At 45.8% G+C, this 51,935-nt stretch overlaps 1 protein-coding gene across 4 annotated transcripts; it reads left to right on the forward strand.

Annotated features, from left to right (window-relative positions):
- The first annotated feature begins 7,043 nt into the window (after positions 1-7,043).
- ATXN7L3 (ataxin 7 like 3) lies at positions 7,044-51,373 on the forward strand. 4 transcript variants are annotated; one of them, XM_077252508.1, is made up of 12 exons: positions 7,044-7,198; positions 7,777-7,894; positions 11,755-11,887; positions 13,226-13,397; positions 16,315-16,433; positions 16,702-16,724; positions 30,920-30,965; positions 31,119-31,150; positions 35,458-35,529; positions 36,255-36,370; positions 37,202-37,335; positions 51,077-51,373. In XM_077252508.1, exons 2-12 carry the CDS (start codon positions 7,844-7,846, stop codon positions 51,217-51,219), a joined length of 1,041 nt encoding a protein of 346 aa, XP_077108623.1. In that variant the 5' UTR covers positions 7,044-7,198; positions 7,777-7,843; the 3' UTR covers positions 51,220-51,373. The 4 variants fall into 4 exon arrangements, with proteins under 4 accessions (XP_077108623.1, XP_077108624.1, XP_077108625.1 ...); XM_077252509.1 differs by having other exon boundaries at positions 35,461-35,529; XM_077252510.1 differs by having other exon boundaries at positions 16,315-16,412.
- The last annotated feature ends 562 nt before the right edge of the window (positions 51,374-51,935 follow it).

Consider the following 51,935-nt stretch of genomic DNA (forward strand, 5'->3'; position numbering starts at 1 on the left):
TGTTTTCTTTTTTTTTCCCACATTGAAAAAATAGCATTAAAGGGGGTCCCCCCCCCCCAAAACAACATTAATCCTTATCATAAATTCATTAGCTATCCTGTGAATAAGTGGGGGTCTGACCAGTGATCGTGAGAACAAAAGGGTCTCTTGTGAATGTGCGATTAACAGAAAAACGGTGAATGATCAGGGGCCTGATCCTATCACAGATCAGAGGATTCCACTACTAAATCCCTCCGACTCTAACCCAAAAGATGTCAGTGGAGAGAAGGATCAGGTAAGCTGAATTCCCACACATGACTGTTTTATTCCATGGCGGCATTGGAGGAGTGTAGTAGCAGCAGCTTCCTCTATCACCACTAAAATACATGGACCCTCGGCCAAACTGAGCATCCATGGTTATGGGAGATTGTGGCGAAAGGCTTTACACGAACATGTCTGATGCTGTGTGGGCATATTTATGGGTGCGCTTAAATGGGAGATCCACCCAAATGTTTTACTTATAGGTCTTGGTGAGATGACCCATTAGGCCACGTTCACGTGTTCAGTATCTGTAAGCCAAAATCATGAGTGGAACATTCAGAGGAAAAGAATAATAGAAACCTGTCACCATTTCTGTATTTATCACCCACTCCTGGTTTTGGCTTACACTCACGGACTGTGTGAACGTGGCCTTACTGGAAATCTCTGATGCAAAAATATAAATTGGGAACCATTTCATTCCAAGGTGTTTTGCTTAGAATTTGGTGGTTTCCAGTATCTGAAATCTCAAAGCCATTGTTCCTGGTCATGTGGCAAGACTACAACCCCCATCGTACCATTGCAGTTATCATGGCATTATGTTTGTTGCAGTTTTACTACAGCTGGAGATCCATAAATTGGAAAACACAGTTCTTTTGTAGCGCTGGGGTCTTGCGTTCAAATCCCACCAAGGACAACATCTGCAAGGGTCTGTGTTCTCCCCGTGTTTGCTAGGTTTCCTCCCACTCCATTGTCATAATCATAGGGAATCTAGATTGTGAGCGCCAATGGGGACAGTGATGATGTCTGAAGCATTGTGGAATTAATGGCGCTATATAAGTGGTGGTCTATGACTGGTCCCTGTGTGTGTACATGTATGTAACTCGACAACTAGAACTATTTCACGGGTATCCACAATAATTATTTGAAAAAATCCACCTCATAAAAATGATGGGATTTATTAGATAAGCAGAGACCACTTAAAGAAGCACTCCTCCCATAAAAGTATTTATCCCTCTAATGTATTGCAGGCATCATATTATATAGCACTGTGTACTTAAAATTGCTCATTTGCGCTTCTAGTTCCTGTTTCTACATAGAGCAGAGAAAAGAGAAGTCTGTAGTCCCTGCATATATCATTCCCCTCTTCAACTCCTTCCCCTGTCAGGGACTTATGGCTCATACAAGGAAAACTGACCTGTTTCTATATAGAGCTTAGAGGGATTCAACTCGTCCGTTTTTAATCACGTGATGTCATAGATGTAATGGAAAAGAGAAGAATTAGCTGGGTAGAAGGTAAAAAGGAGCAATTGTAAGTACCTAGTGCTCTATAAACATTTTGATAAAAGGAGTGCTTATGTAAGGTCTAGGCACATAAAGGGGGTAACAAAGACCACAATAACTGCTCCTGATCACTGAAAATGCAGTGCCAAGACAGAAAAACTAAAATTGTGGAAATCATGGGACAGATATGTTACTGATATGCAAATGATGGAAAACATTCAAAGCATCTCAATTTATTAAGTATAGAGTATGGGTGCCACATCCAGAAATCCCTGGCATGCAACCGCTGAGGTAATCAATGGTTATCTGAGGAATATTCTGCCACGGTGAATGCACTTGGGTACATAAATCAGCAAGATCTGCTGCTGGCAGCTCCCTCTGCGATTGTCGACCAATGATGTCCCCAATGGGAAACAAGTCTGGAGAGACTGCAGTGTGACAATGGAGAATTGATCGTACCACTGGTTCTACTACCAAATGACTGTAACACTGAGCTGTTGGTGTACCTGGAATGAAGACTAGAGGGTCCAGCTACTGTACATTATGCCACCCCACAGCATAATCCCGGGCATAGGACTGGTGTGATGTCCCCAGTTGAAGGCATTGACCATGTGGTCTAGATGGAGACTGGAATGTACCATGGATGTTTATCCTTTTAAGAAATTAGCTCTACTTTTGTCTTAACTGGGGATTGGCTAGGAGACCATGTGGGCAACACCATGAAGATTCCTTCATGAGAGACAAACTAGTCCTCCCAAGAAAGATTTTGGTGTGAGCTGTACGGTATCTGGACGCTCTAGACTGTCAGGATATTGTTATACTGTACGGTATCCGGACCCTCTAGTCTTTATTCCAGGTATAATAACAGTTCGGTGTTCCACTGATTTGGTCATGGAACAAGTGGTACGGCTATACCTCTGAAGTGTCCCAGGAGTCATTTTTCAACACAATGCCCGGCCACACGTTGCTACTGTGAGCAACCTGTGTGGACTCCATGTACTACTCCCATCAAGCACATCTGGGATGTCGTCAGCAATTGCACAAGCGGCTGCCAACAGTGGATCTTGATGATTTGTCCAAGTGCATTCAGTGTGGCAGAGCATTCCTCAGACAGCGATTAATACCCTCACTAAGGCTAGTTTCACACTAGCGTTTACCTGATCTGCGGCGGGCTGCGGACTTCCTCCGTGAAGCCCCGCCTCCGCCGCTAGCTCCGCCTACTTCTGCATGCGGCCTGTGTACCTATATTTAACATTAGGTACGCAGGTCGTGCCGCAGTATGCGGATGGTGCCGCATGCGTCGTTTTGACGATGCGAAAAAAAAAAAATGCTACATGGCTGCGTCTACGATGGTCGCCGCATCGTCAAAACGACGCATGCGGCACCATCCGCATACTGCGGCACGACCTGCGTACCTAATGTTAAATATAGGCACACAGGCCGCATGCAGAAGTAGGCGGAGCTAGCGGCGGAGGGGGCGCGGGGCTTCACAGAGGGGCGGGGCTTCACGGAGGAGGGGGCGGGGCTTCACGGAGGAAGTCCGCAGCCCGCCGCAGATCAGTTAAACGCTAGTGTGAAACTAGCCTTATAGCAGTCAAGCCCTGTAAGTGTGGGGGTTTTCTAGAATGGCGCTTCTACTCGATACTGAATAAATTGAGAGGTTGTTTCCATTTTCTCATCATTTTCTTATCACTAACATGTCTATCCATCCTGTGCTTTCCATCCTCAGGGATGGAATTGGATGAAAGCTTTGGACAATTTCTTTTTAATCTGTATTTTAGATTGGTACTCCTTCAGTTATGATACATTAAAGGACATGTCTTTATTTTAGGGTCCTCCTGTAAACATGTACGTTAGAGAGGGCAGGGCTTTACCAGAAGCTAATGATGCCCTTTGTTAGTGCTGCACAAAAAAACCGGGGAAAATGTAAATTCTGGAAACCGCAGTTTAGCTTCTGTGACGTCTCAGTATGGCGCAGGCCCAAGCATCGGTATCTGCCCTCACGGACCTGCTCCAGATCTCCCATGTAGGGAATGAGCTTGGGCGCCACCTGTTGCCGTATTTTGATATTGCAGATATTGACGCGCAATGAATGGTACAGCGCATTTCCCTACATTTGGCGCTCAGTCATCCAAAAATTCTGATAGTCTGACAGAGCACCAATGGGGGAGGTTTGACTTTATTAGGTTCCCAAACCATATAGCTGATGTATTTATATCCTGTCTGTAACTCAGAGGGGATGTTTAGGATATTATATATAGCGCAAAATGGAAATGTTAACGTTATCTGAGCATGTAGCACCCTCCCCAGCAGTTTCCATAGACAACAGCGCCACTCTTGTGCATAGGCTTTGTGTGGCATTGCAGGTCTTAAATGTCTGGTGTAAAGTGTGACTATTTCCGGCGTATGGCTTGTGTAGGTTTTGAGACACTACAGAATTCTGGGAGATTTCAGTTCTGAGACCCGCAGAAATGTGAATACAGCGCTCCAGTCCGATACCCGCTGTAATACATGATCCGTACAATATGGGTAATGTGCTGTCGCTACATAAAAGGGTTTTCTCATCGGATGATCCATTGTTAGGATAGATCGATAGGGGTCCGGCACCCCCACAAAGCAGCAGTTACAAGGCGGCAGATGGGAGAAAACACTGGCTGCCAGAGCTTGAATCAGCTTATCTATGGGGGAAATGCCAGGTGTCAGACCCCCGCCGATCCATCAAAGGGATAGGTCATCAATATGTTCTGACATTAAGGGTCTTTTTTTTTTTTTTTTGCAGGAGCAAAGTGAAATCTGTGCAGTCCCTTTATTCACTTTCTCAGCTAAGCGTGACCCCTTTTTTTAGATGATAAAGTTAGGGCAATTTTCTGAGATATATCATCATTTTATGATCCGTTGGCGTCAGAACTTTTGAACCCCAACTAATTCTGAGAATAAAAGGTACGTGGTGGAAAAACTATTTCTCTGGATTATTAGGGGTCCCAAGAGCCAGATCCTAATCTATGTCATTACAGACGTTTCTGTTGGGTTGTACAGGACATAGATGTTGATGGCCTAGCGCGCATGATCAGATCATGGAGGTCAAACTCTGGGGGGGAAGCATCCACCTGACTGAAGGGACCGCTGTACTGACCTGTCACTATTTACATAGCACAGTTCTGTGCCGGCAGAGAGCTTCAGTAGCAAAAACGGCCATTACAAGAAGTACAACACAGAGATTGGGCCACCTGCCCTTAGTAGATTGAGTCAACATTTTCTGTACACTTCTAGCCTACCTTGTGGTGGTCCAACTTCATACAGGAATGATGGTCCTGTGCCCCCCGTATAAATGTTACTCAGCAGAGTTGAGCAAAACTTCCACAGCCCCTGGTCCTGTCACGATGAGAGTAATCAGTGGCCCGGACCCAGAGTCCTGCAGACCTCCTACCTGTGCCATCCCCGGTGCCTCTTCTGATTAGTAAGTCACCATAACATAATGACATTGCAGCGGCCTACTAACTAGAAGGGGCACCGGGGCTGTCACAGGTAGGAGGAGGCCCGCAGGGCTCTGGGTCCGGGACACAGATTAACCCCATTGTCCCTGGCCCAGAGCCCTGCAGACCTCCTACCTGTGCCATCCCCGGTGCCTCTTCTGATTAGTAAGTCACCATAACATAATGATATTGCTGCGGCCTACTAACTAGAAGGGGCACCGGGGCTGTCACAGGCAGGAGGAGGCCCGCAGGGCTCTGGGTCCGGGACACAGATTAACCCCATTGTCCCTGGCCCAGAGTCCTGCAGACCTCCTACCTGTGCCATCCCCGGTGCCTCTTCTGATTAGTAAGTCACCATAACATAATGACATTGCTGCGGCCTACTAACTAGAAGGGGCACCGGGGCTGTCACAGGTAGGAGGAGGCCCGCAGGGCTCTGGGTCCGGGACACAGATTAACCCCATTGTCCCTGGCCCAGAGCCCTGCAGACCTCCTACCTGTGCCATCCCCGGTGCCTCTTCTGATTAGTAAGTCACCATAACATAATGACATTGCAGCGGCCTACTAACTAGAAGGGGCACCGGGGCTGTCACAGGTAGGAGGAGGCCCGCAGGGCTCTGGGTCCGGGACACAGATTAACCCCATTGTCCCTGGCCCAGAGCCCTGCAGACCTCCTACCTGTGCCATCCCCGGTGCCTCTTCTGATTAGTAAGTCACCATAACATAATGACATTGCTGCGGCCTACTAACTAGAAGGGGCACCGGGGCTGTCACAGGTAGGAGGAGGCCCGCAGGGCTCTGGGTCCGGGACACAGATTAACCCCATTGTCCCTGGCCCAGAGCCCTGCAGACCTCCTACCTGTGCCATCCCCGGTGCCTCTTCTGATTAGTAAGTCACCATAACATAATGACATTGCTGCGGCCTACTAACTAGAAGGGGCACCGGGGCTGTCACAGGTAGGAGGAGGCCCGCAGGGCTCTGGGTCCGGGACACAGATTAACCCCATTGTCCCTGGCCCAGAGCCCTGCAGACCTCCTACCTGTGCCATCCCCGGTGCCTCTTCTGATTAGTAAGTCACCATAACATAATGACATTGCTGCGGCCTACTAACTAGAAGGGGCACCGGGGCTGTCACAGGTAGGAGGAGGCCCGCAGGGCTCTGGGTCCGGGACACAGATTAACCCCATTGTCCCTGGCCCAGAGCCCTGCAGACCTCCTACCTGTGCCATCCCCGGTGCCTCTTCTGATTAGTAAGTCACCATAACATAATGACATTGCTGCGGCCTACTAACTAGAAGGGGCACCGGGGCTGTCACAGGTAGGAGGAGGCCCGCAGGGCTCTGGGTCCGGGCCACAGATTACCCCATTGTTCCAGGACCAGAGTCCTGCTACACTGAAGCTATGTGTAACATGTCAGGGACACAGGACCCCCAAGTGGTGAGACCCCAGTGATCAGATTCTTGAATTGCTGGATAATTGGGATTCGGAGAACATCCCTTTAAGGTCACATTCACACATCCCTTTTATTGGTGAATAAAAGACAAATTACTGCTATCAGTCCCTTTCCATGCTTATATGGAAAACGGTATCCCAGGAATGAATCGCCTATTAGTAATAGTGTGGGGAGGTTCTGGGAAAGCGGTGACCACCTCTGACACTGCTCACACTCATGGTCACCCACCTTTCCCAGAACCAGAGCAGAGACATCGGTCAGAACTGACACATCTGCTCATGGGCTTTTATTGACCGGGGGGTTTAGACATTGAAAGGGGAAATGGGAACAAAGTGAGGGGACAACTAGACAATATAGAAGTGGGACCACTGGACAGACATTTAAAAGGGAGCTCATGAACACGCTGCTCTCACAGGAGCCAGCGCCGCACTGCCTGAGCGTTACTGCCCAGTTCCCATGACAACAAGCTCTCACCACGCCCCCCTCTGTCTCCTACTGGCTGCAGCCTAACCAGCCCCGCCGTGTGATTGGTTGGCTCACGTTCTCCCTAGAGCTGCAGTGTCCTCCCATAATGGATGGATCGCCGAGCATGGATGTTGAAGCTGTATTTACGGACACGCCCGGGGGGGCGTGGCTTCTGGCTCGATCTTCTCAGCCGGTGATTGAATCCGCCTGGCAAGGTAAAATGGCGGATGGTGCTATTAGGTGCTGAGGAGACCGGACAGAAGCGGCAGACGGGGGTAATGCGGGGTAAGAACAATGAAGCGTGTGCCGCCGGCGCGCCCTATACATGGACGTCAGCTGCTCGTGTGCACATGTGCCCTGCAGCCTGGTGTGTGTGTGTGAGCAGTGAGTGCTGTGCTCCTCAGCAGTGTGTATTGTGCAATGCCCTGCTGTGGAGTGCTTCTCTGTACACTGGCAGCACTGGGGCATGGGGGGCAGCGCAGCATGGCATCCAGTCAGCAGCCATAGTCCTGTGTCATTTACACAGGCAGCAGGAGAACTACAATGCCCAGCACCTGATGGTGAATGCTTGCTGGGATCGCTAGTCCCCAGACAGGCAATGATTTTCTCCCTTTATGTGATTGGTTGGTATCGCCATCTGAGTCACATGATGCGATCTCAGTTTTCAGGCTCCGATCCGACATTGGGTAATGTATTCCTAATGGCGCCACCCCTGCTGTGCCGGCCGCGCTGCCCTTCATGGTGGTGTCCGCACCGCTTTATATTGGTGTGACTGGGTCGCTAGCGACACCTCTCCTATACGAAGCCCCCTTGTGTGGTTATTTATCAGGTTTTATACAGTTTGTGTCTTCTCTGTACTACAGATCGGGGGCAGCGGCTGCCCATCTTCTGCCCGGCCGGGCATCATCATCCCCCAAGTACTGGACGCAAATGAGAATGGAAGACATGTCTCTGTCTGGCCTGGATAACAGTAAACTGGAGGTGAGGAGGGCGCAGATCGGGGGGAGGCTCGGCAAGCTCTGGTGTTACTTATGCCCAAAAATTGTCCTTCATGTCCTGTTCATTTTTTTGACTGACAACAGGACCCTATGGGTGACTTATGCCACTGTTTGCCTATGTAGTGCCACGCGTCTGATCCTTTTGTGGGGGGTGTAAGTCATCAGGATATACCTCATACAGAAGACTCAGTAGGTAGACAGAGCCTAGCACCCATGAGTACTTGGGGAGCTATGAAAACTACATTATATACACGGTGATAGAGAACCCGCACATGATTGCCTTACAGGCTTCTCAGAAAGCAGTGTGACGCCCCCTATGCTTGTCACTCATCTTTCCCAGACACCACTAAGAAGTGAAGAACCATTATAACAATAAGCGAGAATTTAGTTCTCGTCACATGTGCTCTCTCTTCTTTTTTGGGGGGCGTAAACGTTATACAGATGGGGCACGGTGGCATCCATCACACATGGTTTTCTAGATACCTTTTAGAAGATATCATGCATAGTCCAGCAGGATACTCCATCTTTTTTTTTTCTCCTTTTAGCTGTATACTGACCAAGTGTCAAGCCATGGAGTCTTGTAGCTGTCTGTGTACACGCTAGTTATACATAACGCTCCATCAATTGGGGGAAAATCAAGATGTTACAGAGGTTGTGCAGGATTAGAAATACAGATCAGCATTATATTTTCCTACCAGAAGTGGCGCCATTCTTATCAGTAGGCTGCATCTAGGATTGCAGCTTAGTCCCATTCCTTTTAATGAGGATGAGCTGCAATACCAGACAGTCCATCAACAAGATTAGAAATGTTTCTGGCAGTCAAGACTTGAATCGTGGCAGCGTGCCTTTAACCCCTTAGCGTAAATCGTCTGCTATATCTGTTATGATTGGGTGCTTTTTCCTGCATCCTGAGGGTTATATCAATCATGTTGCTCTTGTAAGTACTGCCCACTGTACTCATGAGATCGCAGCTGATGCCTGACTGTAATACACGGACAGGCTCCAGCCGCCACTGCCGGAGATATTGCTAATGCCGACAATTTAACCCGTAAAAAGCCACGATGAATAGCAGCAAACATATCTAGATTTCAATCATATGTGTTTAAACACACACGTGAAAAAACTGTGCCAGTGTCATCAGTGTTTGGTCAGTGTGTCCGTTTTTACCATCAGTGTTTGGCTAGTGTCAGCAGTGTTTGGCTAGTGTGTCCATTTTTGTCATCTGTGATTTTCATGGATGGATAATTCAATTAATAAATTACAAAGCTTCTCCTATACATTCGAATGTTGAATACGGACGTTATATTGATGTCATCCGTGTGCTGTATGTATTTTAAACTGACCCATAGACTTGTTTTGGCCCTTTTCATTTGTGATACTGGAAAAAACACAGACATGCGAATAGCACCATAGATTATAATGGGTACGTGTTGTATCCATGATAAAACAGATACAACACGGATGTCTGAATGAGACCTCAAGCTGTTTGACAGAGGGAGGACACTCCCTCTGTCAGCCCGACGGCCCTTCCGCGATGTGATCACAAAGTGCCAATGGATTACCATGGCAAACATGAGCCTAACAACGGTCCTGCAGTGTATAATGCAGTATATTCCAAAGCATTATACAAGTGCTTAAACAATCGCTGCTTCCTATTGGGACAAAACATGAAAGTAAGATAAAATATCATAAAGTTTCCTAAAAAACTATAATTGTTGTACATGGCTTTTCATAAAAGATATTTATACAAGTTTGACACTTTGCCTTCCTCACAACTCGGAGATCAAAGATAAGTGATCACTTCTACACTAAAAAAAATGGTAGATTTGTCTCTACCACACCCCCACCCCCTCAAAATAAAACAAACAAAAAAAAGAACAAAAATTAGTTAATTATATACACTCTAAGGCCACGTTCGTATGGTCAGTCTCTGGTCAGTATTTTACCTCAGTGTTTGTAAGCGAGGAGCCAGGAGTGGAACAATCAGAGGAAAAGTATAATAGAAACACGTCACCGCTTCTGTATTTATCTCCCACTCCTGGTTTTGGCTTACTTATACTGAGGTAAAATACTGAACATGTGACCGTGGCCTTTCTAATACTGAGGTAAAATGCTGACCAAATACTGAACGTGTGACCTTGGCCTTACAAATACTGAGGTAAAATGCTGACCAAATACTGAACGTGTGACCTTGGCCTTACAAATACTGAGGTAAAATGCTGACCAAATACTGAACGTGTGACCGTGGCCTTTCAAATACTGAGGTAAAATGCTGACCAAATACTGAACGTGTGACCGTGGCCTTACAAATACTGAGGTGAAATGCTGATCAAATACTGAACGTGTGACCGTGGCCTAAAATGGCACCAAAAAACACTACAACTCCTATTGTTTAAAAAAGAAAAAAAAAAATCCTCAATTATCTACATCAGTTTAAAAAAAAATAAAAGTGTAATTTAAAAACCTAAACATGTTTGGTATCGCTGCATTGGTATTGACTAGTGATGAGCGCAAGTGTTGGTAACTCGAGTTTGCTCCGAGTATCACGGGTGCTCGAGTGACGTGTTCGAGTCCCCGCAGACACATGTATCGCAACTGTTGGACCGCCACAAAGCGTGGGGATTTCCCATGTATGTCAGGCAATCTCTGCATGTTTTGTGGTTATTGTGTCCACAGGGGCTCAAGCACATCACTCGAGCACCCGCGATACTCTGTGCCAACTCGCATTACCAGCACCTGTGCTCATCACTAGTCGCTACCCATAAAATAAAGCTGCCTTGATATTTTTACTACATTGATCACTGATGGAATTGCTGGGGGGGGGGGGGGGGGGGGAGTTTGGCTTTTGAGAATTTGTTTCCCAGCACAATCAGCACTGATGACGTCTCCGGTCATAAATCGTCTGCGAGGAGCTGTGAATTAAGGTACCGTCACACTAGGCGATATCGCCAGCAATCCGTGACGTTGCAGCGACCTGGATGGCGATATCGCTGTATTTGACACGCAGCAGCGATCTGGATCCCGCTGTGAAATTGCTGGTCGCTGCTAGAAGGTCTGCACATTATTTGGTCGCTAGGTCGCCGTGTATCGCCGTGTTTGACAGCAAAAGCGACGATACCAGCGATATTTTACACTGGTAACCAGGGTAAACATCGGGTTACTAAGCGCAGGGCCGCGCTTAGTAACCCGATGTTTACCCTGGTTACCAGCGTAAAAGTTAAAAAAACAAACAGTACATACTCACCTGCGCGTCCCCCAGCCTCTGCTTCCTGACACTAAAGCGCCGGCCCTAAACTGAAAGTGAAAGCAACAGCGGTGACGTCACCGCTGTGCTGTTAGGGCCGGAGCTCAGTCAGCGTCAGGATGCAGAGGCTGGGGGACGCGCAGGTGAGCATGTACTGTTTGTTTTTTTAACTTTTACGCTGGTAACCAGGGTAAACATCGGGTTACTAAGCGCGGCCCTGCGCTTAGCAACCCGATGTTTACCCTGGTTACCCGGGGACCTCGGCATCGCTGGTCGCTGGAGAGCGGTCTGTGTGACAGCTCTCCAGCGACCACACAGCGACGCTGCAGCGATCGGCATTGCTGTCGCTATCGCTGCAGCGTCGCTTAGTGTGACGGTACCTTAAGACTGATAAAAACTTGACAAGTTCCCATCAGATCATCATAGAGAGCTGACTGACAGATTCTCAGTTAACTCATCCTGCAACCAGCAATACAGTGCAACACAAAGGATATAGAAGACACAATGTTTTATGACAAATGATTACATTGCATTTAAGTAAGAAATAAATGCTCCTAACTGTGTTCTTCTGGGTGACACCCGTCCGTGCTCTCTCCTAGGCTCTTGCTCACGACATATACACGGATCTGGTGGAGGACACGTGTCTGGGGCTGAGTTTTGAGGTCCACAGAGCTGTAAAGTGTGGATACTTCTTACTGGATGAAACAGACCCTGAAAGTATGAAGGATTTTGGTAGGTAGCAATCTGCTATGTGTGTATATCATGTCTCGTGCGCGCCGCCACAAACAGGAAGAAGGATTGATTTTAAAGGGAACCTGTCGGGTATTTTTAGATTTGGGTCCCGAACTGGAAAGTACAACTTTGTTTCTTGTATGACGGAAGGTGCGCTGTCATAAGGGAAATGCTGTGGCGTGACATCACTATAGATCTGCCGGGGGTCTGACCTCTTCTGTGAATAAAGGGAGTTCAGCGCTGCAGCCCCTTCACCACTTTTTATCTCTGCGCTGCAGACCCCCCCCCCCCCCCCATTTACAATGAACACGGGGAGACTAAAGGCATTGCAGTACTGATTAATTGTTCTTCTTTCTCACCCAGAGGGTGAATCCCCACAATCATAAAGGGATGGTGTCTTCTAGCGATATGCCATCCCTTTAAGGGACATCTGTGTAATGTGCTCCCCAATCTCAGTGGGAGTTGGGATGTAGATACAGTGTGTGCTGTATAGGACAAATCAGGAGGTCAGTGACCACTGATATCTTACTTGAAATTGTCATTTAACCCCTTCAGGACCTTTTTTTTGTTCTTTAGTTCCCCCCTTCCCTTTCTCTAAGAGCCATATTGTATTATTTTTTAATCTTTCCATCATTTATACCTGCAAATTCCTATAATGGAATAGGTGTAAAAACGCTGCGGATTCCACACAAAGAATTGACATGCTGCGGAAAATAAACCTCTGCGTGGAATTTTCTGCAGCGTGGGCACAGCGGATTTGGTTTTCCATAGTTTTACATGGTACTGTACAACGCATGGAAAACTGCTGCGGGTTCGCAGAGCCAAATCTGCAACGTGTGCACAGACCCTAAAAGTAACATTATTTGTCCTTGGAGCTGCCGGCTTTCAGTCATGCAGACGTGCTCGGAGCGATCAGTCACTGCTCTCGGCATGGACAGCGGCAGCTGTAAGTATACCTTGACAATGACTGACAGCCGGTTCTGCACTGTCAGTCATTGTCAGGCTATACTTACATCCGCTGCTCTCTATGCTGTGAGCAGTGACTGCGATCACTAAGCATGACTGAAAGCCAGCTGATCCTTGGAGAGTAATGTTACATTTTCTCCTGGGTTCCGCCTTTTCATACTGAGGCCGGATACCACCATAAGCTTATTAACCTGCAGACCTGGGGCTAATTGGACCAGACAGGTTAAAGAACATAAGAATAACCCTTTCGTAAACACCATTGATGCTTTTTATACAGCGTGATAGTCGGCGTTCCTGGCTCCTGCTTCTGATATATTGGCCTTTGCCTTCATTGTTGTTTTTCAGCTGCTTTTTTTTCTTCCTTTTTTGCAGAAATCATAGACCAACCGGGTGTGGACATCTTTGGCCAGGTGTATAATCAGTGGAAAAGCAAAGAGTGTGTGTGCCCCAACTGTAATCGCAGTATAGCAGCCTCCCGCTTTGCCCCCCACCTTGAGAAATGTTTAGGCATGGGCCGGAACAGCAGCCGCATTGCTAATCGAAGGTGGGTACAACAGGGGTCCTGTAATTATTAGTACTAATTATGCCCAAACATGAGAAAGCAAAGCTGAATTTTAAGTATGTTGTTAATCAGTCACAAACTCGTGTATACCCCTCACGCCCAGTTCTAAATGGACAAAAAAAAAAAAGATAATGTTGCCTGGGTTGTCCAAGAGTAGAAAAACAAGGCTGCCTTTTTTACAGAAACAGCCCCACCCCTGACTATAGGTTGTGTCTGGTATTGCAGCTTGGCTCCATTCACTTCAAATGGGCTCAGTTGTAGTACCAGAAACAGCCTATATTAAGGAGTGTTGCTGTTACTGAAAGAAATCAACCTTTTTGTAATTTGGGATAGCTCCCTTTTTAAAGGGGTTGTCAACTACTCAGACAACTTCTTCTGAATCCCCATGTTTGCCCACAGTAAAAAAACAAAAAAACAAACAAACCTGTACTCACCTCTGGCGCTGTTCCATCGGTGTTGACACTGGTTCTCTGGGGCTCACATGACATTGTCATGCAATCCCTGCAGCCAATAAGTGGCCACTTCACTCTCCCTGCCTTTAGACAAATCACATACATTCATAGGGAGGGAGAACTGCGGCTGCTCTCTCACTGTACTTTCTCCAGATATGTGTTTCTCAGAGAAACCAGCGATGATTGGCGGCATGGATCATGTGACCTAACAATGTCACGTGATCCCCAGGAGAGTCAGTGCCAACACTGCTGGAATGGCACCGGCATAAGATAAGTGTTATTTTACAGGGGGGGGACACATGGAATGAGAAAGGGTTGTCCAAGTAGTGGACAACATCTTTAGGCCTCCTTCACACGTTAGTATCCCCGGTACGTGTGGTGAGTTTTCTCATGTACCGGGGACACCTGGCCACATAGACCCATTCAAATGTATGGGTCTGCCCACATATTGGTGTGTTTCCACAGACACTATGCAAAATACGTTTACATGTCTGTTTATTGCCTGCAGCACGGTCCGCAAGATGTCCTGCACCCTGATGACACCCAAATAATATTCATTTGTCGTCAATGTGACCTGTACCGGCACTTGAGAAAAACAGTACAGTTAGCGCTGTTTCCAGGCGCCGGGTGCTGAATGCAGCTCTCATTGTTGCCTGGTCTCTCTGCGATCAGCAAGACAAGGCGATGCTTATGAGACTTGTAGTCAGCACAGCCGAGCCGTCTGTGTATCGTGCGTATAAAATAATGAAATAAATAATACAAAAATAAAATTAAAAATGACATGGGGTACCCCTTAAGTTTCCTAAGCAGCTGAGGGAAAGCCGACAGCTGGGGGCTGCTGTTAATATTCTGGGAAGGGGCCAATAGCGATTAAGCTTCACAAGCTATTAAAATTAGCTCACAGCTGTTTGCTTAGCCTTTATTGGTTATTATAAAAAAATACGTGGGGGTCCCCGCTAAATTTACTAACCAGCAAAGGCTAAACAGGCAGGCAGCAGTGGACTGATGTTAATAGGCTGTGACGGGGACATAGATATTGAGCGTCCTCCTAGACTAAGAACATCAGCCCCAAGCTGCCCCAGAAATAGCGCATCCAAGAGATTCACTAATTCTTGTGCTTAGCCTCAGCACTTCCCACTTGCCCTGGTGTGGTGGCAAGTGGGGTGATAGTTTTAGGGTTGATGTTGGCTGTTTTGTTTTGTGACGTCAAGCCCAGGGGTTAGTATTGGAGAGATGTGTATCGGACACCACCATTACTATCCCTATAGTCAAATTTTATACAGACACGGAGTAAAATTCTTTAATGGAAATAAACACTCCACGACCCTCCCTCTTTTACCCATTTATTAAACCAAAAATAAAACATTAAAGTTACTCACCTTTCCGCTGATAATCCATAATGCTCATGTCCCACGATGATCCCCAACTCTGCTACATCCAGATGGTGTAGTGAGCAGTGACATCAGTGAGCGGATCCCTTCACATCAGGTATCGTATTAATCAGCATCACAGTGCCATTATAGCCATGTCTTTTAGTTTATAGGGATAAAACCTGCTGATTGGTTCTCTTTAAATTTGACAACGGGGTTAGTAATGGGGATGTCTGAAAGATGCCTCTCCATTACTAACCCCTGGGCTTGGTGTCAGCAGACATAAAACAGCTGACTTCAACCCCAAAACTATTACCTCACTTTCCAATGCACGGGGTCAAGTGGGAAGAGCCGACCAACACACCAGAATTGGCACATCTAATGGATACGCCATTACTAGGGTGGCTAAGGACTGATGATCTTAGTCAGGGAGGGAGCCAATATCCATCACCCGGTCCTAGCCTATTAATATACCCCTGCAGCTGTCTGTTTAGCCTTTGCTGGTTAGTGAATATAGGGGAGACCCCACGTCATTTTTGTAGTAACCAGAATATTAACACCAGCCCCCAGCCTTCGGCTTTAGTTCAGCTGGTAAGGAAAATTGTGGGGGACCCTACACAGTTTTTTATTTTTTTAATTTTATACTAGCGATACAGACTGCAGTGCTGACTACAGGTCTCATCAGCGTTGCTTGGTCTCGCTGATCAAAGGGAGACCAGGCGACAATGACGAGAGCTGCAATCAGCACCTGGCAACAGCGAACTGTACTGCTTTTCCCAGGCGCCGGTACATGTCACGCTGATGCGGCACATGGATGCCACATGTATATAATACACGGATAGCATTGGCACTGGTTTTTCCAGTATACAGAAATATCAGGACATGTGAAGGGGGCCTTAAGAAAGCTGGGTGACCATCAATATGCCCTCTTTTATAGTTTCCCAGGTGGATTGTCACTCTGCTGTCAGTGATTTCAGAATTAGCATGTCATCCTGAGCCCTGGCTGAGGTCAGTGGCAGGAGCTTGCTCCCCTCTAGATGACTGTAGGTAGATTATATATTTGTTACGGATTTCCAGGATTGCAAGCAGCAACAATATGAATAAATCTGAGAGTGACCAGGAAGACAACGATGATGTCAATGATAATGACTGGTCATACGGAGCAGAGAAGAAAGGTGCGTTTAGTCAGTCCGGAGGTAACTAGCTGCTGTGTTTTTTTTTACTATTACTGCATATCTAGATCCCATTTGTTGGCCTAAACTAAACAGTTTTTCCCTTTTTTTCCTCCCTTTGTGCCCCCTCCACCACACTTTGTTCTCTACGTGGCTGTCATGCTCTCCCCGGCTTTTTCCTGCCTGATAAACCTATACACATGGCGATTCCCCCATTCACTGTCATGTCCTCCCCTCCTGCTATATGCCGGATCTCTGTCTTTTATATCCGTGCTCGCCTGTATTTGTGTAGCTAAAAAGAGAAAATCAGAAAAGGTAAGACCTCCTCCTCATCTATATAACCTACGAAAAATGTAAGCAATAGTCACCCCGTGTGGAAGTAAAGCAATATTTACAGTAACATTGCAGACAAGCCCATGGGGGCAGAGCATGACACGGGATCACCAGTCCTGATCCCTGAGTCATGCTCCTCCCCCTCGGGACCTATACCATGCATTTACTATTCCTTTAAGTTTTTCCAGATATTCTAGAGCCAAACTAAAATAATTACGTGGGATTATTTGCAGGGGTGTCTAAATTCAAGCTAAATTGGGAAACTGGCCCTGTCCAGTAATATTGTAGAATCACAAAATAAGCATTACTTACCTATTGAGGCCCCTCTCGTCTTTGCTCACGATGCTGCAGTACTGACGTCCAATCTACAACACATGACCGCTGCATCCAGTCCCTCATCGGTAATATCTAACGATCAGGGAATTTCTCCTTCGCCTCATTGGGGGACACAGGACTGTGGGTGTATGCTACTGCCGCCAGGAGGCTGACACTAAGTAAACATAAAAAAAGGTTTAGCTCCTCCTCCGTCGTATACACCCTGATAATGGCCGAAGGCGAACTCAGATTATGCTTAGTGTCTGAAGGAGGCACAGGTCTGGTTTCCAGACTCTCCATGCTTTTTCTCTTCACATGGAAATGAGACAGTGGCGACGGACCCATTTGAAGGGGTCCGATCTCCCCAAACCAACAACAGGTGATCGATCACATGGAGTGTCGCCTCCACGTATCCTCTCCCGCAACGTGGGACCCCTGGCCAGACTCTGCCCTGACCACCCTAAGGTAACGAAACCCTAGGCTATACAGGTGCATATGGACAGTCCGTGCGGCCTCCACGGAATCACCAATGCATAGACAGCGGTGATAGAAGGAGGCAGACGGTCCCTCTCCTCATCCCCTGAAGGGAAGATGGAGTTAGGGTGCCTGCACCGTCCTTTCCAATAGCCCCCCTCTGACCGTAAGCTCCATCGCGTGGTGGGGGGCTGGGAGGGTTCCTGCAGCAGCGCGCATTGCGGGAACAGCGGTCGCTGCGTTTTTTTCTGCCGCTGGCAGCGCCACTCCACAGGGATCCCTGCACCTGGCCGCCCTCTTCATCCTCGTGCAGGTTCGGGTAGATTTTTGCTCCCGGCATCAGCCGAGTCAGGCCGTGGGCGGAAGCCCCGCCCCTTCCGGTCCAGTCATCGGCCGGCGAGTCCCGCCTCCTGCTCCCTGGGCGAACGCTGGGGCTGAGAAAAATCTAGGCTTCGGCCGTGTTAGGCCGTGGGCAAAAGCCCTGCCCATTCCGGCCGCGTCATCGGCGGTAGGCCCCGCCCCCCACAGTGATCATGGGAGAAAAAAAAATTTTAGGCCGGCTGCAGATCCCCATAGGCCGGGGACTGACAACACCGCCATTTCCAGCGGGAACACCCACCAAGGAAGCACGCCTTTTAAGGAACAGCGCGGTGGCGACGCCCTGTGACAGATTACACAGGACGGACGGGGACACAGGACTGGGGTAAGTGCTACTCCCCCCAGCCTGACAGCTGCCATACCTGTTTTCTGCAGCCTATCTAAAACGGGGTCACCATGTCTAGAAAGTCTCACACGGTTTTATACACCGCATATGTAGCCTGTCGTTCCGCTTTTCCGCATGCCCAGAGTAATCGTCTCTGTGAGGCCTGCGTTTCCGAACGCGCTCAGGAACCCTCAACTGCAACTCAGGCAGAGACTTTAGTTTCTCCCCCGGAATGGGTAACGTCCTTGTCCCAATCTATGGCGTCCCTAACCAAGGCAATCGAGTCCCTTCAAACCCCGGCTGGGACCAGGGACAGCGGTTCTTCTACCTTGGGAGAGGTCTTCCGGCTCACTGGAACCTCCAGCCTGCAGGGGCCGCACTCTTACTAGGCAGACGCGGGGGAAGCGAACCCATACAGTGTCTCCCGGTCCATCGGGTGCATCTGCATCCTTGAGTTCCGTCTCTCGTTCACCCTCACCAGCGGAGATTAGTGAACGTGGCTCGGATTATGATTCTGAATGGTCCCTCAATTTTGAGGCACCTGATTATCAGGAGTCATTAGACAGCCTCTTTGAGGCCGTCAACCAAACCCTGGGTATAGAGTACGAATCTACCTTGACTTCGGGTCATAAGGTATCGTTCAAAAAGATCAAGTTGCCTCATAGGGTGTTTTCCACTCACCCTGAGTTTGAGGACTTAGTCCAACGTCACAGAGAATGTCCGGACAGGCGTTTCTTGGGGCAAAAGGCTCTAAATACAAGATACCTTTTCGCCCCTGAGCTGCGTAAGAAGTGGGCAGAATCCCCGTCAGTAGATCCACCGGTTTCTCGGTTGGCCTCTAACACGCTATTATCCCTTCCCAACGGTTCTTCTATTAGGGTCCAACTGATCGGCTCATAGAAAGTATGGCCCATTCAGTCTTCGAGGTTTCAGGTTCTGCCCTCTCGCCCTCTTTTGTGGTGACTTGGGTAGCCAAGGCCATGATATCTTGGTCAGAATCTTTAACTCGGGCTCTACAGGAGAGGGATCTACCAGCGGAATTGACGGAGATGTCAAATCAGATACCGTCTACTCTTGTTCATCAGTCCTGGCTCACGGTGGTTCACGACAGGTGGGTAAGAGAACTAGTGTCCTCAGGGTACAAAATAGTTTCTCAGTTTCCCCCCATGCCGGTTCTTTCCCTCCCGTCTACCCAGTTCAGAATCCCAGGTACAAGCCCTGTTCAGAACTATAGAATCCCTTCGGCTCCGCGGGGTCATCACGCCAGTCCCGAGGGAAGAGATTTCAGAGGTTTTATTCCAACCTGTTTACAGTTCCCAAAAAAGACGGATCTGTAATGCCCATTCTGGACCTGAAAAGTTTAAAAAGGTTTGTCAACATTCGTCACTTTCGAATGGATTCCCTCCGGTCGGTCATTGCGGCAATGGAAAAGGGAGAATTTTTAGCATCAATAGATAAGATGCTTATCTTCATATTCCCATATTCCCTTCGCATCAAAAATTTCTACTTTTTGCCATAGGCAGCCTACATTTTCAGTTCACAGCCTTACCTTTCGGGCTGGCCACCGCACCCAGGGTATTTACAAAGGTCATGGCAGTAGTGGTGTCCATCCTGCATTCCTGGGGCATACTCGTCTTGCCATAACTAGATGACCTCCTTATCAAGGGGCCGTCTTTTCGAGCCTGCAAGGAAAATGTCAGCATTACTCTGGATACTCTTTCTCGCTTAGGGAGGCTAGTGAATCTAAAGAAATCGTCCCTTGTACCATCTCGGAAAATCTCTTTTCTAGGGATGATCTTCAACACATCACAAGGGCTGACAATCCTACCCCCGGGACAAGGTCCTGACCCTCTCACAAGAGGTGAGGGTCCTTCGCCGGCCGTTCTACCATACAATCCTGTTCTGCATGAGGGTCTTAGGAAGGATGGTGGCGGCAAGAGGCAGTACCTTTTGCGCAATTCCATCTCCGTCCCCTCCAACATGCACTGTTGGCAGCATGGGACAAGAATCCGTATTCACTCAACCTCAGGTGCCGTCTGTCTCTCCAGGTCAGGCAAGCTCTTGCATGGTGGTCAACGAGCCCTTCCCTACGACAATGGAAACCCTTTTCCCCCAGTCCATTGGCTGGTAGTCATGACAGAGGCCAGTCTTCTCTGTTGGGGAGCAGTGTTTTGCCACCACACAGCCCAGGGACGCTGGTCCTCGCGGGAGTTAACCCTCCCGATCAATCTATTGGAGATTCGGGCGATTCGGCTGGCGCTGCAACACTTTCATCATCTTCTTGCAGGCCGCTCTGTCCGGATTCAATCGGACAATGCCACAGCGGTGGCCTACATAAATCATCAAGGGGGTACCCGCAGCAGGGCAGCTATGCACGAGGTAAAACAGGTACTCAACTGGGCTGAGAAAAACTGCTCTGTGATTTCGGCAGTCCACATCCCGGGCGAGGAAAACTGGGCTGCGGATTTTGTCAGTCGGCAGGGTCTTGCATCTGGGGAGTAGTCTCTCCATCCCGAGGTGTTTCAGCAAATATGTCATCTCTGGGGAACCTTGGACGTGGATCTGATGGCTTCCGGAATGAATGCCAAAGTACCCAGGTTTGTCGCCAGGTATCGAGATCCACAGGCAATGGCCGTGGACACGTTAGTTCTACCTTGGAACCAGTTTCGTCTCTCATCTGTTTCCTGCTCTGGCACTGCTCCTGAAGGTAGTCAGGAAGATCAAGTCGGGGAGTCCCAGCAATCCTGGTTGCTCCAGATTGGCCTCGCCGGTCATGGTACGCAGTCCTAGTGCAGCTGCTCACCGAGGTTCCTTGGCGACTTCCAGAGCGCCCAGATCTACTGTCTCCGGGCCCGATCTACCACCAGAACTCAGGGGCCCTGTGTTTAACGGCCTGGCCATTGAATCTTGGATTCTGACGCAGGCCGGGTTCTCGCAAAAGGTTGCCACTACCATAATTAGCGCCCGCAAATCCGTCTCGGCACGTATTTATCACACCTGGAAGGTTTTCTTTTCATGGTGCAGAAAGCGTGGGCTTCCACTACGTTACTCCATCCCTAACATTCTTGCTTTTCTCCAAGCCGGCCTGGATTCAGGGCTTGCACCGAGTACCCTCAGAAGACAGATATCATCCTTGTCGGTTCTTTTTCAGCATAGGATCGCTGTCAATTTACAGATGAAAACTTTTCTATAGGGGTCGCTCACATGGTACCGCCTTACAGGGCCCCCCTGGATACTTGGGATCTTAACTTGGTGTTAAGCCTCTTCAGGACATCTCTTTGACCTACCTTTCCTGGAAAGTCGTATTCTTGGTAGCCATAACTTCCATTAGGCGGGTGTCAGAACTGGCGGCGCTGTCCTGCCTGGCTCCGTTTCTATGGTTCCACCAGGATAAAGTTGTGCTCAGGCCGGCACTTTCTTTTTTGCCAAAAGTGGTTTCCTTGTTTCACATTAACGAGGACATTGTCTTGCCTTCTTTTTGCCCGGTGCCAACGCACTGTGTGGAAATAGCTCTCCATACGTTAGACCTAGTGAGAACACTTAGGAGGTACATTTCACGGATGGCACCTTTTCGGCAGTCGGATGCGCTCTTTGTCCTTCCTGACGGTCGCAGGAAAGGACTCGCTGCCTCAAGATTCACCATGGCCAGCTGGATACGATCGGCTATTCAGGAAGCCTACCGCGTCAAGGGCATGGTCGTTCCGGCCGGAATCAGAGCACACTCCACTCGAGCAGTGCTTCCTGGGCGCTTCGGCACTAGGCTTCAGCAGAGCAGATTTGCAAGGCTGCAACCTGGTCCAGTCTGCATACCTTTTCCAAACACTATAATGTCCATACGCAGACTTCTGCAGATGCAAGTCTGGGTAGAAGGATTCTTCAGGCAGCGGTAGCGCACTTATAGGCGGCAGATGCCTGGATATTACTCCGGTGAGTTATTTTCCCACCCAGGGACTGCTTTAGGACATCCCACAGTCCTGTGTCCCCCAATGAGGTGAAGGAGAAATAGGGATTTTTGTGTTACTCACCGTAAAAACCTTTTCTCCGAGACGCTCATTGGGGGACACCGCTCCCTCCCTGTTAGCCAGATGGCTCTCTTTTTTTTTTTTTTTTTTTTTTTTTGTGATTTGAGTTTCAGTCAGTAAGGTCGTTTCTAGACATGTTGTTTCTGTATTAATGCTGACTTTTATTTGTTCTCCTACTGCTTTTTGCACCAAACTGGGTTCGCCTTCGGCCATTGTCAGGGTGTATACGACAGACAATGTTTTTATGTTTACTTAGCGTCAGCCTCCTGGCGGCAGTAGCATACACCCACAGTCCTGTGTCCCCCAATGAGCATCTCGGAGAAAAGGATTTTACGGTGAGTAACACAAAAACCCCTATTTTTTTGTTTTTGCGCTTTTGTTTTTTCCTCCCATTCTTTCAAGAGCCACAACTGCAATGCAAAAATGCAATATTGCTAATTTTGGGGGTGGTTTAAGAGGGAAGGAAGTTAGCCGGACATTGTGCAGTAAAAAAAAAAACTGCCTGACCAGATGGACAGTATGATTACAGTGATGCCAAACTTGTCCGTTTGTGATTTTTAGAGGTGAAAAAAAAATTTGGAACATTCTAAAAAAAAAAAATCAGCCTTTTCTGATGCATGTAACTTCTATCTTACCATTCATAGTGCCGTAAGAGGGCTTATTTTTAGCATGCTGAGCTGATGTTTTTATTAATACCATTTAGGGGTATATTTGACATTTTGATTGCATGTTATTGGGCGCAAAGAGAAGGAACAAAACATCATTTACAATATATATATATATATATATATATATATATATATATATATATATATATATATATATATATATATATATATATATATATATATATAAAATTTTCTTTTAACTGGTTAAACGCAATTATTTGGATTGGATTTTTTGGGATACAAAACAGAATGTTGTTTTTTTTTAATTTCTTTATTTTTAATGAGTTTGGGAGGGGGGTTAAAAAATAAATATATATACATACAACCCCTGGCAAAAATTATGGAATCACCGGCCTTGGAGGATGTTCATTCAGTCGTTTAATTTTGTAGAAAAAAAGCAGATCAGACATGGCACAAAACTAAAGCAATTTCAAATGGCAACTTTCTGGCTTTAAGAAACACTAAAAGAAATCAAGAACAAAAAATGTGGTAGTCAGTAATAGTTACTTTTTTTAACCAAGCATAGGGAAAAAATGATGGAATCATGAAAAACAAACAAACAAACAAAAAAAAACACTCCAAAACATCACTAGTATTTTGTTGCACCACATTCGGCTTTCATAACAGCTTGCAGTCTCTGAGACATGGACTTTAATGAGTGTCAAGCAGTACTCTTCATCAATCTGGCTTCAATTTTCTCTGATTGCTGTTGCCAGATCAGCTTTGCAGGTTGGAGCCTTGTCATGGACCATTTTCTTCAACTTCCACCAAAGATTTTCAATTGGATTGAGATCCGGACTATTTGCAGGCCATGACATTGACCTTATGTGTCTTTTTTCAAGGAATGTTTGCACAGTTTTTGCTCTAAGGCAGGACGCATTATCATCTTGAAAAAGGATTTAATCATCCCCAAACATCCTTTCAATTGATGGGATAAGAAAAGTGTCCAAAATATCAACATAAACTTGTGCATTTATTGAAGATGTAATGACAGCCATCTCCCCGGTGCCTTTACCTGACATGCAGCCCCATATCATCAATGACTGTGGAAATTTGCATATTCTCTTCAGGCAGTCATCTTTATAAATCTCATTGGAACAGCACCAAACAAAAGTTCCAGCATCATCACCTTGCCCAATGCAGATTCGCAATTCATCACTGAATATGACTTTCATCCAGTCATCCACAGTCCACGATTGCTTTTCCTTAGCCCATTGTAACCTTGTCTTTTTCTGTTTAGGTGTTAATGATGGCTTTCGTTTAGCTTTTCTGCATGTAAATCCCATTTCCTTTAGGTGGTTTCTTACAGTTCGATCACAGACGTTGACTCCAGTTTCCACCCATTCGTTCCTCATTTGTTTTGTTGTGCATTTCCTGTTTTGGAGACATATTGCTTTACGTTTCCGGTCTTGATACTTTGATGTCTTCCTTGGTCTACCAGTATCTTTGCCTTTAACAACCTTACCATGTTGTTTGTATTTGGTCCAGATTTTAGACACAGCTGACTGTGAACAACCAACATCTTTTGCAACATTGCGTGATGATTTACACTCTTTAAAGAGTTTGATAATCCTCTCCTTTGTTTCAATTGACATCTCTCGTGTTGGAGCAATGATTCATGTCAGTCCACTTGGTGCAACAGCTCTCCAAGGTGTGATCACTCCTTTAGATGCAGACTAACGAGCAGATCTAATTTGATGCATGTTATTTTTGGGTATGAAAATTTATAGGGTGATTCCATAATTTTTCCCTCATAATTGAGTGATTCCATAATTTTTTTTTCCCTATGCTTGGTTAAAAAAAAGTAACCATTACTGACTACCACATTTTTTTTAGTGTTTCTTAAAGCCAGAAAGTTGCCATTTGAAATGACTTTAGTTTTGTGCCATGTCTGTGATCTGATTTTTTTCTACACACTGAAACGACTGAATGAACATCCTCCAAGGCCGGTGATTACATAATTCATAGGGGAACGAACATGCCAGTTGAAGGCTACCCTGGTAACCCATCAGTTTCCCACAACCGTGTTGTGAGGAACTGCTAAAAGCTGGGGAACGCGCGAGCTTGCACTGACTCTGTTATATGCTGCTGTCAGGGAGTTTTACAGCGCATTTAAGTGATTAAACTACAGTGCACGGAAGAACGCACTCCATCCCGCTGCAGATACTGACTACTGGCTCTTCTCACAAAATTAGAATATCCTCAAAAAGTTAATTTATTTCAATTCTTCAATACAAAAAGTGTAACTCATCTATTCTATAGAGACATTACAAATTTCTAGTGTTTATTTCTGTTTAATGTTGATGATTATGGCTTACAGCCAATGAAAACCCAAAAGTCATTATCTCAGTAAATTAGAATACTTTATAACACCAGCTTGAAAAATTATTTTAAAATCCGAAATGTTGACCTACTGAAACGTATGCTCAGTAAATGCACTCAATAATTGGTCGGGGCTCCTTTGGCATCAATTACTGCATCAATGCGGCGTGGCATGGGGGCGATCAGCCTGTGGCACTGCTGAGGTGTTATGGAAGCCCAGGTTGCTTTGATAGCAGCCTTCAGCTCATCTGCATTGTTGGTTCTGGTGTCTCTCATCTTCCTCTTGACAATACCCCATAGATCTCTGTGGGGTTAAGGCCAGGCAAGTTTGCTGGTCAATCAAGCACAGTGATACTGTTGTTTTTAAACCAGATATTGGTACTTTTGGCAGTGTGGACAGGTGCCAAGTCCTGCTGGAGAATGAAATTTCCATCTGCAAAAGCTTGTTGGCAGAGGGAAGCATGAAGTGCTCTAAAATGTCCTGGTAGATGGCTGTGCTTACTTTGGTCTTGATAAAACACAGTGGACCTACACCAGCAGATGACATGGCTCCCCAAACCATCACCGATTGTGGAAACTTCACACAAGACCTCAAGCAGCTTGGACTGTGTGCCTCTCCACTCTTCCTCCAGACTCTGGGACTTTGATTTCTGAATGAATTGCAAAATTTACTTTCCTCTGAAAACAACACCTTGGACCGCTAAGCAACAGTCAAGTTCTTTTTTTTTTTTTTTCTCCTTGGCCCAGGTAAGACACTTCTGGCGTGGTCTATTGGTAATGAGTGGCTTGACACAAGGAATGCGACGCTTGTAGCCCATGTCCTGGATTCGTCTTGTGTGTGGTGGCTCTTGAAGCAATGACTCCAGCAGCAGTCCACTCTTAGTGAATCTCCTCCAAATTTTTAATGACCTTTTCTTAACAATCCTTTCGAAGCTGCGATTATCCCAGTTGCTTGTGCACCTTTTTCTACCACACTTTCCCTTCCACTCAACTCTCCATTAATATACTTGGATTCAGCACTCTGTGAACAGCCAGCTTCTTTAGCAATGACCTTTTGTGGCTTACCCTCCTTGTGTAGTGTGTCAATGACTGCCTTCTGGACATCTGTCAAGTCAGCAGTCTTCCCCATGATTGTGGAGACTACTGAAACAGACTAAGGGACCTTTTAATCCCCTTTCCGACATCAGGCATAATAACACTCCAATGTCGGACACCCTACTTTTGATGTGGGCTCTGGCGGTGAGCCCACATCTTTTCTGGCACATGTTAGCTGTTTTGAACGCTGTTAATCCGCCCATCGATGACCACCATGACGTGATCGCGGGTCACCGATGGGTTGGCATGACAACCAGAGGTCTCCTGCAGACCTCTATGGTTGTCACTGCTGTATTGCTATGAGCACCACACGGTGGTCGGTGCTCATAGCAAGTGAGTAATTCTTCTACATACAGACGATCTGATCATCGCCTGTATGTAGCAGAGGCGGTCGGGTTATGGCAGCTTCTAGTCTCTCATGGAGACCATTGAAGCATGGAAAAAGTAATAAAAAAACCAAAAAAAAACCATGCACATTATTTGGTATCGCCGCGTTCAGAGTCGCCTGATCTATCAATAAAAAAAAATAAAAAAAATTAAACTGATCACTAAATGGCACAGCAAGAAAAAAGTCAGAACACCACAATTATGGTTTTTGGTCGCCACGACATTGAATTAAAGGGAATCTGTCACCAGTTTTTGGGGTTACCAGGTAAAAATACCATTCAATTCAGTGCTCCTATGCATTGCACAAGTACTTCTGATAACCCCTGACTCCCCACGTATGATCCATAAATACCTTTTTTTTTTTATTTTCCCGTGCTGTATGTTAATATGTCGGTCCGATGGGCGGGGCTTAGTGTCCGTCTCCTCCCCCCCCCCCCCCCCCCCGCCCTTCCCGCTTGCTTCTATGCATTCCTTGCGGTGAATTTCGGCGATTGCTTAGTTTTCACTATGCGCATTCCAAAGGCATCTCGCATGTGTGCAGTATGCTTTGCCCAACAGTGGGCACAGCAGAAAAGCTGTATTGCGCATGCGCTGGCATACGCGATTGCTTTCTATGGCCTGAAACACAGAAATGGCAGCGAAATACTTCCGGTACATAGAAAGCAATCGCGTATGCCGACGCATGCGCAATACAGCTTTTCTGCTTTGCCCACTGTTGGGCAAAGCATACTGCGCACGCACAAGATGCCTTTGGAATGCGCATAGCGAAAACTATGCAATCACCGAAATTCACCTCAAGGAATGCACAGAAGCAAGCGAGGAAGGGGGGAGAGACGGACACTAAGCCCCGCCCATCGAACCGGATCAACCATATTAACATACAGCGCGGGAGGAATAAAAAAGGTATTTATGGATCATTTGTGGGGAGTCGGGGGGTATCAGAAGTACTTGTGTAATGCATAGGGGGCACTGAATTGAATGGTATTTTTACCTGGTAGCCCAAAAAACTGGTGACAGATTCCCTTTGAAATGAAATAACGGGCAATCAAAAGATCCTATCTGCACCAAAATGGTATCATTAAAAAAGTCAGCTTGGCGCACATGAAATAAGCCCTCCCTTAACCTGAGATCACGAAAAGTGGAGACACTACGGGTATCGGGAAAATGGCGCATATTATTTTATTTTTTAACAAAGTTTGTAAAAAAAAGAAAAAAAAAATAAATAAATTTTTCACCACTTAGACAAAAAAGAACCTATACATGTTTGGTGTCTATGAACTCATAATGACCTGGAGAATCATAATTGCAGGTCAGTTTTAGCATTTAAGTAACATAGTAAGAAAGCAAAACAAAACCCAACTGTGGGATTGGAACTCTTTTGCAATTTCATCGCACTTTGATTTTTTTTTTTCCAGTACACAATATGTTAAAACCAATGGTGTCGTTCAAAAGTACAACTCAAAAAAACAAAACAAGCCCTCACATGGCCATCAAAAAACAGAAAAAAATTAGCGCTGCACAGCCTCTGAACTTAGAGCAGATGACATCCAGCCAATTGTGGGTGTGTTTTAATGAAGTGAAACTTCAGTCACTGGAGGTGCTCGCATGGAAAAAGACAATTCAGCATGAATAAAAAAGAGGGTCGATCCCTGCTCACCTCCCTTTTGTCCGCACTCCCCCGAGCCGCGAACACGATGTTATAGATTTCTTGTCTTCAATAAAGGATTGAACCACCCGTCACCTGGTGAGTGCTGCCGCATTTTTTCTTTTTTATCCTCACATGGCCATATTGACAGAAAAATAAAAAAGTTATGGCTCTGGGAAGAAGGGAAGCAAAAAATGAAAATACCTCCTATCATGAAGGGGTTAAACTCTTAGGAAGCCTTTGCAGGTGCTTTTTTTGTGAATTCTAATTTACTGAGATAATGACTTCATTGGCTGTAAGCCATAATCAACATTAGCAGAAATAAACATGTGAAATAGATCACTCTGTTTGTGATGCCTCTATAATACACTGCTGAAAAAAATAAAGGGAACACTTAAACAGAATATAACTCCAAGTAAATCAAACTTCTATGAAATCAAACTGTCCACTTAGGAAGCAACACTGTTTGACAATCCATTTCACATGATGTTGTTCAAATGGAATAGACAATAGATGGAAATTATTGGCAATTATCAGGATACACTCAATAAAGGAGTGGTTCTGCAGGTGGGGACCACAGACCACATCTCGGTACCAATGCTTTCTGGCTTTGGTCACTTTTGAATGTTGGTTGTGCTTTCACACTCGTGGTAGAATGAGACACTCTACAACCCACACCAAGTGGCTCAGGTAGTGCAGCTCATCCAGGATGGCACATCAATGCGAACTGTGGCAAGAAGGTTTGAGGTGTATGTCAGCGTAGTGTCCAGAGGCTGAAGGCGCTACCAGGAGACAGGCCAGTACTCCAGGAGACGTGAAGGGGGTTGTAGGAGGGCAACAACCAAGCAGCAGGACCGCTACCTCAGCCTTTGTGCAAGGAGGAACAGGAGGAGCAATGCCAGAGCCCTGCAAAATGACCTCCAGCAGGCCACAAATGTGCATGTGTCTGCACAAATGGTTTGAAACCGACTCCATGAGGATGGTCTGCCCGACGTCCACAGATGAGGGTTCTGCTGCCTGCAACATCTTTCAGCATGACCGGTTTGGCAGTGGGTCAGTAATGGTGTGGGGTGGCATTTCTCTGGAGGGCCGCACAGCCCTCCATGTGCTCGACAGAGGTAGCTTGACTGCCATTAGGTACCGAGATGAGATCCTCAGACTCCTTGAGACCATATGCTGGTGCGGTTGGCCCTGGGTTCCTCCTAATGCAGGACAATGCCAGACCTCATGTGGCAGGAGTGTGTCAGCAGTTCCTGCAAGATGAAGGCATTGAATCTATGGACTGGCCCGCCCGTTCCCCAGACCTGAACCCAATTGAACACATCTGGGACATCATGTCTCGCACCATCCACACACACTACTGAGCATCGTTTCCTTGTCTTGAGGCATTTCCACTGAAGTTGGATCAGCCTGTAACTTCATTTTCCACTTTGATTTTGAGCATTATTCCAACTCCAGACCTCCGTGGGATATTAGTTGTGATTTACGTTGATAATTTTTAGGTTTTATTGTTCTCTACACATTCCAACATGTAATGAATAAAGATTTACAACTGGAATATTTCATTCAGTGATATCTAGGATGTGGGATTGTAGTGTTCCCTTTTTTTATTTTGAGCAGTGTATGAGTTTCACTTTTTGTATTGAAGAACTGAAATAAATTAACTTTTTGATATAATTTTGTGAGAAGCACTTGTATGTAGCAGAGCCGGTATCTGCCTGTCTCCAGGTTCAACTCCTGAGACTGCTATATAAACTCCTTATTGATGTATAATGAAAATGGAGGTAATTAAGAAGTTAATCTGTAATGGACCCCGGAGATTAGTGATTGGTTGATGTGGTCATGTGTTGTAGATTAAATAACACTGCCGCAGCCTGACCATACAACTCAGCTCAGAAGCGACACTGAATGGAGTTCAAAAGGTAACAAATGCCTTTTGTCTACTTTGGCGCTACCTAAACCCAATTTCATCTGAAATCTAACAGCGCCTTTAAAGTAAAAATGCACATTACCACTGATGTGAAAGTTGCATCTGTTGTTTTACTACCAGAAATCACCAAGCAGTGCTAAAGGGCTAGGCGTGCGCTATAGAGCCCTAATTCTACAGGTAGTGGTCAAAAACCAGACTTGACAAGCGTGAACTTCACATATATCTATGACCAAAGATCATTTTGAGCAGATTTTTCCTGTAAGGAACATTCTATCTAAAATAATGAAACGCTGGGTTTAAAAGAAATCCCCCCCCCCCCCCCCCCCCGTGAAACAGCACTCTTCTTGTTCACTGACTGGTATTGGCTGCAGCTCGGTGCCATTCAATTCCTGGAAAAGCTTGATAACGGGCGATATGGCCACCAGTATGGGACAATTAGTCAGTCCTCAATGACAAAGCCGCCCTCTTGTTCGGTAAAGCCCTACTAACTCCGCTAGTGAACCCCATTTAGTAACGTCTCCTCTGCCATTGAATATTTCATTACTGATAGTACTCGCTGCTGTTGATTTGTGCTCACACTATTAATAATAAAGTCACAATTTTATTAATCTTCCAGAATCCAAACTCTCCGCGAAGATCGAAATCTATAAAACACAAAAACGGTAAGTTGTACATACAGAGCAAGCAACAACGCTTCTCCTGCCCCCATTAATTCTACTTAATAGGGGAGGGTGTTTTCCTGCCGGAAGCACTGAGGGGTTGTGTAATAAAGGCTGTTTTCCAGTTTGTCCTTATGTCTCTTTTGCTTCCTTTAGGAGACCTCTCCGTAAGCACAGACCCCTTTAAGGTACATTTCTAGCTTTCCTTCATGTTCTCGTATCTTCATCAGTGTCCATTTACCATATGTGCCAGGACACGTGAAGCCCTGCTGTCTGGGCATTTACCAATTTGTTCTCTGGTGGTATACAGTGCCTTGAAAAAGTATTCATACCCCCAGGGCTGTGGAGTCGGTAAGCCAAACCTCCGACTCCTACTCTGACTCAGACTCCTCAATTCCCATGACTCCGACTCCACGACTCCGACTCCACGACTCCGACTCCCTCATACATGGCTCATGATTAAGTTTAAGTGATACATTTACTGTAGTAAAATGGTAACATCAGGCTTTTAATGTTTATTATGATACAATAATCAAGCCATTTAGATAGAACATAAAATATACTTATTGGACTACAGCTTTAGAACAAAAAAACCTTTGCATATTTACAATTTATTATACACTCTTCAGTAAGTGGGGAAAAAACCGTTTTCAACAAAAACGTACTGAATAGCATTTGTGCAGTCTATGACTTTGTTCTGAGAAATAGTATTGCCTCCATCAGATCCTCCTTCATAGATTACCTCACATCTGACCTAATATTTTAAGGCTAGAGCACAACCTCAAACTCTCTACACTAACTTGGGTTGGTGGCAAAGCAGTAACCACATGGGCAACATCTCTAACAATTTCAGGGTATAAACGAATTGCCTTGTGTCCAGTCAGTTTTGATGAACGACTGAACTCTTCTACTTCTTTGAGAGCAAGTAAAAAATTTTGCTGAAATATGGTCAATCTGTTTTCTATGGGAGTGGAATCTTTTTCCCTGCAGCAACGCTTTGCCTGCCTCATGTCATCCAAATACTTGTCGAAATCAAACTCCTCATCTGATGAGGATGAAGTTACGGCAGCAGCAGCACTGACAGGACTCGAGTCCTCTTGCACTTGCCGTCCTGTAGCTCATCCTAACTGCTACCTCAATCAAGCAGTATACGATGACTCTGGTCCACATAAACAGCTGCCCGAAGATTTTTATTTTCTAATAGCAGTGTCTCTCTCCATTTCATTGAAGCAGCAATGCCATCTGCAATTAAACCTCCTCTTTGGGACAGGCAAAACAACAAGTTCTTCCACTCCTTTATAAAAATGCCAGGAGTTAAATTCTCAGCTTTGTAACTTTTTAGTCACTGTAAATGGGTGATGAAACAATTCCTTCAATTCTGCCACCTGTGTCCACTGACCTTCATGTAGTGTTACTTGAGGGTTGGCCTTATCTACAAGGAAGGGTTTCAGCTCAAGCAATCGCTCAATCATTAAATAGGTGTTGCCACACCGCGTGGCTTTATCCACAATTGCACCTTTTTCAGCACGTCTCTTCAAGATGGAATCAATTTTAGGGGTTCTAGCAGCAATAGCCAATTTCCTCACTTTGCTAGTCAGAGTTCCAGCATGTCCCTCTTGCAGACTATCTCTTATTGAGACACACACACACACACACGTCCTCATCGCTCCTGTTACTGTATTTCCAAATTTGAGAGGTTAAGGTACCTTCACATTAAGCGACGCTGCAGCGATAGCGACAACGATGCCGATCGCTGCAGCGTCGCTGTTTGATCGCTGGAGAGCTGTTACACAGACCGCTCTCCAGCGACCAACGATGCCGAGGTCCCCGGGTAACCAGGGTAAACATCGGGTTGCTAAGCGCAGGGCCGCGCTTAGTAACCCGATGTTTACCCTGGTTACCAGCGTAAAATGTAAAAAAACCAAACACTACATACTTACATTCGCGTCCCCCGGCGTCCGCTTCCTGCACTGACTGAGCGCCGGCCCTAACAGCAGAGCGGTGACGTCACCGCTGTGCTGTACTTTCACTTTACGGCACTCAGTCAGTGTGGGAAGCGGACGCCGGGGGACGCGAAGGTGAGTATGTAGTGTTTTTTTTTTTTTACATTTTACGCTGGTAACCAGGGTAAACATCGGGTTACTAAGCACGGCCCTGTGCTTAGTAACCCGATGTTTACCCTGGTTACCAGTGTAAAACATCGCTGGTATCGTTGCTTTTGGTGTCAAACACGACGATACACGCCGGTCTGACGACCAAATAAAGTTCTGAACTTTGTTCAACGACCAGCGATATCACAGCAGGATCCTGATCGCTGCTGCGTGTCAAACTAAACGATATCGCTATCCAGGACGCTGCAACGTCACGGATCGCTAGCGATATCGTTTAGTGTGAAGGTACCTTTAGAAAACATTTTTCCCCTTATATTCTATATATAGTGTATATAAGTCATCAGAGCAGTTAATTTATCCAAACATGAGCTAATAGGAAAACAAACAAAATCAAGCAGAGATTGATTTATGCCCAGTTTATTGAAAGTTTATAAATGCTTTAGGAAGTACTTACCTTCTTTAATCCTGCTTTCCTGTTCACTCAAGAAATTCGGAGATGAATGTAGGCTTTCCTTCCCTGTGTGTTTATTTTTTCCCCTTATCTGTAGAGGAGCTTCACTACTTACCATCTCAGCTAAAAGTCTAGACCTCAGATCAGGAATAGGACAGACATTTATAGAACATTTCATAATGTTCCCAAAGTCTTAGGGTACCGTCACACAGTGCCATTTTCATCGCTACGACGGCACGATTCATGACGTTCTAGCGATATCGTTACGATATCGTTGTGTCTGACACGCTACTGCGATCAGACACCCCGCTGAGAATCGTACGTCGTAGCAGATCGTTTGGAACTTTCTTTCGTCGCTTGATCACCCGCTGACATCGCTGGATCGTTGTGTGTGACAGCGATCCAGCGATGTGTTCGCTTGTAACCAGGGTAAACATCGGGTAACTAAGCGCAGGGCCGCGCTTAGTAACCCGATGTTTACCCTGGTTACCAGCATAAACGTAAAAAAACCAAACAGTACATACTTACATTCCGGTGTCTGTCCTCCGGCGTCTCAGCTTCTCTGCACTGTGAGCGCCGGCCGGCCGGAAAGCGAGCACAGCGGTGATGTCTGACGTCACCGCTCTGCTTTCCGGCTATGGTGCTTACACAGTGCAGAGAAGCAGAACGCCGGGGACAGACACCGGAATGTAAGTATGTACTGTTTGTTTTTTTTACGTTTACGCTGGTAACCAGGGTAAACATCGGGTTACTAAGCGCGGCCCTGCGCTTAGTAACCCGATGTTTACCCTGGTTACCCGGGGACTTCGGCATCGCTCCAGCGCCGTGATTGCAAAGTGTGACCGCAGTCTACGACGCTGGAGCGATAATCATACGACGCTGCGACGTCACGGATCGTGCCGTCGTAGCGATGAAGATGGCACTGTGTGACGGTACCCTTATGAAAAAAATATTCCCCACAAACTGCATTGAACTACTGTACCCAATTTATCATATATTTTAGGAGTCTGTCCATTTTGTACCGACTCCACCAAAATGGGCTCCGACTCCACAGCCCTGCATACCCCGTGAACTTTTCCACATTTTGTCAATGTTAACCCACAAACTTAAATGGATTTTATATACCAACACAAAGTGGCAAGTATTTGTGAAGTGTAAAGGAAATTAAATCTGTTGTGTTAGTTGTTTTAAAAATATAAGTCTGACGTCAATACTCTCTCTATCCAATGTTACTGAGCCGGAGCTAGTTTGTAAAAGAAAAAGAAGAATAAATTCCAGCCTCTAGATGTGCAAAGTTGCTAGAGACATACCCCAAACAATTTGCAGCAGAAGGTGGTCCTACAATGTATTGACTCGGGGAAGTGTGGGGGGGTGGACTGAATACCAATGCACATCTTAATTTTCAGATACTATTTGTTGATATATCACATAAAATAAATTTAAGACAGTGAGTGTAATGTGAAAAAATGTGGAAAAGTTCACAGGGTATGAATACTTCTTAAAGGCACTGTATATTAGGGTTTCCTTCCTTTTTTGCATCACACCCACCACCACCAATCAGTAGCACCTAACTGCTATGGCCAATATAGCACTATCCATGTGTAGGTGGCCATGACTGGTACTACAGCTTAGCCCCATTCAAGTGAGCTGGGGCGGTGTGGTAATACCAGACACAGCCACAAGAGCGGTGACAAACCTTAGTGTAAAATGCGTGATAACTTGGATCAGTATATTACATTTCAGCTTCTGAGTAAATGGAGCTCTTTAGCTTTGTGTCCCATTAAGTGGAAAGTTATTTTAATTTACTTTATTGATGTTCCCTTTATTAAACCCAATTTAAAAAAAATAAAAAATTTATTGAATTGGCAGAGTTGCAGAATAATGTGCAATGTCGTGTTTTTGGTCTTGATCTTACCCTCTGTTCTCTCCACAGCAGTACAGTAGCAGTTCAGGGATTAGTTACGAAAATCTGGGTCCAGAAGAATTACATACACTTTTAACTACGGTAAGTGTATCGGCCTCACGGCCTTGAAGTTCACCAAGATGAAGAGGTGGTTGGCTGCTCATCTGTTTCTAGAACTTCCATGGAAGTGAATGGGGGGTGCCAAGGTCATACAGTCACCAGGTGGATGAGCCCCACATCCATCAGACATCTAGGACATTGTGCACTGAGAAGAGGCATCTGATGTGACCATTTAAAGGGGGCTTCTGGCTGTGTTTATTGCTTTGTGTGCAATAGAGAGAACAGTTTCCCTCTCATCTGCTCTCTCCAAATTCCCGAAGGGGTTGTGACTTTTCTAGGGTAGGTTCACATAAGGATGACAAGTGACAAAAACATCATCCAAGTTTTCTGGATGACGTTCATATTTTTTATTTTATTTTTGTTATACGCTTGTATGAAATCTGTCTTAGGGAGGCAGTGTAACCACAGTAAGTGTTCAGTTTTCTTCCAAGGCAGGAAGACTTCCCTCTGTCACCCTGCGGCTGGATAGGACTTGCTAGTAAATCCCCCCCAGACGTCTTGTTACTGCTGGTTGGAGCAGAAGCTTTGTAAACTCTTGGATGCCAAACCTGATGCCACCTCTTATAGCTTGGGGTGTGGCGCTGCAAGCACCATCATGCCCAGCTCTTGTGGTTTTTATGTTCTTGAAGAACTAGTATTTAGTCACAAAAGTGCCGCACATTTGTGGGTATATAATATATATTATGATGCTTTCTTCTCATTTCCAGCAATGTGGAGTAATATCTGAGCATACCAAGAAGATGTGCACCAGGTCTCTACGCTGCCCCCAACACACTGATGACCAGCGGAGGTCAGTCAGGGTTTACCTCCTTGGATCCTCAGCGTAAGTGATTCCTGTGCAATATACTGCTCAGCATTGTACATAATCCCAGCTTTACTGTTAAAAAGATATTTCCATTCAGGTCCCAGGACCTGGATTGCCCGAGACTTGCGCTGATCAAAGATGTTTTTCTAGACTTTCTTTTTCTTGCACCGTACAGTTGATGTTTAACGGGGGTTTCTGTGATAGCCAATCTTTCGGCTAGGATATCTGTATGAGAAACTTCAGTTTGCTCCTCCATGGCAGCTGGTCTGCACCTCTGTACCAGACACCCTGACCTTCTATACCTGCTCAGTAGGCACATCGTGACCTGGGGTGAAGCCTACTGACCAGCCTATAGATGACATCTTGGGGCGTAGTGAGCACCACAGGTGGCCAGGATGCCGGGCACAGAAGTGAAGGCTGAACCCTGAATCAAACTGCTCATCTAATACCTATGTATGAGCAGTAAAGTGGGATTAAGGTATGGGAGGATCAGCAACACTTGCCGGAGCCCCACAGCCCCAGCACTGCAGTAACTGGCGCTGCAATATCCATACTGATGTGACGGTCTTGTAATACCGCTCTGTCCTGCTCCCATGAATAGGTTGAGCTGCGGTACCAGGCAAAGGCACTAATGGTGAGGGGCTTGCAGTGCTCAGGCCAGTGCCGGTGATTGTGGGGCCTTCACTGATTTATACATAATGGCCTGTCCTTTGGGGTTTGGGAAAAATTGTTTTTCTTCATAAATATATAGGTTTGGCATAGTTCTTTTCATGTATACAAACATGTCATGCATATACCCTAAATGTTATATAAAGATACAATTCTACTCACATCCCGCTCCCATCACAGCTCTCTCCCGGAGCCTGATGGCAGCACGGATAACGACAGCTTTGACGTTGTGGAAGGACAAGCGTTGATGAGTCGATTGCCGTGGGATGGATCATCTGATATCTCTCCATCTGATTCTGCCTCCTCCAAAGCCAGTAAGATGATTTATCCAAGGGCTACAGGACATGCGGTAGCACATATGAGCTTGAAGGGAATTTATCATGTTCAAAAATTATTTATCTGCAGATATGGTATTAATCTGTAGGTAAATAGCGTTAAAATGCTGCCTGGCTGCTTCACTAAAATCATGGCCACCGGGATAAAGTAAAGGTGTGCACTAAGTGTGTAGTCCTTGCTTAGTCTGTGAGTGGTGGATGTAATCACTCCCAGATACTTTGATAGCCTGCGCTGCGGTATAGAGATAATGGTGCAAATAGTGTCTTCATAGAGGAAGAGGACTTGAACTCTAGCGCCACCTATTGGAGGTAGCAATCCTAAAAGTCAATATCAACCCTTCTACGAGCCTTGGCACAAGATTTAGCATAAGAAGCCAAACCAGAAACTCCATTTGCAGACACGTGTTTCGGGGTGTTTGCTCCTCTTCAGTGCAAAGCAGGAGATCTGATTTGGCTTGTTAAAGGGTCGATATTGAATTTTAGGAGTTCAAGAGATCTTCCTCTCTGAAGAAGTCTATTTGCATATTTAATTTGTAGAGTAGAATTGCATGGCATGTAAGTCTTCTTACGTTTGCTTGGCACTCCCCACAAGGAGAAACTTTCCTTCTTAAACCTCCAGATAGAGACCCCTTAGCTAGCAAAATCACATCTCCTGCTTTTGAGGAGGGGTATACGCACTGAAATATGTGTCTGCAAATGGAGTTTCTGGATTGGCTTCTTACCCCAAGTCATGTGGCCAGGCTTGTTGAAGGGTCGATACTGACTTTTAGGATTGCTACATCCAGTAGATGTCTATAAAGTTCAAGTTCTCTTCCTCTCTGAAGAGGCTATTTGCATTTTTAAATTCATGGAGGCATATTGCATGGTTTGTAAGTCTCCTTACGCTGGCCTGTCACTCTATGAAAGAACAAAAGCTTCCCCTTAGAACCTAGATAAAAGTGGAGATTGAGTCATTTCTAGGCTATCTATATGTCAAATGTAAAAGTTATGTTAGAAACTGGAGTTTTGTAAAAACCTGACATGATTGCAGATACAGAATAGGACTGCCACAATTGGAGAAGATCTGTCAGACTTGATATAAAGAAAAAGTGGAGCAATTGCTCATAGAAACCTATCCGATTCCATCTATTTTGGTGGTGCATTTTGCCGAAATGCATGTATGTTTGGCTGCCAATAATTTTTGTAATTGGGATTTGTTAAAAATTTTCAACTTTGTTCTCTTAAGCCTGCATGCATTCCCATACATCACAAGCTGCTCAGGCCTGTTCAGTGGGATATCTGTCTGATGAGCCCTCTGACTGCTCGCTCTGTAGCCCCATTCTGTTTCCCATAACTATCAGCCAATATCTTTACAATCAAAAGGAATACCGTATTTTCTGGTGTATAAGATGACTGGGTGTATAAGACGACCCCCAACTTTTCCATATAAAATATGGAATTTGGGATATGCCCGCCGTATAAGACGGGAGTTATCTTATAAGCCCAGTCATCTTATACGGCGTGTGGTTCCCAGGGTCTGGAGGAGAGGAGACTCTCCTTCAGGCCCTGGGATCCATATTCATGTAAAAAATAAAGAAAAATAAAAAATATGGATATACTCACCCCTCCGACGGGCCCTGGACCTCAGCGGTGCAAGCGTCTGCCTACGTTCCTAAGAATGCAGTGAGTGAAGGACCTGCGATGACGTCGCGGTCACGTGACCGCTCATGTGACCGCGACGTCATCGAAGGTCCTTCACTCACTGCTTTCTTAGGAATGGAGGCAGACGCTTGCACCGCTGAGAGCCAGGGGCCGTCGGAGGGGTGAGTATATCCATATTTTTTATTTTTATTCTTTATTTTTTACATGAATATGGATCCCAGGGCCTGAAGGAGAGACTCCCCTCTTTCAGACCATGGGAACCATCCAGGATCGCTCTGTGCACCCGTACCCGGCGTATAAGACGACCCCCGACTTTTGGGACAATTTTTAGGGGTTAAAAAGTTGTCTTATACGCCGGAAAATACGGTAAATGTAAATCTAAAAGGATGTTTGCTTTATGGAGCATTCAGGAGAGTAGAATGGCGAGTCATCGCAAAGTCTGATAAGTTTTGCAGGAATGGGATTGAGCAGCCTGGAATGTTTTAGAACACATGCAGGCTACAGAAAACAAAAAGTGAACCATTTTTATTAAATCCTTACTTTATTACCTTTTTTGTACGTATCTTGGCAAAAACTGCCCCAAATATATCTATAACCTTTTTTGGCACCAGTTCTGTCTAATATGATGGCAGGGACAACCCAAAATAATTACTAATTACTCTTGTGTTGTCCATGAGCTTTTTTTTTTTTTTTTCTCTCGATTTCCTTCTTCCTCATATACAGGTGCTTCTCACAAAATTAGAATATCATCAAAAAGCTAATTTATTTCAGTTCTTCAATACAAAAAGTGACACTCATATATTATATAGTCACTAGATCGTGGCCCGATTCTAACGCATCGGGTATTCTAGAATATGCATGTCTACGTAGTATATTGCCCAGTCCACGTAGTATATTGCCCAGTCCACGTAGTATATTGCCCAGTCCACGTAGTATATTGCCCAGTCCACGTAGTATATTGCCCAGCCACGTAGTATATTGCCCAGCCACGTAGCATGCAGCACAGAGCCACGCAGTATATTGCACAGCGATGTAGTATACAGCACAGAGCCACGTGGTATATTGCCCAGCCACATAGTATATTGCCTAGCCACGTATGTCACAGGTTAAAAAATAAAAAATAAACATACTCCCCTTCCGATCCGAGGGCCCCTTGTAGTTCTAACATACCATACTTGTAGTTCTGTCGCCTGTGCGAGGTACAGGCGGCAGCTTCCGGTCCCAGCCTGCTCGTGCAGGCGCGCAGGGCCTGTGATGACGTTGCGGTCACATGACCGTGACGTCATGGCAGGTCCTGCTCGCCCAAGCGCGCAGGGCCTGTGATGACGTCGCGGTCACATGACCGTGACGCCATGGCAGGTCCTTCTGCCAGACCATCCGTGCTAACGGAACGTGCCGGTTGCATCGCGAGGAGCGGGAAAGGCGGCGTAGGTGAGTATATAATCATTTTTTATTTTTTTTATTTTTTTTTAACATTAGATGTTTTTACTATTGGCGCTGCATAGGCTGCGTCAATAGTAAAAAAAACTTGGTCACACAGGGTTAATAGCAGCGGTAACGGAGTGCGTTACCCGCGGCATAACGCTGTCCGTTACCACCGGCATTAACCCTGTGTGAGCGGTGAGCGGAGGGGTGTATGCGGGCGCCGGGCAGTGAGTGCGGGGAGTAAGGAGCGGCCATTTTCTTCCGGACTGTGCGCGTTGCTGATTGGTCGCGGCAGCCATGACAGGCAGCTGGCGAGACCAATCAGCGAACGAATAACCGTTACAGACAGAAGGACAGACGGAAGTGACCCTTAGACAATTATATAGTAGACTAGCTGTACTACCCGGCTTCGCCCGGGTTAATGACTGCTGTTAGCAAAATAGAATGTGTTAACAAAAATTTATTCTGCACACAAAAACCACAAAACAAATAGATAGAAATGTAATTATTAAAAGGCAAAAACTAAGCAAATAGAAGCATTTCACAACATATATTAGCTTTGTTATACTGAGAATGTCTTTGTTGCCTATATTAACCAATCAGAGCTCAGGTTAATTAACTGTAGCAAAATAGAAGCTGAGCTGTGATTGGTTGCTATTGGCAGCCTGATAAATCCCCAGCCAACAGGAAGCCCTCCCCCCTGGCAGTATATATTAGCTCACACATACACATAATAGACAGGTCATGTGACTGACAGCTGCCGTATTTCCTATATGGTACATTTGTTGCTCTTGTAGTTTGCTTATTAATCAGATTTTTATTTTTGAAGGACAATACCAGACTTGTGTGTGTTTTAGGGCGAGTTTTATGTGTCAAGTTGTGTGTGTTGAGTTGCGTGTGGCGACATGCATGTAGCGACTTTTGTGAGATGAGTTTTGTGTGGCGACATGCGTGTAGCAACATTTTGTGTGTTGAGTTGCATGTGACAGGTTAGTGTAGCAAGTTGTGTGCAGCAAGATTTGTGCATGGCGAGTTTTGCGCGTGGCGAGTTTTATGTGTGGTGCATTTTGAGTATGTGCAAGTTTTGTGTGAGGCAACTTTTGCATGTGGTGCAACTTTTGTACATGTGGCAATTTTTCTGTGTGTGCAAGTTTTGCATGAGGTGAGTTTTCCATGAGGTGAGTTTTGCACGTGTGGCGAGTTTTGCGTGAGCCTAGTTTTGCATATGGCGAGTTTTGCATGTAGCGAGTTTTGAGTGGTGACTTTTGTGTTTCGACTTTTATGTGGCGAGGTTGGTGTGTGTGTGTGGTGAAATGTGTGCTGAGGGTGGTATATGTGTTCAAGCACGTGGTAGTGTGTGGCGCATTTTGTGTTTGTGTTCATATCCCCGTGTGTGGTGAGTATCCCATGTCGGGGCCCCACCTTAGCAACTGTACGGTATATACTCTTTGTCGCCATCGCTCTCATTCTTTAAGTCCTCATTGTTCACATCTGGCAGCTGTCAATTTTCCTCCAACACTTTTCCCTTCACTTTTTCCCCATTATGTAGATAGGAGCAAAATTGTTTGGTGAATTGGAACGCGCGGGGTTAAAATTTCACCTCACAACATAGCCTATGACGCTCTCGGGGTCCAGACGTGTGACTGTGCAAAATTTTGTGGCTGTAGCTGCGACGGTACAGATGCCAATCCCGGACATACACACATACATACATACACACATTCAGCTTTATATATTAGATATACCTGTATGTAATCTCCTGTATATAGTATATACCTGTGTGTCATCTCACCTATATATAGTATATATCTGTGTGTCATCTCCTGTATATAGTATATACCTGTATGTCATCTCCTCCTATACATAGCATATACCTGTGTCATCTCCTCCTGTATATACTATATACCTGTAGGTAATCTGCTCCTGTATATAGTATATACCTGTGTGTCATCTCCTCCTGTATATAGTATATACCTGTATGTCATCTCCTCCTGTATGTAGTATGTACCTGTATGTCATCTCCTCCTCTATATAGTATATACCTGTGTGTCATCTCTCCTGTATATAGTATATATCTGTGTGTCATCTCCTCCTGTATATAGTATATACCTGTGTGTCATCTCCCCTGTAAATAGTATATACCTGTGTGTCATCTCCTGTATATAGTATATAGCTGTATGCCATCTCCTCCTGTATTAGCCCTCGTTCACACGTTATTTGGTCAGTATTTTTACCTCAGTATTTGTAAGCTAAAATGGCAGCCTGATAAATCCCCAGCCAACAGTAAGCCCACCCCCTGGCAGTATATATTAGCTCACACATACACATAATAGACTGGTCATGTGACTGACAGCTGCCGGATTCCTATATGGTACATTTGTTGCTCTTGTAGTTTGTCTGCTTATTAATCAGATTTTTATTTTTGAAGGATACCAGACTTGTGTGTGTTTTAGGGCGAGTTTCGTGTGTCAAGTTGTGTGTGTTGAGTTGCGTGTGGCGACATGCATGTAGGGACTTTTGTGAGATGAGTTTTGTGTGGCGACATGCGTGTAGCAACTTTTTGTGTGTCGAGTTGCATGTGACAGGTTAGTGTAGCAAGTTGTGTGCAGCAAGTTTTGCGCATGGCGAGTTTTGCGCGTGGCGAGTTTTATGTGTGGTGCCTTTTGAGTATGTGCAAGTTTTGTGTGAGGCAACTTTTGCATGTGTTGCAACTTTTGTGCATGTGGCAATTTTTCTGCGTGTGGCAATTTTTCTGCGTGTGCAAGTTTTGCGTGTGGCGAGTTTTGCACGTGTGGCGAGTTTTGCATGTGGAGAGTTTTGCGCGTGGCGAGTTTTGAGCGGCGACTTTTGTGTTTCTACTTTTATGTGGCGAGGTTGGTGTATGTGTGGTGAAATGTGCACTGAGGGTGGTATATGTGTTCGAGCACGTGGTAGTGTGTGGCGCATTTTGTGTGTGTGTTCATATCCCCGTGGTGGTGTGATTATCCCATGTTGGGGCCCCACCTTAGCAACTGTACAGTATATACTCTTTGGTGCCATCGCTGTCATTCTTTAAGTCCCCCTTGTTCACATCTGGCAGCTGTTAATTTGCCTCCAACACTTTTCCTTTCATTTTTTCCCCATTATGTAGATAGGGGCAAAATTGTTTGGTGACTTGGAAAGCGCGGGGTTAAAATTTCACCTCACAATATAGCTTTGACGCTCTCAGGGTCCAGACGTGTGACTGTGCAAAATTTTGTGCCTGTAGCTGCGACGCCTCCAACACTTTTCCTTTCACTTTTTCCCCATTATGTAGATAGGGGCAAAATTGTTTGGTGAATTGGAAAGCGCGGGGTTAAAATTTCACCTCACAACATAGCCTATGACGCTCTCGGGGTCCAGACGTGTGACTGTGCAAAATTTTGTGGCTGTAGCTGCTACGGTTCAGATGCCAATCCCGGACATACATACATACATACATACATACATACACACACACACACATTCAGCTTTATATATTAGATTACAGACAGAGTGATGTATTTCAAGTGTTTTTCTGTTAATGTTGATGATTATGGCTTACAGCCAATGAAAACCCAAAAGTCACTATCTCAGTAAATTAGAATACTTTATAACATCACTTGAAAAATGATTTTAAAATCTGGAATGTTGGCCTACTGAAATGTATGTTCAGTAAATGTACTCAATACTTGGTCGGGGCTCCTTTTGTATCACTTACTGCATCAATGCGGCGTGGCATGGAGGTGATCAGCCTGTGGCACTGCTGAGGTGTTATGGAAGCCCAGGTTGCTTTGATAGCAGCCCTCAGCTCGTATGCACTGTTGGGTCTGGTGTCTCATCTTCCTCTTCAGAATACCCCATAGATTCTCTATGGTGTTAAGGTCAGGTGAGTTTGCTGGCCAATCAAGCACAGTGATACTGTTGTCTTTAACCCCTTCCCGACCCATGACGCCTATGCGGCGTCATGGAATGATCGCATCCCTGCAGATCGGGTGAAAGGGTTAATTCCTATTTTACCCGATCTGCAGGGAGAGGGGGAGTTGTACTTCAGCCTAGGGGGGTGGCTTTGCCCCCACGTGGCTACGATCGCTCTGATTGGCTGTTGAAAGTGCAACAGCCAATCAGAGCAATTTGCAATATTTCACCTATGAAAATGGTGAAATATTGCAATCCAGCCATGGCCGATGCTGCAATAGCATCTGCCATGGCTGGAAATCATGTTCTGGCCCCCCCCACCGCCCCCGATCTCCTCCCCAGTCCTCCGTTCTGTCCGGTACCCCCCTCCGTCCCCCTGTTCGCTCCCCCGTGCTCCTGTCCGCTCCCCCGTGCTCCTGTCCGCTCCCCCCGTCCTCCGATCCCCCCCCCTGTGCTCCGATCTACCCCCCCACCACCCCCTCATACTTACCGATCCTCCCGAAGTCGGTCCGTCTTCTCCCTGGGCGCCGCCATCTTCCAAGATGGCGGGCGCATGCTCAGTACGCCCGCCGAATCTGCAGGCTGGCTGATTCATTACAGGTACATTTTGATCGCTGTGGTAGGTTCTACCACAGCGATCAAAATAAAAAAATAATAAATAAACCCCCCCTTTATCACCCCCATAGGTAGGGACAATAATAAAATAAAGAAAATATTTTTTTCTTTTTCCACTAGGGTTAGGGTTAGAACTAGGGTTAGAACTAGGGGTAGGGGTAGGGGTAGGGTTAGGGTTACGGGTAGGGTTATGGCATGTGCACACAGAGCAGATCGGCCGCGGATCCGCAGCGGATCGGCCGCGGATCCGCAGCGCATCCGCAGCGGATCGGCAGCGGATCGGCAGCGGATCGGCCGCGGATCGGCCGCGGATCGGCAGCGGATCGGCAGCGGATCGGCAGCGGATCGGCAGCGGATCGGCAGCGGATCGGCAGCGGATCGGCCGCGGATCTGCAGCGGATTGGCAGCGGATTGGCCGCTGCGAATTCGAAGCAGTTTTCCATCAGGTTTACAGTACCATGTACACCTAAGGAAAACCAAATCCGCTGTGCCCATGGTGCGGAAAATTCCGTGCAGAAACGCTGCATTGTATTTTCCGCAGCATGTCAATTCTTTGTGCGGATTCTGCAGCGTTTTACACCTGTTCCTCAATAGGAATCCGCAGGTGAAATCCGCACAAAAAAACACTGGAAATCTGCTGTAAATCCGCAGGCAAAACGCAGTGCCTTTTACCTGCAGATTTTTCAAAAATCGTGCGGAAAAATCTCACACGAATCCGCAACGTGGGCACATAGCCTTAGGGTTAGGGTTGGAATTAGAGTTAGGGTTGGAATTAGGGCTAGGGTTTGAAATAGGGTTAAGATTAGGCTTGTGGTTAGGGTTACGGATAGGGTTAGGGGTGTGTTGGGGTTACAGTTGTGGTTAGGGTTGGGATTAGGGTTACGGTTGGGATTAGGGTTAGGATTAGGGTTGGAATTAGGGTTACGGTTGTGTTGCAGTTAGGGTTGTGGTTAGGGGTGTGTTGGGGTTAGGGTTGTGATTAGGGTTATGGCTACAGTTGGGATTAGGATTAGGGGTGTGTTGGGGTTAGTGTTGAAGTTAGAATTGAGGGGTTTCCACTGTTTAGGCACATCAGGGGTCTCCAAACGCAACATGGCGCCACCATTGATTCCAGCCAATCTTGCATTCAAAAAGTCAAATGGTGCTCCCTCCCTTCCAAGCCCCGACGTGCGCCCAAACAGTGGTTTACCCCCACATTTGGGGTACCAGCGTGCTCAGGACAAACTGGGCAACAACTGTTGGGGTCCAATTTCTCCTGTTACCCTTGCAAAAATAAAAAATTACTTGCTAAAACATAATTTTTGAGGAAAGAACAATTATTTTTTATTTTCACGGCTCTGCGTTATAAACTTCTGTGAAGCACTTGGGGGTTGAAAGTGCTCACCACACATCTAGATAAGTTCCTTCGGGGGTCTAGTTTCCAAAATGGGGTCACTTGTGGGGTGTTTCTACTGTTTAGGCACATCAGGGGCTCTGCAAATGCAATGTGACGCCCGCAGACCATTCCATCAAAGTCTGCATTTCAAATGTCACTACTTCCCTTCCGAGCCCTGACGTGTGCCCAAACAGTGGTTTACCCCCACATATGGGGTATCAGCGTACTCACAACAAACTGGGCAACAAATATTGGGGTCCAAATTCTCCTGTTACCCTTGGGAAAATAAAAAATTGTGGGCTAAAAAATCATTTTTGAGAAAAGAAAAATGATTTTTTATTTTCACGGCTCTGCGTTATAAACTTCTGTGAAGCACTTGGGGGTTCAAAGTGCTCACCACACATCTAGATAAGTTCCCATGGGGGTCTAGTTTCCAAAATGGAGTCACTTGTGGGGAGTTCCTACTGTTTAGGCACATCAGGGGCTCTGCAAACGCAACCTGATGCCCGCAGAGCATTCCATCAAAGTCTGCATTTCAAAACGTCACTACTTCCCTTCCGAACCCCGACGTGTGCCAAAACAGTGGTTTACCCCCACATATGGGGTATCAGCGTACTCAGGAGAAACTGGACAACAACTTTTGGGGTCCAATTTCTCCTTTTACTCTTGCAAAAATAAAAAAATTCTGGGCTAAAAAAATATTTTTGAGGAAAGGAAACACATTTTTTATTTTCACGGCTCTGCGTTATAAACTTCTGTGAAGCACTTGGGGGTTCAAAGTGCTCACCACACATCTAGATTAGTTCCTTGGGAGGTCTAGTTTCCAAAATGGGGTCACTTGTGCGGGAGCTCCAATGTTTAGGCACACAGGGGCTCTCCAAACGCGACATGGTGTCCGCTAATGATTGGAGCTAATTTTCCATTCAAAAAGCCAAATGGCGTGCCTTCCCTTCCGAGCCCTGCCGTGCGCCCAAACAGTGGTTTACCCCCACATATGGGGTATCATCGTACTCAGGACAAACTGGACAACAACATTTGGGGTCCAATTTCTCCTATTACCCTTGGGAAAATAAAAAATTCTGGGCTAAAAATCATTTTTGAGGAAAGAAAAATTATTTTTTTATTTTCACGGCTCTGCGTTATAAACTTCTGTGAAGCACCTGGGGGTTATAAGTGCTCACTATGCATCTAGATAAGTTCCTTGGGGGGTCTAGTTTCCAAAATGGGGTCACTTGTAGGGGAGCTCCAATGTTTAGGCACACAGGGGCTCTCCAAACGCGACATGGTGTCCGCTAACGATTGGAGCTAATTTTCCATTCAAAAAGTCAAATGGCACGCCTCCCCTTCCGAGCCTTGCCGTGCACCCAAACAGTGGTTTACCCCCACATATGAGGTATCGGCATACTCAGGAGAAATTGCCCAACAAATTTTAGGATCCATTTTATCCTGTTGCCCATGTGAAAATGAAAGAATTGAGGCTAAAAGAAATTTTGTGTGAAAAAAAAGTACTTTTTCATTTTTGCGGATCAATTTGTGAAGCACCTGGGGGTTTAAAGTGCTCACTATGCCTCTAGATGAGTTCCTTGGGGGGTCTAGTTTCCAAAATGGGGTCACTTGTGGAGGAGCTCCAATGTTTAGGCACACAGGGGCTTTCCAAACGCGACATGGTGTCCGCTAACGATGGAGATAATTTTTCATTCAAAAAGTCAAATGGCGCTCCTTCCCTTCCGAGCCTTACCATGTGCCCAAACAGTGGTTTACCCCCACATGTGAGGTATTGGTGTACTCAGGAGAAATTGCCCAAGAAAATTTAGGATCCATTTTATCCTGTTGCCCATGTGAAAATGAAAAAATTGAGGCTAAAATAATTTTTTTGTGAAAAAAAAGTACTTTTTTATTTTTACGGATCAATTTGTGAAGCACCTGGGGGTTTAAAGTGCTCACTATGCTTCTAGATAAGTTCCTTGGGGGGTCTAGTTTCCAAAATGGGGTCACTTGTGGGGGAGCTCCAATGTTTAGGCACACGGGGGCTCTGCAAACGCGACATGGTGTCCGCTAAAGATTGGAGCCAATTTTTCATTGAAAAAGTCAAATGGCGCTCCTTCCCTTCCAAGCCCTGCCGTGCGCCCAAACAGTGGTTTACCCCCACATATGAGGTATCGGCGTACTCAGGACAAATTGGACAACAACGTCCGTGGTCCAGTTTCTCCTTTTACCCTTGGGAAAATAAAAAAAATTTCGCTAAAATATCATTTTTGTGACTAAAAAGTTAAATGTTCATTTTTTACTTCCATGTTGCTTCTGCTGCTGTGAAACACCTGAAGGGTTAATAAACTTCTTGAATGTGGTTTTGAGCACCTTGAGGGGTGCAGTTTTTAGAATGGTGTCACTTTTGGGTATTTTCAGCCATATAGAACCCTCAAACTGACTTCAAATGTGAGGTGGTCCCTAAAAAAAATGGTTTTGTAAATTTTGTTGTAAAAATGAGAAATCACTGGTCAAATTTTAACCCTTATAACTTCCTAGCAAAAAAAAAAATTTGTTTCCAAAATTGTGCTGATGTAAAGTAGACATGTGGGAAATGTTATTTATTAACTATTTTGTGTCACATAACTCTCTGGTTTAACAGAATAAAAATTCAAAATGTGAAAATTGCGAAATTTTCTAAATTTTTGCCAAATTTCCGTTTTTTTTCACAAATAAAGCTCAGAAATTATCGACCTAAATTTACCACTAACATGAAGCCCAATATGTCACGAAAAAACAATCTCAGAATCGCTAGGATCCGTTGAAGCGTTCCTGAGTTATTACCTCATAAAGGGACACTGGTCAGAATTGCAAAAAACGGCAAGGTCATGAAGGGGTTAAACCAGGTATTGGTACTTTTGGCAGTGTGGACCGTTGACTAGTCCTGCTGGAGAATGAAATTTCCATCTCCAAAAAGCTTGTTGGCAGAGGGAAGCATGAAGTGCTCTAAATTTGCCTGGTAGATGGCTGCGCTGACTTTGGTCTTGATAAAACACAGAGGACCTACACCAGCAGATGACATGGCTCCCCAAACCATCACTGACTGTGGAAACTTCACACTAGACCTCAAGCAGCTTGGATTGTGGCCTCTCCACTCTTCCTCCAGACTCTGGGACCTTGATTTCCAAATGAAATGCAAAATTTACTTTCATCTGAAAACAACACCTTAGACCACTGAGCAACAGTCCAGCTCTTTTTCTCCTTTCCCTAGGTAAGACGCTTCTGGCATTGTCTATTGGTCATGAGTGGCTTTACAGAAGGAATGAGACACTTGTAGCCCATGTCCTGGATATGTCTGTGTGTGGTGGCTCTTGTAGCAATGACTCCAGCAGCAGTCCATTCCTTGTGAATCCCCCCAATTTTTGAATGGCCTTTTCTTAACAATCCTTTCAAGGCTGCGGTTATCCCGGTTGCTTGTGCACCTTTTTCTACCACACTTTTTCCTTTCACTCAACTTTCCATCAATATGCTTGGGTTCAGCACTCTGTGAACAGCAAGCTTCTTTAGCAATGACCCTTTGTGGCTTACCCTTCTTGTGGAGTGTGTCAATGATTGCCTTCTGGACACCTGTCAAGTCAGCAGTCTTCCCCATGATTGTGGAGCCTACTGGCACAGACTAAGGCTAGTTTCACACTTGCGTTCGGCAGGGCTTCTGATGGCAGCCTTCTTCCTCTGTTAAGCCCTGTCCACTGCCGCACCTCTTCCTTCAGCTCTGCCTACGTCTGCATGTGTCCTGCGTACCCTATCTTTAACATTGGGTATGCAGGCCATGTAGATATATGCGGATACCTCTGCATGTGTTGTTTTGACGCTGCGCCGACTGCAACAAAATGCAACATGTTGCGTTCGACGCAGTTGAGCGCATCATCAAAACGACACATGCGGAGGCATCCACATGGCATGCGTAGGTATCTGCATACATCCGCATGGCCTGCGTACCCAATGTTAAAGATAAAGTACGCAGGACGACGTAGGCGGAGCTGAAGGAAGAGGTGCGGCAGTGGGTGGGGCTTAACAGAGGAAGAAGGCTGCCATCGGCAGCCCTGCCGAATGCTAGTGTGAATCCAACCTTAGAATAATTAACAAAAAACACCGGCAAAAGCTTCCTAAGCATTTAAAAAGGTCTCTAATTTATTGCGATAATGACTTTTGGGTTTTCATTGGCTGTAAGCCATAATCATCAACATTAACAGAAATAAACACTTGAAATAGATCACTCTGTCTGTAATGACTCTATATAATATGAGTTTCTCTTTTTGTATTGAAGAACTGAAATAAATTCACTTTTTGATGATATTCTAATTTTGTGAGAAGCACTTGTATTACATTGCAGCCGAATTAATGTGAGAGGAGCCAAGTTGTAATACTGAGCACAGCCTATGGATACATGTGATGCAAAGATAGCGGCCATGTCTTTCCCTCTCATATTACGGACTCGTGGGTTTTTTTTTCAATTTGTATAACCAGCCATTCAAAGCGGTTTTACAGGATTAGGAACACATGGCTGCTTTCTTCCAGAGACGACACCACATTGCACCGAAGCTTTGGTTAATCTGTGGGGCTGAAGTGTAATACCACACGTGACCTGTGCACAGTGCGTTGCTGTCATTTTTGGTAGAAAGCAGTCATAGTTTTGTATTATGAGGCCTTTAGTTTTGTGACCACAGATACTATAGAGCGATATCGTCAGATTCTGACTTGTCCTTGTTGTCTGACACTTAGGTACAAATAACTCCGATACGCGGAAACCCAAGAAGAAAAAGCCAAGCCACATCAACATGAGTAGTGCAGGCGGAGGCAGCAAAAAGAAGAAACCCAAAGCCCCCGCACCGCTAACGCCGGGAATGTACAGTGAACTCAACTGAGCGCATGAGACACAGCGGTGCGATGGATCCAATGGCTGTACGAACGCCTGTCTACACGGGCTGTTACCTCTGCCTGCTTAGCCCTTTGGCTGCAAATGGTTAATACCAGGCTCATGCCTCCCCCCTCCCTGTGATTAACCCTCTACTGTGAAAAATACAAAACATGTCCTATATCAGAAGAAATGGCCATGCCTTATGTAAGGCAGTGTCCTCCTGTCCATCATTCCTGGCGTCTGCGTGCTGCCACGTTCTGTATGCTGCATCTGTGCTGCCTGGCTGCCCGTGGTGTCATGTGTGGTCCTCACAACTGTATCGGGAGGAGTTTGTAGGGGGAGGGGACTTCAAAACCAATGGGAGGTTTAAAAATGGAGTCGAAAACTGAGACTAAAATTTGAGCTAGAGACGGAGCGTTAGACCCCCTGCTGCTGATTTGAATGGAGACCTGGGGTCTTTCCGTGGATAACTGGACTCTATGTAACACAACGGGACTCCAGCTCGCCCGTGCTAAAAACTCCCATCTCTGGAACTTTCTGGAATGTGAGGCCGTAAACTTGAAGATTTTCAGGAAAAAAAAAAAAATTTTGAAAAAAAAAAACCACGTTTGACCTCATCACTTCTGAGACATTGAAGTGCTTTAGGTGTTTGGGTGTGGGCCCCAACACAACCCAAGGGGCAACCAAGTGTTTCTGCTTCTGGCAGATGAAGGGTGGAAGGAT

The sequence above is a fragment of the Ranitomeya variabilis genome, chromosome 4 (assembly GCF_051348905.1).
Source record: "Ranitomeya variabilis isolate aRanVar5 chromosome 4, aRanVar5.hap1, whole genome shotgun sequence".
Taxonomy (NCBI): Eukaryota; Metazoa; Chordata; class Amphibia; order Anura; family Dendrobatidae; genus Ranitomeya; species Ranitomeya variabilis.

Bases quoted from the DNA above. Each gene is read 5' to 3' on its own strand.
- ATXN7L3 (XM_077252508.1), top strand. From the start codon at position 7,844: ATGAGAATGGAAGACATGTCTCTGTCTGGCCTGGATAACAGTAAACTG. The intron at 16,725-30,919 runs GTAAGACCTCCT...TTAATCTTCCAG, and splicing joins AAAAGAGAAAATCAGAAAAG to AATCCAAACTCTCCGCGAAG. The intron at 36,371-37,201 runs GTAAGTGATTCC...CTCCCATCACAG, and splicing joins TACCTCCTTGGATCCTCAGC to CTCTCTCCCGGAGCCTGATG.